Source organism: Dipteris shenzhenensis, chromosome 19 (assembly GCF_047967505.1).
Source record: "Dipteris shenzhenensis isolate YYH24624 ecotype China chromosome 19, Dip_SZ_1.0, whole genome shotgun sequence".
Classification (NCBI taxonomy): Eukaryota; Viridiplantae; Streptophyta; class Polypodiopsida; order Gleicheniales; family Dipteridaceae; genus Dipteris; species Dipteris shenzhenensis.
In genome coordinates this window covers 46,312,097-46,384,185 of record NC_141614.1, presented here as the reverse complement: position 1 = coordinate 46,384,185, position 72,089 = coordinate 46,312,097, and the positions used below count along the sequence as shown (strand labels likewise).

General features: G+C 41.7%; 1 protein-coding gene across 4 annotated transcripts; it reads left to right on the top strand.

Annotated features, from left to right (window-relative positions):
• The first annotated feature begins 36,555 nt into the window (after nucleotides 1-36,555).
• On the top strand, nucleotides 36,556-46,103 carry LOC147890537 (P-loop containing nucleoside triphosphate hydrolases superfamily protein). 4 transcript variants are annotated; one of them, XM_087390494.1, is made up of 10 exons: nucleotides 36,556-36,790; nucleotides 36,937-37,073; nucleotides 37,279-37,387; nucleotides 37,500-37,581; nucleotides 37,729-37,814; nucleotides 44,858-44,961; nucleotides 45,133-45,263; nucleotides 45,352-45,445; nucleotides 45,568-45,623; nucleotides 45,720-46,102. In XM_087390494.1, the coding sequence occupies exons 2-10, from the start codon at nucleotides 37,026-37,028 to the stop codon at nucleotides 45,850-45,852; spliced, it is 843 nt and encodes a 280-aa protein (XP_087246620.1). In that variant the 5' UTR covers nucleotides 36,556-36,790; nucleotides 36,937-37,025; the 3' UTR covers nucleotides 45,853-46,102. The 4 variants fall into 4 exon arrangements, with proteins under 4 accessions (XP_087246620.1, XP_087246617.1, XP_087246618.1 ...); XM_087390491.1 differs by having other exon boundaries at nucleotides 36,556-36,798; XM_087390492.1 differs by having other exon boundaries at nucleotides 36,556-36,798; nucleotides 36,896-37,073.
• Nucleotides 46,104-72,089: the final 25,986 nt, after the last annotated feature.

Sequence of the window (72,089 nt, the reverse complement as noted above, 5' to 3'; positions counted from 1 at the left end):
CAGAATCCACTAGATACTGCATGTAACATTTTGATTTGCAAGTGTTTCTAGAGTATGCATATTCTTCCTTCAAGGTGATCCTCTTGTTGGAGAACTGCAACAAGCTCTTGGTATAATGTAGTGATGCCTTGTAGCAAAAGATCTTGTGCTGACCCCTCAGCATCGTCATCGCTTGACCCAGTAGTTGAATTTCCAACTTGGAAATTATTGCTTTTTGATTCTGCCACTCCATGCACTTATCTTTATACTTACCCAATGTGGAGGTGTATGCAACTTTAGACTATTGAATTGTTGAGCTGCTTTTGGATGCCCTGGAAATTGATCATTAAGCATGCAGAGGTGGAGTATCTCTTGCTCTTGAGCATCCAGTTCTGCTTTGGTGTCCACAAGTATCTCATTTGATGCCATGCATTCCTTCTCTAGTGCTTGAATTTGACGTTTACCTTCTTTGAGGTTATTCTACAACTCATTGTTTGTCTCTAATGTGGCATGGAGATGATCCTCTTTAAGTAGTAATCTTTCATTTAAGTGCACCAATTCCTTCTTGATATCATCACAAGTGGCTTGCATATTGGAGAGGGATAACTCAATCTTTTCCTTTTGGTTCAAGGCATCAAATAGCTGTAGGTGTTTATCTTGGAGGAAAACTGTGGCTTGTAGGGCATCCTTTCTACTTTCTGCTAGAGCATTTTGTGTAAGGAGCTATTGTTGCATTTGTTCTGCCATGCTTTCCTTGAGCTTCATAATTTCAGCCTCGGCACTTTGCAACTTGGATTGGATTGATGGGAGCATCTGTCTTTCCATTTCTCTTTCCTGCTCATCTAATCCACCATGGTAGCAAGTAATTGAGACCATTATTCTAACTATTGGCTGTGATGTTGTATGATGTGGAATGTGTTATGGCCTTGCTTGTATTGGACTAACAGTTGACTCCCATGTGCCCATGTGGAATTTTGATCTATTTCTTGAATAGGAGTCTGTTCTATGGTGCCACTAGAGACATTTGCGGGTTGTGACTCTAGAGTCATGGAGTTGTCAATGTTGGTGACTAGTGATTTCGAGAGAGGCATGCTATTTGGCTCTCTTGCAAAGTCATTATGTGGCATGGTATCCTCTTGGATTTCCACACTTGAGTCCTTCTATTGTGGAAGCAAGACTGAACTGAGTTGCAGTATTCTTTGGTAGAGTTCCACATTGTCATTCTCTGGAATCTATTTGGATTTGTTGCCCATCCATGCTATCCGCATTGAGAGTAGGTGGAGGGTCTAATTCCCATTCTGGTGACAATATCAATGTTTCAAAGTCCTCTATATCTTGTGTTGAGAGGGGTGTAGAGTCATCCTCTTGATCTATTGCAAACCTAATTATTATGGCCAATAGATGGGCAATGTAGCTTTTGCCATTATGGGTAGTGGATACATAATTGGTTATTTTAGTAGCAAGGATATGTATTGAGACCAGTCTTGTAGTTTTGCTCTACCAAGGAGTATAAGAGTTTTCGCTAACATATAGATTTTTCTCTCCTATATGATTGAAAATGTCAGCCAAAAACTTAGCTGCCCCTTTGCATATGGGGTCCAGAATCATATCATGGCATATTCCCCCGCTTTGTGACTTTGTGTTAGGTGGGAATAAATCCTGAATTTCAGAGAATCTTGCATGCAAATGTTTCTTTGGATATTCTTCTTGTGCCTCTGGAAATGAGAAAGCCTCTTGCATCGTCAATCTACTGAGGTAGATCTGTAAGTGCTTTTCTTTATATGTTACTGTGCCATATTTATCTTTCTCCAACTATCTGCTTTTATATGATGTTATGAATTGACAAATGTATTCTGTCATAGCAGGTGTTGGTGAGAAGGATTTAGCTTCTCAAAAAGACTACCTAGTCCCTTTGACTACAAGAAGTTGTATGCATTGAGTGACATGGCAAACGTTGAGACTCGTGGCCACACAAGTTGTATTGTTCCATCTATTCTTTGTTGGTCTGGTCCTCAAGGTGTTCTACACCTACATCCTACATAGTCAATTTGGCTCAATTTCTCCTACCTCTAGCATCCCTTGGTTCTGTGGCATTTGTTCTTGGCATGTTGCATTTATTTGCTCATCAGTATCACTGTCCAAGACCACTAGCCTTGGTCATTTTGGTGTTGACCTCTAGGTCGGTGATTATGGACCATGTCCTTCTTTAGGTTGGTGATTTGAGGAGGGCTGTTGAGGTTGAGGCTTGGGCCATTTGGCATGGTGTCACTTTGTTGATGGTGTTGTAGGCCTTTTTCCCATCTTATTGGACTGTCTTCACCCTAACATTGCACACATATTAGGTTTCAGTTTGACAGTTGCCAATATAGTGCCATGTGCTAAGAGTGCATGTTTCTTTTGTGAGTGGCTAATGCATTTTACTCTTTTTGTGATGAGGGTGCTGCCTGTGTGGATCAAAACAAGTATCTCTTGGGGCTTTTATTTGTGTAATTTTTTCGTGGTGCTCGAAATGTGTGGGTCCGATATGCATGACTAGTGAGGTGGGCATTCCTCCTATATGCTTAATTTACCAAGGGAATCAGAGGGCAGCTAGGACTCAGTCATCACCTTTGAGCCCTAGGTTGAAATCTATTAAAACTAACTATATGTGCGAAGGTGTACATATGCTAGTGAGTGCTCATGATACAATCTAGTCCTAACTTTGGAAGACTTGGGGCCCCCAAATCTTCAATATTATCAAGGATGGCTTGCATGTTGATGTAGTAGCGCTTCAGTCGGCTCCCGTTTATTGTTGTTGTGAATTGGATTCCATCTAGTGTTTCTAATAGCACAACTTCGATGGGATTCATTTTTTTGACTCTACAAGGTCCTTGACCTAGAAATTTGAGCTTGCCCTCATGGACTTTGGTATTGTACAGTAGAACCAGGTCACCTTCCTTGATGTCTTTGTCTTTGAGGTTTCTATCAAATTATGCCTTCCTTCTTCATTTTTATGTTGTCATGGCATGGTAGGCAACTAATCTGGTCTTTGTATGCTTCTCTAATTGATAGAGTCTTTCTTTCAACAATGCATGATCTCCCATACGTTCTTGTACTGCTATGCATAGACTAGGTATTACAAATTCCAATGGGACCACAACTTCAAGGCCATACACCAATTAAAAAGGTGTATTTCTTGTACTGACCTTGAGTGTGGTTCTATATGCCCATAAGGCTGCATTTAGTTTCTTTTCCCAATTAGAACACTTTGGTTCTTCTACCTTGGTAAGGACAATACATAAAATTTTGTTGGTGGATTGGGCTTGTCCATTCTCTTTCTATGGATCACCATAAAGCCAGACAAGAGTTATTGGATGACCTCATTGACAAAATGTGTGCCTCTATCTGACACAATTTCAATGGGACATCCAAATCAGGTGATCACATTCTTATACAAGAACCTTGCTATGCTTTTGGCATCTGCCTTTCTAACGGCTTTAGCTTCAACCCACTTGGTAAAGTAATCAGTGGCCACAATGATGTAGTGTGCCTGTGTTCCTTTTGCTACTCGATGGATCGGACCCAGAAAATCCATCCCCCATTTTTCAAAGGGTTTTTGTGCAACAACTATTGTTAGGGGATTGAAGTCTTTGTGTTGTGGTTTAGAAGTTTGTTGGCATTGTGACATGAAGTTGGGGGTAATAAACTTCATGCACCTCTTCACTTCCTGCTGCTTTCGAACTGACAACCAAAGATATTTATCATTGAGAATGGGACATTAGAAAAAAGCTTTTATGCCAAGATACCACACCATACTTTCCTCCCTTAGATGAGAATGAAGATGGTAACATCCCAAGTGATGTTGTAATTAAGCATAGGGAGAAGGAAAGGATCAACAGAGGCCATAATCTCAGCGAGCTGGTCTGTGCCAAAGAGAAGAGTGATACGTTGTTGAAAGAAGATCTTGCGGCTCAACATAACATGAACTGATATATATCGAGGAGTTTGAAGGGGCTAATTAGGTCGGATGGGTAGATTCCGAGGAAACATTGCACCTCCTTCATAGACACCTTTATACTTAGCTCAAAACACTCTACAAACTATCATTAGACACATAGGCCTATAACTTTCAGTAGAGACATGATATCAGAGATTCAAGTACACAAAGAGATGTGCCTTGAGGTGGGCTTCGTGTTGATATAAGTTTCATTGAAAATAGACAAACGGTTGAAGAGATATGGATAGTTTACTGGAAGGGGGTAAAACTATCATGAAAACACACTATCAAACACAGAGACTCATAACATTTTGCAGTAGTATCTGATTCAAGATCTAAGCACATAGAGACATGTGTCTTAAAGAGAGCTTCACGCTGATATATGTTTCGTAAGAAACCGAGAAGCGGCCAAAAAGTTATGGACAGTTTACTAGATGGGGGTAAAAACTATCATGAAAACAGATTGTTAGACACAGAGACTCATAACTTTTTGCAGCAGTATCTGATTCAAGATCTGATCACATATAAACATGTGTCTTGAAGAGAGCTTCGCGTTGATATAAATTTCATTACAATCGGGCTATCGAGCAGAAAGTTATGAGCAAAATACTAACAGGGGGTCAAACTGTCATGAAAGCTACCCTCCACCCAGGCTAATTTCGCCTGAGCAGGATGCTCCCTCAAAACTCCACCTTCATCAACGATCCACCCCTCATAGATTTCGCCTAGAAGAGGGGAAGAATTTTGCATGGTGCTCGGGAAACAAATGGACCATGCATGTACAGTGAGCGGCCGAATAGAAAGAACTTTCAAGGCTTTAAAAGAGAAAAGGGATGAGACACTCAAGAGAGAGAGAACCTGAAGTGACCTTCATTACAAATAGAGTGAGAATCCACTTCAACATTACAAACACAAGGGAGAAGAAGAGGTTTCATACATACAAGAGGGAGCGGAAGCTCCAAGACTACTCATAGAGAGAGAATAAACTAGAGAGAGATGGACTCAAGAGTCTACCTAAGAGAATATCTACAAGAGGGAGAGAAGGCTCATGGAAGAGGCTTGGGGAGACTAGAACTACAGCAACATGAGGCCTAATGGTGAAAGAGATTGATGAACAAGGGAGAGGAGGGCTCCTTTTATAGAGATTTTGTTACCCTCCTTCACCCATTTACAATTGCTGCCTATAGATTCCTTTCCCCATCAATCACATAAGCACGTATGTCACCATCCATGTCCTTTTTGGCTACTCTTGCCATGTGTCCCATCAAAAGATGCTCAAGACTCTTAAAATATTGAGAAAGTCAAGAGTCTCCTCACATGGAGCCCATAGGGACCCTCTCTTTTCCACATGTCCACATCCTCCTTATTCCACATAGGAGTTCTAGAAGGATTCCTCTTGACTTCACACTCCTCCACATGCCTTCCACACGCTTGGCATGTGGCCTCTCTTATATTATTGGAACACATGGACATGACCCCACCTCTTTATATGACTCACTCTTCCTATTTTCTAAAAAACTCCATAATATCCCATACACAAATAACTCTCACCCCATACCAAGGTATTTATAATTCATACCTATGGTATTTACAATGAGCCATTCCACTCATCCTCTCCATCCCATACAATATCATAGAAAATAGAAATAAGTGAGAGCCGCTAGGCTATCACTTGATACTCAAACTCTTATCAAACATAGAGAAAAACAATATCAATGCCAAGTTAAAAATATCAATTTTTGGCATCACATCTTTCCCCCCCCCAGCAGATCCTCTCTAGTACAGAGAGGGTCTGCTGGCCCTCAAGGTTTTCGAGCATATAAGAATTTAAGGCGATACTCATTGGTGCGTCCGGGTATCACCATGCCATCAACATCCTCAAGCTGATAGGTTCCATTCGTGACATTCATATACATCCTTATGGAGGCATGGCCAAAAGTAACCAATCTCTGCTTCTGTTGTGGAGTTAACCCTCGAGGAAACATGCCTTCTTCCACATATTTCTGAACATCTTGTAGTTTTAGCCATCCAGTGTCTACCCAAGAAACCACCCCCCGGTCCGGCACTACAATGGCTTTAGCTAACTCATCTGCCCTTTGATTTTCTTTTCTGTTTATATGAACAAACTTACAAAATTCAAACCAACTACATTGTGCCATAGCCTTTTGATTACGCTCCTTCAAATGAGGACTTCTTGTCTTGTAATGCCCTTGCATTTGCTTTATAATAAGCTGAGAATCTCCTCTTACTTCCAATTCTTTAACTTGACTTTGAAGACAACCCTCCAAACCAAGAATCAAAGCATTATACTCAGCTGCATTGTTAGTTGTGATACCTGGAAGTTCTTGTCCTCTTGCCCATACCTCTTGACCTTTAGGATTCATCAAGACTATCCCCCCGGCTCCTTGTTGGCATGAAGGACTAAAAGCCCCATCAAAATACAAAACAAAAGCTGTTGGTGGTGTATCCCTTTCATCTTTAATGTTCTCCTTACATTTCTTTTCTTCTCCTAGATCCTCCCGTCCTGTGAGCAAATCTGCCATAGTGGACCTAGTGGTATTTTTAGTGACAAAAGAGAAAGAGAAATCTTGAAGCTCTGACAACCATTTTGCAAATCTCCCCCCAGGATTAGGCTTGCGAACTAGATATGCTAATACAGACTAAGAGGTCAGGAAGAAAAATGGTCGAGGTAATAAATAGGAGCGAAACTTTCTGACTGAAAACACCAAAGAGAGAGCTTACTGCTCCATTTCTTCATACCTTGTTTCCACATCTGTAAGCTATCGGCTGGCATAATAGATGGGCTGCATTCTACCTGCCTCTCCTTTTTGTAGCAATACAGCACCAACTGAATGCAAAGATACACTTGGATTTACATAAAAGTCTTGAGACCAATCAGGGGGCTTCAATATTGGGCCCTTACTCATGGCCTCCTTAAGTTGCTGGAAAGACTCTTGTTGCTCCACACCCCATTGGAAAGAAACTCCTTTTCTTGTCAACAAGTTCATGGGATGCACTATCTCTGTGAAATCATCACAAAAGCGTTGATAATACTTGCTCTTTCCTAGAATTCTGCGAACACCAGTGACACTCTCAGGACTTGGCAATGCCATGATTGCTTGAACCTTGTCAGGATCCATTTGCAACCCTTCTTCAGACACAATATGCCCCAACAAGACTACTTTTGTTTGAGCAAAATGACACTTGCTAGGATTTAGACACCCTTTTGGTTCATCAATCCTAGCTAAGGCCATCTTTAACTTCTCCATGTGATCTATGCGCCGAGAATAAATGCAAAAATCATCCAAAAACACCCGTATGAACTTTCCCAAGTAAGGCTCCAGGACTTGACTCATGAACCTTTGAAATGTAGCTGGTGCATTGGTCAACCCAAAAGGCATCACTCTATAAGCAAAAACTCCCCAAGGTGTGACAAATGATGTTTTCTTTTGATCTTCCTCCCGAATACGAATTTGAAAGTACCCAGAATACCCATCACATACAGAATACATCTCATGCCCTGCTACTTGGTCTAGTATTTCATCTTGGAATGGCAAAGGAAAATGATCCCTCTTAGTGCATGCATTCAAAGGACGAAAGTCCACACAAACTCGCCACTTATTTCCTTTCTTTGGTGTGACAACTACAGGAGATATCCATTCTGAATCATCAACAGGAAAGATGAATCCCACCTCAAGTAGTTGTGTTACCTCTTTCTTTAGTGCCTCAGCTTGGATCACCCCCAATCGCCTTAAGCGTTGCACAACTGGCTTGCTTTTTGGCTTCAACTCAATCTTGCGCTCCACAAGAGAGACTGGCCGAACCTGTGAATAGCTTGTTTCAAAGAGACATGGAAAATCATCTAGCATATCTAAGTACTGGAGCTTCTCACTACCTGATAGAGAATCACCAAGAAGCTCTTCATTGCGTTGGCGTCGTTTAGTGTGCTCCACATCCTCCACATGAAGTGTCTCTACAGGATCTTCTTGCACCACCACCTTGTTCCTTCCTGACTCATCCCGATCAGCACCAAGACAAAGACCAAAGGCCACTCCTTCCACCTCACCCTCTGAGTTGGACTCCTCGGAGCTACACCCTGTCTCTTCTTCTTCATCGATTAAGTCAGAGCTTGAACTCTCTGATGTTGAAGACTCCTCCTTGACAACTTCCTTTTTGCGGCTTCTGATGTTGTAGCGCACTTTCTTATCATTTCCCCGCAAAATCAATTCTCCAGTATCCCACTTTTGAACAGCCTTCACCTTGCATAGCCAAGGCCTTCCCAAAATCAATGGATAGGCACATGCATCTGGCTTGGTAGGGATCACCTGAAAAGTAGTCGGCACAAAAATTCCACATACATCCACTTCTAGATTCTTCACAACTCCCAAGGTCTTAACCCTAGTGTTGTCAGCCAATTTGATGCAATAAGGAGAGGTAGTACTAGAGTATTTTAAATCAGTATCTATCATGGTCTTCTCACTCATGACATTAATGCACCTCCATCAATGTACACATTAGAAATCACTTGACCATCAATGATCACATCAACCACAAGTACATCATCACCAACATCTATATCTACCATTTGAACAACAGGAATGGCACTTTTCTTCTTTTTCTTCTTTGACGCTCTTGTGCTTGCTAGTTTTCCCCATTCCTTTCGTAGTTTTGGAGACAAAGCAAGTAATTGACCAAAGGTGATATGAGCTTCCTTTTCTTTAAGGTCGGACAACAAGTCATAGCTTCCAATTCCTTGTCCTAAAGGAAAGTCTGACTGGCTAATTCTCCTTCTAGATGCCTTCTTTTTCTTACTACAGTGTTCCTCTTCCTGATGTTTCTCATCTACTTCTTCCTTGCTTTCTTCTTCTTCTTTTGGTTTACCACGCCCCCGTTTAGCCATCATTACCTCTCTTTCCTCATCCCCTGAAGAAGCTTCTAACAAGGATACTTGTTTTTCTTCTTTCTTTCTCAATCTAGGACACTCGGGGCGATAGTGACCTTTTTCATTACATTCATAGCAAGTGACCCCACTCCTATCTGGAGGCCTATCTTCACTCTTTGGTGCTCTAGGTTGTTGTGCATTAACCAAATGCAATTTCAAATCAACAAACTCTGCCATCAATTGAGCATCAATTGGGAGATATTATGATCTAACTCAGAGGACTTTGGTACCTGAAGAGTGCCCATTACCTCCACCTTAGAAGTTGAAGCTGTTGAAGACACAAAAGAGGATTCGATCTTTAGAGAAGATTCTTTCTTGGTTGCAATGCGAAGTGCCTCCACGTATGTTGTTGGATCTTTACTCATTACTTTTGAGCGAAGACGAGGCTCCAAAGCCATAACAAATTTGCTCATCTTTAAGTGCTCCATCCCTGAGAGACTTTGAGGGGCCGATGATGCAGATGCCACAGCTCGCAAAGCTGCCCTTTCATACTTTGTCCATAAAGTTTCATATCGGATTGCCAACGCAGAGACCAACTCACCCTCTCCTTGATAGAACCGGTCCAACTGCAACATCAAAGCATTTGGTGACTCCACTGCCCTAAATCTCTGCTTCATTGCTGCCACCACTTGGTCCCAGTCCTCCTTGGTAGAGTCCGGCAAGGTCTCATGCCAACTCAAGGCTACACCTTTAAGAAAATCAGGCAAAATCTCCCGATCCTTCATGGACCATCCAGAAAGCCGGCATCCTCGAACAAAATCCCGAAGATAAGACTCCGGGTCTTCCCCTTGGGTCCCTCGAAACACTGGAATCTTCACCATGATGAAACACAAAAAGGAAACACCAAGATCCAAATAATATCCCAAACAAGATCCCACAGAGCCTTAGTATACCAAGACCAACTGATTATGCATAACCACTTGTTGAAAACCCTCCACAATGTGATCCTCAACAAAATCTTCAAAAATAAGTGACCAACCAACACCATGAAAACATCGTGTATACATGCATTCTAGAATCACCCTTCTCACAATAGGAAGTGCACATAAAAGCTTCAAGATATTGTACTCTTCATCATTTGCATAGCAAAAGAAGTTGAAAGCATTAAGAATCACCACTCCACTGTTATAGTCAAAAACTACCCAAAGACTTAACTCTTCTTCACACCAAGCTGCCAGTGCATGGAACAATCCCCAATCTATCATTGTGCTTGCTGCTGGCGTTGTCGATTCACCAACATATTTAACAATGCAAACATAAAGTATATGATCATGGTGATTGTGCGAATAGCTTGAGCATCACCTTCACAATCTTCAAGTTCTCTTAAACGGGTTGCAATCTCTTCTAACGGAGTTCTTCCAGGCATCTTATTTATCTATTCAAAACACATGCCTCTTCTAGGCAAAACATGCAATCAAGTACACCCGAGAGCATTAGTAAGGTGGGATGAATCCAATACCAAATGTACCCGGTGTCTCCACCAAAAGATGTGACATGAAGTTGGGGGTAATAAACTTCACGCACCTCTTCACTTCCTACTGCTTTCGAACTGACAGCCAAAGATATTTATCATTGAGAATGGGACATTAGAAAAAAGCTTTTATGCCAAGATACCACACCATACTTTCCTCCCTTAGATGAGAATGAAGATGGTAACATCCCAAGTGATGTTGTAATCAAGCATAGGGAGAAGGAAAGGATCAACAAAGGCCATAATCTCAGCGAGCCGGTCTGCACCAAAGAGAAGAGTGATACGTTGTTGAAAGAAGATCTTGCGGCTCAACATAACATGAACTGATATATATCGAGGAGTTTGAAGGGGCTGATTAGGTCGGATGGGTAGATTCCGAGGAAACATTGCACCTCCTTCATAGACACCTTTATACTTAGGTCAAAACACTCTACAAACTGTCATTAGACACAGAGGCCTATAACTTTCAGTAGAGACATGATATCAGAGATTTAAGTACACAAAGAGATGCGCCTTGAGATGGGTTCACGCTGATATAAGTTTCATTGAAAACAGACAGACAGTTGAAGAGATATGGACAGTTTACTGGAAGGGGGTAAAACTATTATGAAAACACACTGTCAAACACAGAGACTCATATCACTTTGTAGTAGTATCTGATTCAAGATCTAAGCATATAGAGACATGCGTCTTAAAGAGAGCTTCGCGTTGATATATGTTTCGTAAGAAACCGAGAAGCAGCCAAAAAGTTATGGACAGTTTACTAGACGGGGGTAAAAACTATCATGAAAACAGACTGTCAGACACAAAGACTCATAACTTTTTGCAGCAGTATCTGATTCAAGATCTGATCACATATAAACATGCGTCTTAAAGAGAACTTTGCGCTAATATAAATTTCATTACAATCGGGCTATCGAGCAGAAAGTTATGAGCAAAATACTAACAGGGGTCAAACTGTCATGAAAGCTACCCTCCACCCAGGCTAATTTCGCCTGAGCAGGATGCTCCCTCAAAACTCCACCTTCATCAACGATCCACCCCTCATAGATTTCGCCTAGAAGAGGGGAAGAATTTTGCATGGTGCTCGGGAAACAAATGGACCATGCATGTACAGTGAGCGGCCGAATGGAAAGAACTTTCAAGGCTTTAAAAGAGAAAAGGGACGAGACACTCAAGAGAGAGAGAACCTGAAGTGACCTTCATTACAAATAGAGTGAGAATCCACTTCAACATTACAAACACAAGGGAGAAGAAGAGGTTTCATACATACAAGAGGGAGCGGAAGCTCCAAGACTACTCATAGAGAGAGAATAAACTAGAGAGAGATGGACTCAAGAGTCTACCTAAGAGAATATCTACAAGAGGGAGAGAAGGCTCATGGAAGAGGCTTGGCGAGACTAGAACTACAGCAACATGAGGCCTAATGGTGAAAGAGATTGATGAACAAGGGAGAGGAGGGCTCCTTTTATAGAGATTTTGTTACCCTCCTTCACCCATTTACAATTGCTGCCTGTAGATTCCTTTCCCCATCAATCACATAAGCACGTATGTCACCATCCATGTCCTTTTTGGCTACTCTTGCCATGTGTCCCATCAAAAGATGCTCAAGACTCTTAAAATATTGAGAAAGTCAAGAGTCTCCTCACATGGAGCCCATAGGGACCCTCTCTTTTCCACATGTCCACATCCTGCTTATTCCACATAGGAGTTCTAGAAGGATTCCTCTTGACTTCACACTCCTCCACATGCCTTCCACATGCTTGGCATGTGGCCTCTCTTATATTATTGGAACACATGGACATGACCCCACCTCTTTATATGACTCACTCTTCCTATTTTCTAAAAAACTCCATAATATCCCATACACAAATAACTCTCACCCCATACCAAGGTATTTATAATTCATACCTATGGCATTTACAATGAGCCATTCCACTCATCCTCTCCATCCCATACAATATCATAGAAAATAGAAATAAGTGAGAGCCGCTAGGCTATCACTTGATACTCAAACTCTTATTAAACATAGAGAAAAACAATATCAATGCCAAGTTAAAAATATCAATTTTTGGCGTCACAGCATACATCACAGCTTTTGACATATTCATAGGCATTTGACCAAAGTGTTGGCCACCAGTATCCTACGAGAAGGACTTTTCTTACTGTTGCTTCCCCTTGGAAATGTCCACTTGGAATGCCTTTATGTGCTTCATTGAGGATTGGTATGATCTCATATGGCATCACACATCTCCTTAAAACCTAGTCCTTGCCCATCTTGTATAGTTGTTCGGCAATGAGTTAATAGGGTGCAACTTTTAGAATTAGTTTCCTAGCATCCATTGCTTTCATTTCAGGAGGTGGTCGTCTTGCCCATTAAGTACCCAATGATGTCTGCACACCAATCAGGCACAGTGTCTATTTGAAATAATGTGGCATCTGGTAGGTCATATTCTATTTCTTCCAGCTCTTCTCCTGTCCTTAATCGTGACATGTGGTCGGCAATGAAATGTTGAGATCCTTTTCTCACCACAATTTTGAAATTGAATTCTTGTAGCAGTAGAAGCCATTCAATGATCCGGCCTATGGTACATGGCCGATTCACAAGATATAATAAGGCTTGATGATCTGTGTAGAAGATAAAGTCAGTAGCCCCAATAGATAGTGTCGAAATTTCTTCATGTTCTCGCAAGGGCACAATCCTCCAGTCGTGGAAGTCAATTCCCTAGAGCTTCTGAATCAGGGTCATCCTTCAGCAAGGTCCCTGCCTTCAGGCTCCCACACCTGTGAGCCTCCTACTTGGGCTCCTACTTGGGCTCTGATACCATGTAAGAAAACAATACAATGTCTGTGCTCAACAGATAACAGGATCTCATACGCAAGAGAGAAAAGTAGATAGTATGGAGAATCAAAATTTTGATTACTATAAAACTGATACAATAGATGGCGCTACCTCCTAGCCATGCGCTCCTATGAGAGAAGCTTCGATGGCATGCTGGAAACAGTAGAGGATGGAGGCTGGATGCTAAGGAATCAGGGTTGCTATAGTCAGTGATGAAATGGGCTTCACGAGCTTGCTCTTATATAGCCACCACTAGTACTCGGTTAGACCCAATTGGGTGACCGACCCAGTCCGCCCAAAATGACCGACTGGGGGTCTGTCCCGAAATAGGCCACCAACCACATGATAGAACCAGTGCACAAAATAATGCAACTATCCTACAGTCTCCATTCGGTCCACAGCCATCCGGGATCATCTGGGGCTCCAAACAGGCCCCGCAACCCGAGAGTGGGCTGCCTCGAGAAATGCTCCATCTACCCTCAGTGCGGTCAGTCATGGGATGCCTTCCTGTACTTGCATGTAGCCTAGTTGGCAGTATGCCAACTCTATCTGAAGCCGTCCAGCCATCAGGCCACACATGGCCCCATCTGGTGTCCAAACCAAGACCTACCGGATAACCGAGTTACTCAAATGCCTTCTCCTCATATGGGGGGCTTACAAGTAAAGTTAGCTGGTTCCCATGTAGTTACATGAGAGTGGAGCATTGATATCTAATAGTACAGACATTATGGGCACATTATATTGCATTTTATGACTAACTTTTTTTACGAATGCTTGATACTTGTATTTCGTCAAAGAAGAATCAATTGTTCCAATGATATTGAGAGGAATAAGATATTGGATGAGGGACTCGCTCGCTCGAAACCTATTTAATCTTGCTCGCTTGTTTGGGGCCGCTCACTTTTCTCTGCTCGCTTTTTGGTAATCCTCCCTTTCCAAGAGAAATTCCTTTGCTGTATAGGATGTTGTAGGTATTGTTTGATTTGTAATTGGAAGGTGGCACCATACAGCTACATTTCCTTAGGTTTTGCATTATCTTATCCATTTTGAGCAATGGGGGAATTCTAACATCAAAGGGGATGATCCTAGGTGGGTATCTTTGTGTATGTAGGTCATTGGGTTCCTCATCTTCCTCTTTAACTTTGGTTTCTTCTTTGTCTTTGAAGACCTCTTCATCTTCAGCTTCCTCTTTGCCTTCATCTTGGGTAGGCCCCTTTCCTTTATCCATCAATTTTGGTCCTTCTTTAGCCTTTGCTTCCTTTATCTCTACTATTGAGGGGTTCATCATGCTGGATCTCCTCACCCTTGTATATGGTAGGATTGCCCTATTTTCACTATTTGTGGTTCCTTCGGTGGTGAGTCTGCAAGTGAATCTTTAATGATTTGGATGGTCAGGGACAATGCTATGTGGGTCCTTCTTTGTGGCTCCAGATGAGAATGCACAAGTGTGCTCCTACTTGACTTCCCTTCAATTTTCCCATCTATAAGTTTATCATCTGATTTTGCATGTTCTTAGTGATCATCTTTGTCCAATTCACTAGTTCCTTCTTTGCAGCCTTCACCATTTTTTGTACCATCATCTGAGTGACATTTTTGTCCAAAAGCTAGATGGTGCCTCTTTTCAAAAGAAACTATAAGAATGTATTTGTTTCGAGGTCTTGGGCCCTACTGGTGAAGTAGTACTGCCCCTTTAGCCATACCTTTTTGTTAAAAATCTTGTCACAATCTCTGGCATGTGGTTCTACTGTCTCCTCCTTTGGCTTTGACAAGTTGAACGCCCTTGCCATAGTTTCTTCAATGATGTGGATCTTGTTGCCCTAAACATCTAATGTAGGACTCAACTGCCTCCATGGCGAACTCATAGTCATAAACATACACTCACAACAATGAGTGGAATCCTTCTAATCCCATCTTCTCTAGCAATGCGACTGCTCCCGAGGGCCACTTGCATTCTATTGGTTGTTGCAACACCAATTCTATTTGTTTTGCCTTGGCCCTATTTGGTTTAGATAAAGATGCATCCACCTTCTACTTCCTCTTATCTTTGAAAAGCTTCATGCTTCACATTATCAAAGGTATGGCTTTCTAGCTATGGAGGAGAAACAAGTTGGAGAATTGGGAGCGTGGAAAAGATTGTGAGCATTAGAGAATGCTGATAGCTCATAAAAATCCTCCTCATAGCCAATAACACCCTTATATTTTGGTGTTTTTGAGGTCCATTTTTGAACGGACTTTCCCTTAATAGCTAATTGGTGCTGCCATTTTCTAGGAGATCCATCATCTAGTTAAGATCTTAGCTATCTAGGAGTCCTACCCTATCAACTAGTCTATTTGACCTTGATCAACTAGATGTAATTATTTAAGCATCCACATCCCTAGTCTCCATGAGTTCTCTTGAGGCTGATTTGAGAACGTGCTAAGGACACCAATTGCATAGTTGATATCCAGCATGGTGTTGCACAGAAAAATGAGAGTCCCCACAAGCTTCCTATATTGGGTGATTTTTGATGTGTGGTGATGTATCCCAAAATGAAAGATTTGCATTCACCTCTATAGGAGAGATCACTTTCTTACACGTAGACATATCAAATACCTTCAAGCACACCTCTTTTGAGAAACGAAAATCTTGCCTCGCCCCTACCAAACCTCAATGCCTAAGTAGAAATGCATTACTATCATCTCAAAATCACGACTTAGCAACTCCCTCTTTTGCTGCAACATCTGCTCATGATCTCCTATGATGATCACATCATCCACATAAATGACAACCATAACACACTAGCAATCCTACTTGGGAACATATAGATTAGAATTACAAGTAAGTTTTGAGAAACTAACAGATTTGAAAAAACTATCTATCCATTGGTACCATGCCATCAAGGCCTATTTCAACCTGTAGAATGCCTTCTTAAGCTTGGGAAACTTCTTCTCTACACCGGTCACCTCAAAACACGTTTTGAGGTGGATGAGACACATATACCTTCTCCTTGAGGGTGTCCATTCAAGGATACTACTTTCACATCCATCTGAACAACCAATCACTTATTAGGAACAACCAAGGCTGGTATTACCCAAATAGTTTTCTCAAAATCAAAGTTTTCAATATGTGACTAGCCTTGTGCAACAAGTTGAGTCTTGTACTTTTTGAAAGATCCATCATACTTGTACTTGGTCTTCCATACCCATTTAGTGCCAATGCCTTTCTTTTTCATGGGCCTATCAACCAATATCCAAGTCTCATTTTGATGATGTTGTCATATGGCAACTTTTGGGTCTGGATTTGCTATAGCCTTATCCGATCATCTAGACTCCTTAATGTTTATAATCTTAGCCATTAAGGCCATATTGATTATGTGTTTGGAGGCCTTTATCTACACTCCTATTATTTTTGAACTTTAAATTCCATTTGCAGATGAATCCCCGATCATTGGAGCCGTATGACTTGTGGAGCTAAGGCAAGTTGTGGTGCTAGTAGAGCCTCCTTTCCTTTGATGTCTCTTGAAGTTGAATCTCTACTTTGGGTATGGGCAAAAGGTGAGTTATTTTTGCATAACCTATACACCCTTCGAGTCTTAGCTATATCCAAGAAAGATGCATTTCATATTTTTGGGTCTTTACGTAGCTTAGATTGAGTATGTAGGCTACAATGTTGACCACCTCAGCTCAAAAGGACTTAGGCAATCCTTTCCCTTGTATATATACCATTCCATCTCCATGATAGTTCTATTTTCTTACATTCTACAACATCATTCTGTTGAGGTGTTTGTGCAACTATGAGTTGGCAATCAATGCCATTCTCCTTCAACCTTGTCAAACTCCTTTGAAATGAACTCACCTCCTCTATACATCGAGAACTTTTGCCTTCATCCCACTTTCATTATCCACCACTATCTTTTGTGGCTCTTTAAACTTTCCAAGAGCTTCAGCCTTATCACATAAAAAATACACCACATGTACCTACTATAGTCATCAACAATTAGTATGAAGTAGGAACATCCCTCCACACCTGGAGTAGGAATCTATCCACATAGGTCCGCATGTACCAACTCTAGAGGAGCCTTGGCCCAAATTTTGCTCTCAAGTGGAAAAGACTTTCTTTGTTGCTTTTCCATCATACAAGCTTCACATGGTTCCTACACCTTTAGCAATTATGAAACCATCCCTGTTTTTTGCATCTCCTCAACAACAACATAACTGAGGTGCATGAATTTTTTGTGCCATAGCTTACTACTACCCACTCTTGACGTGGTGATCAGAGAGTCAACTCACACAAATTGTTGTTTCTCACTACTCTTACAACAACCTTGCCAATTGCATTAAGGACTTCTTCTTGGGTTCTAAGAGCACCTTGGTTACAATTAGTTATCACAGCAAACCAATATGAAATTGTTCTTTATACGAGCAATATATCAAACAAGTCTTTGGATTAACCATCATGAATAACAAAAGAAATAGTAGCTATACCTTTAATAGGGACTTTTTCATTGTTGTCGATCATCACATTGATGGGCTCTTCAAGCAGCATCACAGAATGAGACAATTCCTTCTTGTTGGCCATGTGACAGGATGCTCCATTGTCAAGGTGTTATGAATCATTTCTTATTGAAACCTATGTTGAGGAGCATAAGCTTTTTATTGTGACTCATAGCTCCAACTCTTCAACCTTGTTGGTAGATTCATTGCCTTTTGAAGAAGACTTGGGAGTACCACTCTTCTCATCCTATTGCTTCTTTTGGCAATCCTTGGCCATGTGACTGCTCTTGCTACAATAGTGGCACATACCCTTGAACTCCCTCTTATTCATGTCCTTCTTCTCACTACTCTTTCCTTTGGTGATGGCTAAGAATGTTGCATCACTTCCATCATTATGGGTCATCAATCACATCTCCTCATCTAAAATCATAGCACCAAATCCTTCAAATCATCGTAAGGGCTAGAGTTCTCACCTCTATGTAAAGTGTTGTAACTAGGACATCATACTTTTGCAGAAGAATTTGTGTACATCTCCTAGACAACTCCTTGCTACTATTTACTATCCCTCTTACTGCCATCTGATAACAAAGGTACTTGATCTGTGTGATGAAAGTATCAGTTGCTTTTCCTTTTGAGAAACTATCTACTACAAGCTAATTCTCTAGGTTTGAATCTTGGTTTGATTGTGCTTCTCATACTGACCTTTCAATATGCTCCAAGCCTCACTAGCCTTGGACATATGCTGAATCAACATCAAGATAGGATCCCTTATGCTGGTAGCAATAGCACATAATACATCTACATTTCTATGTCTCTGAGTATGAAGAAGAATTGTGTTAGGAGGGATCATGTTGCCAGGGTTTCAACTTTCTTGGTCTAGCATTGCAATGATTAGTTTTGGATCCAATCTCAAAACAATATCCATAAGCTCATATGCTTCCAAAATGGCACTAATCTTGAGCTTCCAGAGTGGGTAATTCATCCCACTAAGCTTACATTTGGTGAAGGTAGGTGGACAATGTACTTGAGTAGGCTTGAGTCACTAGGGCCATTGGGGCTACTTGATGGCCGGTTGCCATCATTGCAAATGCTTTCTACTACAGAAAACTCATTGAACTTGCACCAACATTGTTACTCAAAGCACCTAAGCTCTTACCACCATGAAAGAAAATGGTACAATCTCTAATTTGCTTCAATTTAATTTCGTGTACCTCTGTGTAAGCTTGTTGTATTCCTAATGTTAAAGCTGAATCAGTAGTATATTCCTTAGATTTCGTCTTAGTTTTGGTTGACTAAGTTGATATCTTGTGTCTACTTAATGGACGTGTGTGGAATACACAGTGAAGCTTGTGTCAAATGTTTATCTCTAAGAAATTTTATAGTGTGCAATCATGGATTTCTTTATGTATGATTGTAATTGTATATAGATGTTGATTGTAGTTTAAGATTTATAAAATTAGATAGTATTCCAACTGTTACTTAATTAAAAATTGGTCATAAATAAAGACCATTTAGGTAACAAATTGTTTTAATGTGTCTTTTCTTGTAATTAAATAATTATACACACACGCATGCGCGTGCACGTGCACACACACACATAATAGTTTTATACTTTTATATTTTTATATTTCTATATTTTTTACTTAAATATAAATATATTTATATTTATGTTTATATTTATAGTTATAGATAGGAGTTAGTCTATGTGTTGTTGTTCAGAGCTTAAGGTCCTTTTAACTTCTGAAGGTGCAAGAATGGAATGGAAAGACATAATGAAAATGCTAGAGCAAAGCATAGATAACCAAAGTACTCACATGATGGAAAGCTTGATGTAGATGTTGACTCCTCTGATTTGACACAAGGAAGTACAACACTCTTATAGAGTGCACACACAAACTAAAGTACCTAGTGTATATGGGATAACTCCCAATATGACACGTGGCACTCTCACACAAACACTGGAACACTCAACTTGACTTCATGTTCTAACACCCCCCCATGAAGGAAAGGTGAGTGATAGCATGAGTCCATAAAAAAATGCAGTTCCTTGATATTCCCAACAAATCCCCCCTCAAGGAAATGCCTCATACTGCACGGATAAATCATAGGCTCATGGTCTCTCATGCCAGGGTCTCTGGTCAAGGATAAATCCACGGCTCTAGTCTCTCATGCAAGTTGGACATCCTTGGGTAGGTACATAATATGGGATATACCAGGATAAACACACAAAACATAATAGATACCTCTAAGAGGTCAAACAGATTAAGACAAGATACCTTTGCATACTCATAGCGGTTGCAACAGGTTTACAAAATCCTTTTTGGAAACATGATCCAAGCAAGGAACCCTAGAAACAAAAATCTTTATCATCTACCATATATGCTTTTTCATCACTTGTGTCCTCCACCATATTTGCTGAATTTTTCTTTGAGAAACAGTTACTTTCAGAGTGGCCATTCTTGCCACAAATCCCACATGGCTTGATGCGAAAACAATCTTTCTCATCATGATTGTTTTTGCCACAATGTCTACAAGCTTTAAAATTCATCCTTTTGAACTTGGTTGCCAAAGCTTGTTCTCCCTCCACTTGGTGATCCTTTCGCTTCTCCCGCTTCCTTTCATCTTCTTGCAATGCACTTATGATCCCTTCAAATGAAGGATCGGGACCATATTTCAGTGTTGTGACCAAGTTGTCATATTCTTCAGGCATGCTTTTGAGAAGCACTGCCATAGAATCATCTTCTGTCACCGGTGAATCAACCGAAGCCAACTGGTTCATGAGACTTCTCATTTTGTTGATGTGAGCATCAAGAGGTGCTCCAGATGTCAGCTCTAACTCAAAGAACTCAATCTTGAGTGACAACTTAGAATGCTTGCTACTTGCACCAAATAAGTGGTCAAGCACAGCCCAAGCTTCAGCAGGATCTTCAAGATTGGCAATGTGATGCAGATAATTGTCTCCAAGACCCAATGCAATGATTGCGAATGCTTGCTCGAGACGTTGAGGTTCCTTTTCCCTCTCTTTTGATGAAGAAGTTCCCTTGACCAGATTCCACAGATTGTACTTCATCAAGTGGAACTTGATCTTCATTTGCCAAGTGTGAAATCCTTGGCCATTGAATTTTTCAATGGCAGCGTGGGTGTTCATCATCGTGAGGAATCACATATGTTGGCCAAATCGTGGATAGATATTCACCAAAGAAGTGTGCTGATTTTGGTAATGAATTCGTTGAAGAAGATGACGGGCAGCTTCAGAGATGGGGCAGCCATAAAATGTGCAGCACTTGCAGAAAATAGGAGCGACCAAATGTAGCACGTGCAGGAAATAGGGGCTGGGAAGATTCAGCAATGTGGCGATGCTGAAAATAAGATGTGGTAGCCTAATGTGGGGCAGCAACAGGAGCGGGCAGAAACTGATAATGGTGGACAGAAATCGAGGCAGCCTTGGCAAGGAGAATTAGAGATATGGCGGGAAGAAGATGGCTGGAAGAGGTGCGGCTAGATTTGGAGCAGCATCAGGGACAAATAGGAGCGACATGATGTAGAGGCGGGCAGCAGCAGGGTAGTGGCAGCCTGATGTAGAGGCGGGCAGCAAACACGAGGGGAGCGGCCAGATTTGGAGGAGAAGATGGCAAATGAAGAGGGAAATCGTGGGCAGCTACATGTTGATGAAGACCACAGGGAAGCTCCAGCTCCACATGAAGGGGTACGGGAAGGGAAGCCTTCCAAGGAGAGAGAGAGAGAGAGAAGCTTCTCTTTCTGGCCTCTCTCAACTCAATTCCTTGGAAGGCAAGGAGGAAGGGGAGCTGGCTCTGATACCACATGAAGGTGCAAGAATGGAATGGAAAGACATAATGAAAATGCTAGAGCAAAGCATAGATAACCAAAGTACTCACATGATGGAAAGCTTGATGTAGATGTTGACTCCTCTGATTTGACACAAGGAAGTACAACACTCTTATAGAGTGCACACACAAACTAAAGTACCTAGTGTATATGGGATAACTCCCAATATGACACGTGGCACTCTCACACAAACACTGGAACACTCAACTTGACTTCATGTTCTAACAACTTCAAGTGACCATCTTCAATGTCTAAGGATACTAGTGCTTTATATACATATCCTTATATAGATATATAAATAAATATCTTTGTTTTTCTATAAGTATGTATATAGTTATAAGAGAGTATATTTATGTGATTATGTAAGTAGATATCTATATAAGTGTTTTACTCTTATATATACTTATTTTTATTAATATATTAAGTTAATTAGATTTTCAATTGTGTTGGCTTTTCAATTAAATTTATTTTACTATATAGGCTTTCATAGTACTCTATATATTTCTATATATTTATATGTATTTTTTCTTATAAAATTGTATATATTTGTATATGTACGTACACACACACACAAGCATAAACATAGGAAAAGACATAATTTAATGTCTTTAAATTATATATATATATATACGTATATATGTATATGTATGTATGTATGTGCGTGCATGCGTATGTACATATATGTATATGTATATGTGTGTATGTAAGTGTGTGTGTGTGTGTGTGTGTGTGTGTGTGTGTGTGTGTATCTCAAATGTTGTTAGATTTCCGCTCAATGGTTTTTAAGCAAGGAAAATCTATGTTGATCTTCAAAAACCTGATTGACTATAGCTCTTAAGCCATGAAAAATCATGAGCATTAAACATAGGTGACATCCAAACAGTTACTAAACATGATATATGTTGTTATATTGGAAAAAATATATGCCATTTCGATGCTGTTCGATGTGAATGTCCATATGGCATGTTTTCATGACTCAAAACTGTTGGCAATTGCATTAAAAATATTCTTCAAGGAGAACCATTCTTCACATATACACACATTGAAGACATGCACTGGCAAAAACATGTAGTTGTAGAATCAACTGAGATGAAACCAAAAACTCTTCAATTCATATGAACAATCGACACGACCTCACCTCTACCGAGTTTGTTGGCAGATACAACAACAGATAGACTTGACTAGAAACTTGGCTAGAACAATCGACTAACTGCTCAAACTAACTAGCTTTGTTGCAATATTACAAAGAAGACATGGACCCTAACGACCTTAAGGAGTAGCTACTCAAAGAAACCACAACAAAGCTATCTAATAGCACATGGCACACCAGCTCATGGCCTCGACAAAGAGGAAGGAGAAAGGAGATTTCTGCCTGCTCATATATCGACTAGTCACAACACCGCCATGCACCGAATCATCCAGAGTCACCAGCACATTGTGTCTTTGCCATGTACCCTCACATGCATGAGTTAGCTAGTCACCTAAGTGCCACTTGCATGGACTAATAAAAAATTTTCATCCAGCCACCATGAGATACCAATCACCAAAAAATGTGTCACCTTAATATTTGTATTCTCCCCATGAGGGCGTACCCAACAAAAGCTTGCAAGGTAGAGAGTGGAAGAAAAGAAAAGAAACATCTGGATGAAACATGGAACTATCTACATCCATATATAAAATGCCTTTGCCCAAAAACAATGAGATGCAAATCATACATCTTATGGTTTGACCATGCTACATGGTCCTTATTGAATAACGTCTATTCCTTAATAAAGTGCGGATCCTTTAAATCCAGAATGCTGATGCTAATCATGTGATTTATGAATGACGCTATCAAGGCATCGATAGTCTTTGCACAGCTCTGAGAATTCATAAAGCAAGGAGTAAAAAATCTTTGGCGCAACCAAAACACGAATCTCTTTCCTAGGGTGGATGGCAAACGAATCCAATTTATACAAAGGATCCTTACGCCAGTTGGACACATCACCTTTTACGAGGATGACTAGATGAGAAAAGAAAAACACCTTTTTGCCCAAAGCTGGCATACTATGGCAAGGGATATGGTAGACCAAAGAAACCCACTCCACCATCATCAACTAGACCATATGTCATGAATATAGGTTCCCCAGTTCAGTTCTCTAGTTCTGGTATGGGGAGGGGGCGTGTAAAGGTAGTAGTATCTAGCTCCATTACAGCGACTACAGATTCAGATGGAGTGGGAGGATGGTGATAGAGGTATTATCCATTTATCGCATGGTCGTATTAATTTTTAAAAGCATGAAAATTCTCAATTACTATTTTTTTACATACTATTTTGTCAATGGAATGTTAGAATCCATATCTATAAAGAAGTTGTTTGAAAAAGTGATTCAAAAATCCAATGTGAAATTTGACATGAACATATGGGATAACGTTGGCTTCGGATGGAAATTTACACAAAATGTGCAAAAAAAGATATATAAACCAAATGAAACATTTTGTGAATTTTGTATCAATGAAAATAGAATGAGCATGCAAATCGGAATGGCTAATGCCATTCAAAGAGAAGGAGTTTGGTCATGTAGCAACATGTGATTTTAAACTAATCCAAGATGTAAGTCTACGGGAAATGATTAAAAAGGAATTGAATCATATCCCATTAAGACCAAACAACCTTCAAGAAGTGAAAGAGGAATTGATGTCCACATGGATTCAATTCGCAGAAGTCCTATGTCCAAGCCCTATCCAAGCCTAGATAGTGAGGATAGTATTAAAATCCTCATTGATGAACTAGATCAATTAGACAAAAACTCGACTACTAGCAAAAATCAATTCGACTCTCAAGACTTATTGACGAGAAAGAAAGGATAGGTAGAGGAATCGATAAGAAACTTTTATCTATGCTACATGGATAAAGCTCAAAATAATGTGGCATTGTGTGCAAAAAATTAATACGACAATTAGCACTTGAAAGGCTTGAAGAGGAGGATTTCATATGCATAGAGGAAATATCTACAAACATGTATGAAATTTAAGAATCAAGATCTCCACAAATGAAAGTGATGTCAAAATCGCTTCAGTTACATAGCTACTTCATATAAAGCACAGAAAAAATCCTTTAGATGGATTACAAAGACCCTTAATTGTTGTTTCTCTCAAATGGTAGTTCTAATAGCGTCACTTCTAAAGACATGCCTATAGCCACTTCAAGAAGCTTGCAAAGATCTACAAGTAGAAATATTTCTATACACAGTGGATCAAGATGTTGCAACTATTGGATGATAGATACGTATGATTTTACACTAAATCTGCCCAAGTATATATAGTGTCATATTGTTAGATATCAATGCTCCACTCTCGTGTAACTATGCGAGAACCAGCTAACTCTACTTGTAAGCCCCCCATATGAGGAGAAGGCATTTGAGTAGCTCGGTTATCCGCGGTAGGTCCTAGTTTGGACACCAGATGGGGGCCATGTGTGGCCTGATGGCTCGACGGCTTCAAATAGAGTTGGCACATCGCCAACTAGGCTACATGCAAGTGCGGGAAGGCATCCCTTTCCTGGGGCAGCCCACTCTCGGGTTGCAGGGCCCGTTTGGAGCCAGATGATCTCGGCTGGGCCGAACGGCAACCATAGGTCAGTTGCTCTGTTTTGTGCACCGGTTCTATCGTATGGTCGGTGGCCTATTTCGGGACCGACCCCCAATCGACCATTTTGGGCAGACTGGGTCGGTCACCTAATTGAGCCTAACCGACTATGACTGGTGGCTATATAAGAGCAAGCCCGTGAAGCCCATTTCATCACTGGCTACAGCAACCCTGATTCCTTAGCATCCATCCTCCGTCTTCTACTGTTTCCAGCATGCCATCGAAACTTCTTTCACAAGAGCGCACGGTTGGGAGGCAGCGTCATCTATTGTATCAGTTCTACAGTAATCAAATTTTTTGATTCTCTATACTATCTTGTTTTCTCTCTTGCGTACGAGATCCTGTTATCTGTTGAGCACAGACATTGTATTATTTTCTTACATGGTATCAAAGCCTGGACACTAGCAAGAAGATTTGGTAGTGTGTTTTTGTTTGCGAGCAGATTGTGAGAGATGGCCCAGCCCGCAAGACTGCGAATCCCACCGTTCGGCGAAAGCGAAAAGTTGGACGGCTCTAACTATCCTCTCTGAAAGTTCAAGATAAAGACCATCCTAAGCACATACGAGCTTTGGGACACTGCTACTGCGGTGGACATGTGGCCGAGACCGGGATCCAGCCAATGCAGGACAATAGATAGTACCAACTACGGATGAGATTCTCGCGTGGACAAGAAGAAATGCATATGCACTGTGTTCTATTGTCTGCACTGTAAGTGATTCCGTCATGGCATTAATTCAACATGTCACCACATCGGGCATGGACGGTCTTGAAAAATCAGTGCGAGACCACGAATCAGACGCAGATTCAGAATTTGGAGACTCAACTCGCGAACGAGAAGTTGTTTAAGTCTGAAGCGGCAAAGAAGTTCATCACCAAGGTGAAGAATCTGCGCGATCAGATGACTGCAATTGGCATCACCATCACCAACGAGAATCTAGCACGAAGGTGCATACGGATTCTCCCACCAAAGTACGACGGTCTTGTTACGGCGCTGAATACGCAGAACAAAAATCCACCCCTCAACTTTGAGGATTTCAGCGCGATGCTTTTGGAGAAGGAGATGCGTCAAAAGACGAGGACTAGAGAAGATTCGGCTTTCTAGACCGGATCAAAGAAAGGTAAGGATAAGGACTCTGGTAACCCATCTTCTTTTGATGATAAAAAGAGAAAGAAGAAGATCAGCAACAGCGCGCAGGCAGCACCAATAGAGCTGTTCGTAGCAATTGAGGAGATTTGCATGGAGGAAATTCATGTACCTGCGGATGAACCTTGGATCATTGACAGTGGTACATCGCGCCACATGACCAGTCGAAAGGATTGGTATACCTCTCTACAGCCGATAGGGAATGACATCTTGGTGGCAATCGGCAATGATGCAAAATGTCCAGCAAAAGGAAAAGGTACGATTGCTCTCAAGTCAGATGGAGTTGTAAAACAGTTGTCCAATGTTCTTTATGTGCCAGATATCAAGAGGAACTTGTTGTCCGTTTCTGCAATCACGGATCGGGACCTCAAAGTTCAATTCGATAAGAATGGTGCACAGATCCTGGATCTTCAAGGAAAGGTCATTGATAAAGGTACACGGCGCAACAACATTTACGAACTCTCAGCTTTCAGTGCTCGAGTGGATGTGAAGAACACTAAGTTGTGGCATGAGAGGTTTGGTCATCTAAACCTTAGTTCTTTGAAGGAGATGCATAAAAGTGGAATGATTGCAAACCTACCAAAAATTTCAGATTTGCCCAATGTATTAGAAGCTTGCATGATGGGCAAGCAGCATCGGCATCCCTTTCCTAAAGAGGCCAGCAGGGCAAAGGCTCCTCTAGAGCTCGTTCACACGGACCTCTACGGAAAGATGGAGACGAAAGCTTTGGGTGGTTCCTACTACTTCATGACACTGATCGACGACTACAGTAGAAGGATGTGGATATACTTCCTAAAGACAAAAGACGAGGCTTTCAGTAGGTTCAAGGAATGGCATGTAATGGTCGAGAAAGAATCAAGGAGGAAGGTGAAGAAGTTGAGATCAGATAGAGGTGGAGAGTTCACATCGACTGAATTCGACAGTTACTGCAAAAGTCACGGGATCAAGAGGCAGAAACCCCTGCCACATACATCACAGCAAAATGGAGTAGCAGAACGTTGTGAAATGGGCCGGAGTATGATGAAAGGGAAAGATTTGCCAAAGACTTTCTGGGCTGAAGCATGTAACACTGCAGTTTACATCCTGAATCGTAGCTACACGAAGGCTGTGAGCGGGATGACTCCACTGCAAGCCTTTTCTGGTAAGAAACCTTCTGCTGCACATTTCAGAGTTTTTGGATGTGACTGTTTTGTGCATGTCCCTGATGCTACCAGGACCAAATGGGAACCGAAGAGCCAGAAGTGTATTTTCTTGGGCTATAGTGAAGAGGCGAAGCGTTACCGTCTCTATAACCCTGTTACCAAGAAGGTAATTGTAAGTCACGATGTGGTCTTCTCAGAATAGCCGCATCAATTGGAGGAGGATGCTTCCTTCCCAGACAACCAGGACCAGGATATCCATCCAGTACCGCCACCAACAGCAGACCGAACTCCCCCAATAGTGCTTGGGAGGATTCAAGACAAAGAAGATGAAGAAGAGCCTGTAGAACCACAACGGCAACGGCCATTCCCGAAGTGGGTAAAGCAGCTTTTGGATGGCAGAGAACCTCCAGCCATTGAGGAGAAACCATCCAAACACCGCCGGTCCAAGACATTAGAGGAGCAAAGAAGGGCGCAGGAACACTTGGTCAACTATGCTTTGATGACAGAAGTGATCCGTGCTAATGAACCCAAGTGTCTTGAAGAGGCACAGGGTGATGATAGGTGGATGGAGGCTATGCAGTCGAAGTATGGCTCCATAATGAAGAACAACACTTGGGACCTTATGAATTGACCACCAAAACGCAAGGTAATCGGAACCAAGTGGGTGTACAAGACCAAGTGCAAGTCCAACAGCACATTGGATAAGTACAAGGCTCGGCTCGTGGCAAAAGGATTTGCACAGATACATGGTTTTGATTATCAAGATACTTTTGCTCTCAGAGCTCGACTAACCACAATTCGCAGTGTTTTGGCTTTAGCTGCCCAGGGAAGTTGGCCCGTGTTTCAAATGGATGTGAAATCCGCCTTTCTAAATGGAGACTTCAAGGAGGAGGTATACGTGGAACAACCACCAGGTTTTGAGATCCTCGGTTTAGAAGGTAAAGTCTACAAACTGAAGAAGGCACTTTACGGGCTGAAACAAGCCCCACGAGTGTGGTACCAGCGAATTGATGCCTACTTTCTACAAAATGGGTTCATGAGGAGCCCATCTAATGCAAATTTGTATATCTTCAGAGAAGGAGACAGGTGTATGATCGTGGTCCTTTATGTGGACGACCTTGTCATAACAGGGAACCATGAAGAGAAGATCTCGCAGACAAAGCATTTGCTAGGAAGAGAGTTTGAAATGACCAGCTGATGCATTTCTGTTTGGGGATTGAAGTTTGGCAGGAGCCGAAATAGATCTTCATTTCACAGCTGAAGTATGCTGGAGAGATACTGAAGGCATTTGGCATGGCTAAGTGCAAGACAGTTGACGCGAAGCTCTCAAACGAGGATTCATCACCACTAGTGGACGAAGCGAAGTACAGAAGGCTTGTGGGCAGCTTGATTTACCTGTGCAACACACGGTCGGACATCAGTTTTGCGACTAGTGTACTAAGCAGGTTTTCCAATAAGCCCCGGGAGAACCATTGGAGGGCAAGGATGCGGGTGCTGAAATACATCAAAGGCACACTTGATTATGGCATCACCTATACCAAGGGCAACATCTTGACTAGATTCTGTGACTCGGATTGGGCAAGAGACGTGGACAGCAGGAGATCAGTGACAGGGTACTGTTTCTCACTTGGATCTGGAGTTGTGTAATGGGTCAGCAAGAAGCAACCCACAGTTGCTCTTTCTTCTACCGAGGCTAAGTACAAATATGCATGCTTTGCCTCTTGCGAGGCAGTGTGGATGAGGAGGATTTTGGGGGACATGGGTGCAGTGCAGAACAAGCCTATGCAGTTATCATGTGACAATCAGAGTTGCATGGCGATTGCAAAGAACCCGGTGTTCCACGCTCGCACAAAACACATTGAGATTCAATATCACTTTGTACGCGAGCTCATCATGGATGGAGAGGTCGACTCGGTGTATTATCCGACTACAGAGAATGCTACGGACATCTTCACAAAGGCTCTTGGAAGAGACTTGCTGGAGAGGCATCTTCATCGACTTGGCATGGGGCCGAAAAAGTAAGTTCACTTGCGGGTGGACATTGAGGGGGGGTGTTAGATATCAATGCTCCACTCTCGTGTAACTACGCGGGAACCAGCTAACTCTACTTGTAAGCCCTCCATATGAGGAGAAGGCATTTGAGTAGCTCGATTAACCGGTAGGTCCTAGTTTGGACACCAGATGGGGGCCATGTGTGGCCTGATGGCTGGACAACTTCAAATAGAGTTGGCACACCACCAACTAGGCTACATGCAAGTGCGGGAAGGCATCCCTTGACTGACTGCACTGAGGGTAGACAGAGCATTTCCCGGGGCAGCCCACTCTCGGGTTGCGAGGCTCGTTTGGAGCCTTAGATGGTCCCGGATGGCTCTGGGCCTAACGGTGACCGTAGGTTAGTTGCTCTGTTTTGCGCACTGGTTCTATTGTATGGTCGGTGGCCTATTTCGGGACCGACCCCCAGTCGACCATTTTGGGTGGACTAGGTCGATCACCCAATTGAGCCTAACCGACTACGACTGGTGGCTATATAAGAGTAAGCCCGTGAAGCCCATTTCATCACTGGCTATAGCAACCCTGATTCCTTAGCATCTAGCCTCCGTCTTCTACTGTTTCCAGCATGCCATCGAAGCTTCTTTCACAGGAGCGCACGGTTGGGAGGCAGCGCCATCTATTGTATCAGTTCTACAACAATCAAATTTTTTGATTCTCCATACTATCTTGTTTTCTCTCTTGCATACGAGATCCTGTTATTTGTTGACCACAGACGTCATATTATTTTCTTACACATATAAGCGAACATTATTTTCTTACACATATAAGCGAACATAAAAAAATGCTATGATGCAATTCCATTAACGGGAGAGAATGGGTTGCAAGAAGTAATGGAGAAAGTAATCACATTAGCATTCAAAACAAAGAAGAAGAAATTCATTCTACTACTAAATGACACAGAGAAACCAACAAACGGGAAGTGGGTAGACAAAAGTGACATAGCATGTTTGAAGTTTGAAAAACATGACATTATAAATATAACAAACTAGCTCACTGAAAACATGTTTATTTGACTAGGGGACAAAGTGTGGAAAGAAGTAAGATGAATACCTATGGGATTCTCTTGCTCACCAATGTGGTGTAACGTCTACCTCTTCTACATTGAATACTCATTCGTTAAAAGAATGATGGGGATTGGAAGACTTGTTGTTCTAGACTGTTTTGTATACTTGGGATCTCTAACTTGCCTCAATTTAATATCATGTACCTCCATATAAGCTTGTTGTATTCCTAATATTAAAGGTGAATCAGTAGTATATTCCTTAGATTCCTTGTTATTTTCGATCGACTAAGTTGATATCCTGTGTCTTCTTAATGGCCGTGTGTGGCATATACAGTGAATTCTGTGTGGTATGCTTATCTCTGAAGAATTATATAGTGTGTGATCATGGATTGTCTTTATGTATGATCGTAAATGGATATAGATGTTAATTGAACTTTAAGATTTATCAAATTAGATAGTATTCTGACAGTTACTTAATTCAAAATTGGTTGCAAACAAAGACCGTTTAAGTAACGAATTGTTTTAATGTGCCTTTTCTTGTAATTAATTAATATTATATATATATGTTTATATTTATATTTATATATGTATATATTTATAGTTAGAGATAGGAGTTAGTCTATGTGTTGATGTTTAGAGCTTAAGGTCCTTTTAATTTCAGGTGACCATCTCAAATGTCTAAGGAGTACTAGTGTTTAATACACATATCCTTATACAGATATATAAATAGATATATTTATTTAAATATACTCCCCTATAATTATATATATAATTATAGGGGAGTATATTTATGTGATTATGTAAGTACATATCTATATATGTGTTTTGCTCTTATATATACTTATTTTTATTGATATATAAGTTAATTAAATTTTCAATTGTGTTGGCTTTTCCCTTTTTCTCAATTAAATTTATTTTACTATATAGGGTTTTATTGTACTCTATATATTTATTTGTGATTTTACTTATAAAACTACATACATACGTACATACATACATACATATACATATACATATACGCATGTCTCTCTCTCTCTCTTTATCTATCTATATATATATATATATATATATAAAATGTTGTTAGATTTTTGGGAAATCTATGTTGAGCTTCAAAAACCTGATTGATTATAGCCTTTAAGCCATGAAAAATCATGAGCATTAAACATGCGTGACATTCAAACAATTACTAAATATGGGATATGTTGTCATATTGGAAAATACATTGTATCTAGTGATGATAGTACACTCATCAACAACTTCTACATCAAAGTAAAACAACAAAATGGCATTGGACAAGGTACACTTGATGATGCAAAGAATGGGGTATACCTAGTATTATTGCATTGTAAAGTCAAAATACATGACAAGACAAAAAACAAATGGATGTACACTCGACAAAACATCGTTAATTGTGAATTATGTTATACTTAATTGTGACATGGATAACAACTAGGGAGATGTGTTCTAAACCTTCCTTCCCAGCGTATTTTTGTAACACAATTAATATGACAAATTTCACAAAGTGCGACGAGTATACGTGGTATTTATATCATCAGTATTATTTTGATTGATAGTAGCTAGATATTTGTAAATTTCTGGAATGATATTATTAGAAAATGAAAAGTACGTTTCGATTGAAATATCGGGTGACAATTTAAATCATTGTATTATTAGACAAAATGATGCTTACAATGTTGAACTTTAATTTGTAGATAAAATGAAAGTTCAACATTGTAATGAATTGGTTTGCATATATATTGTACACACACACACACATGATGATCTCATGTTGACTACACTTGAGTGTGTTGTTGACCCTTGTTCACATAGGGTAACAACTTCCCTATATCAATTTGCAATTGATTACCTATCCTCACATATTCGATGCATTGAGCTGGAAGCGTTTGAACCTTATGGCTTCCATGGAGTTCTCTAGTTGTTGAGGTGACTGGACTACATTTGACCTTACCTTTCATTGTAATGTGGATGCTGTAAAAGTAGCCTAGTTTTGTTGAATGCTACTAAAAGTATCACATATGTTTGGTTATGTAAAAAAGAGTCGTGGAGACCTAGATGATGTGACACAACGTTGTTACTTGATCTTGAGATTACTGAATAGCATGCGTACAAGATTTTGGAATCTAGATAATGAGCATCACCATCATTCCTTTGTCTTGTACTTGGCATGTACATCCTCATATTGATAGGCCTTGTTTTTTATTTATCATATTTAGCATCATTTTTGGCTCATGAAATGCTTTTTTACTACATGGTGTACTCTATAATCTATTTGTATAAAATGGAAGGATCCTAGATCCTAGCATTTGATTAATTATTTGAGGATATTTGTAAGAGAGACAAGGATAAAACTTCAAATTTTCGTGTACAGCATTAAATCCCATGGGTGGGCTTTAGGTGCGGTTTGGTGGAATTAACAATATCAATACCTTTGAACTGAGTGTGTCTGCTTCTTATGTTGACTTGTTGTATTGATGGCATGTGTTGTGCTCTTAGCAACTTTCTATTTTCACCTAAAGATTATGCAATTGTAGTCATGGAGCTTTCTGCTGGGTGCCTTGAGCTACCTAAGTATATATTTTAATTTAATCATGATTTCACCTAAGGACTCTTGAGGCTTGTGCTTTGATTTTGAGATTGAGTGCTTGACAGATTTGTGAGCTTATGCTCAATGGTGTTTTCTTTGTGCACCTTTAGTGTCTGTATGTTGAAAGATTGTGTGTGCTTGTGCACCTAGCATGTGTCTAGGTGAGTAAACTTATAGAGTTGTAGGATTCAAAAGATGGTTATCAACAATTTTATTCATTGGCTCCATGGTTGTGCAAACCACAATATTGCTCATCATTTGGTCTCCAAATGGAGTTTTACTAAGTTCCACTTCCTTGTTTGTGTTTCTCTGGCTTTGAAAGGCTGGAATCATCAAAGTACAGCCCCACCCCCCACCTCCGGGCCCATCATGATATCCCACTCCTTTTTGGGACCTGCACTCATGCATCTAACGTATCTGGCCAGACCCGATATGGGATTTGATTTGATATGATGATGATGATGATGTTATGACTATGTAGTACTTAGCATTTAGCATGGGTGATGATACTCACATAGAAGCTCCACCCTTTCAACTTACTGTATCAAGTTTCTCGATCTCATAGACCCATCGGTCTTTCAAAGACTTTAATAAACTTTCTTTCTTTCTTTCTAGTTGGTTTTGTAGGAACTTTTCTAGCCTTGTACTTGAGTAGATAGCCATGTTGGCAAGGTGAACTCAAATGGAGTGTTGACTCTCTCTCTCTCTCTCTCTCTCTCTCTCCATAGCCATTCATGATCATCATATCTACCGCATTTGGTGACTGTGGCATGTGTATGGGTTTGCTTGTGCTTGTATTGTGTGTGTTGTGTCTAAATTGTTTGTGTTTGAATGAGTCATGGCTGTGTTTCTACATGTGCCACGGGTGTGTTTATGAGTTTTGTATTATACATTTTTTGTGTGAGTCATAGACATTCCACAATTGTGTGTGTGGGTGTGTTGTTTTATTGATATGCCATATTAAAGAAGTTCAAGGAGGCAAGGTTTTCTTTTTGACCCTACTAAGAGTCTAAGGGGCCCTGCTAACATTCTCAATGAAACTTTTGTATTATGGTGGCCATTTCTTGGCTGTATATTAGGATCATTTATGGGCCACGATTTACTCCCTCCACCTTCCTCCTTCCTTTCAATTTCATGGACCCTCCTTCCCATCTACGAGCCCATTTGTACCACTCAGATGAGTCTCCCTCGCAATCTCCTTCACAACCCTCTCCCTCCTTTCACCTTTGCATTCACAGGTTCAAGGATCCATGGTCACACCTAATTCCTCCATCATTTTGCTTCCTATCTCCATACCCTTAATCTCAACAAATTATTGCATAAATATAGCTTAATCTAAGGAGTGGTTTTAAAATTCTTACTCTCATACATAAGAGGGAAGGGCCCCTCCCCTCATAAATAGAGAGAAGTCCTCATTAATCACTCTCCTCATTACCTCTCCCCTTACCTTTCCCTTCATCCCCTTCCTCTCTTTTTCCACTACTTAATGCAATTTTGGTGTCCCCTCCTCGCTTTTCCGACTAAATAATGCATTTTTGGCCCTCGTAAGAGACTATGGGGAGATGGTTGGCTTTTTGGTGCAAAGGGCCTTGCATGTTTTTTGTTTGCATTTCGTCAACCTAACTTTGTTAAGGAGGTCACTAGTGTTTTAAATGACTTTAAAATGTTACATTATCTTAGTCTTTTTGCTATTCTTCTACTCTTCCTTTCATTAAAAGCTTCATTAAAAGGAGGGCTACAGTGGGATTTCCACACTGTCGAATTGTTTGGATTGGGGGAACTATTGGGGTCTTGGTGAGACTCATTAGGGGTAGTATGAAAGTGAGACTTGGAGGTAGAATAATCAAGAGAGGGCATGCTCAAATGTCATTTTACTAAATAAACATAAAATGGAAATTAAAATTTACTAAATGGACATAAAAAGGAGACTAATTCAAGTACCAGGTGGATGGTCCTAAAACAAGAGAGCACATGCTCAAATGTGTTGCTAGTAGAAGAAAAGAGCATGAATTTATAAGCAAAAACACAAGGGAAACAAAGTGGCAAATCTAAGAATTGATAAAAAGGCTAATATCACATTTTGAGTCAATGGTAGAGGAAAGGAAGCCATTAGGATGTAAAGGAGAAGAACACACAATTTAAAAAAGGTTTCTCATGGTCTTGATAATGTAAAATAATGCCTTTTGGAATTGTGTGTGGGCCAATTTTCAATAAGGAAATGAGTCTTATAATTTGTGGGCCATTTCATGTTTTGAACTTATTTTTGGTATAAGCACACAATCAATATTAACATATAGTGCATGCGAATCTAGTATTAGACTCTATTTAAAATGCTTTTCCAAGTATCCATTTGAGAGTTGCTTCTCAAAACCCATAATTTTTTATAACTCTAATTAGACCATATATGGACTAATTTTAATGCACCTGCACACCTCTTTATTTTGTCATACTCGAACTAGACCATCCCATTTGCTAGTATAAGAATATTATATCACGTAGCATGACACCATGCGCTATTACCATGGTGTTATCACGTAGCATGGCACCATGCGCTATTAGCATGTTGTTCCTAAGTTACAATTAGGGTGGTTAACCACACACCGCCCAGCGGGAGCCCAAGCGACAAGATTCATGGTGGGTAGTGTGTTATTACACACCAAGTGCCCATATCAAAGATAAAAAGCATCTTCTTATTACAATGACGACTTGTTGCCCATGTGGTTGAGGCAATGGGGCTGTGGATTGGACAACAAGGATTCGAATCTCTTTGTCAAAGTCTTTTAAACCTTGGGCGTGCGATGGGCGGGGGGACTATCCACCCAACATCTTGGGCACCCCTTATTTTGCGCCCCCAATTACACTGTGCCATGTGTGTGCCACACGAGACTACACCCCTGCGTGAACATGGGCGGGTGCCAGTGTTTAACCGGCCTCAATAAACTACAACACCCCTCACCTCCCCTCGCCCCCACACCCCCAATCCTCCCCCAAAAAGAAGAAAAGGTAGTACAACCACTAAGTCCCCATTAGGGAATAGCTTAAACAAATAATAACATGCAATCTTCCCAAGAGTTAGTAAAAGGGGAAGAGGAGAGGGGTGGGAGGAGTGGCGAGGGAAGAAAAAAAAGTGAAGCCGATTGCATATGTGAAGCAAAGGATGAATGAAAAAGAGGGAGAGGTGTAAGGAGTCGGGTGGGGTTTTTTTTTTGGGGGGGGGGGGGGTGGGATCAATATTTAATTCATAACACACACATAGACACACATGCATGCACGCACGCACTCACGCACGTGCCCTATATAGCTAGGTATTGCCATGTCTATCTAAGTTGTTGGTCTTATTTTTTAGGGTAGATGGTCTCAAGTGAAGTACACCATTATGCAAGCAATGACCTCATGGTGGAGACAATGCGCATATCTTATACATGAGATGGGGAAGGTTCGGATGCCCTACTAAAGAAGTTCAAGGATAGAAGGTTTTTCTTTTTGGGGAAAAAAAAGCAGAAATTCACAAGCAATTCTCCACTATAGATAGCACTACCTCCAAGCAATTCTCCACTATAGCACAACCTTTGAAAGAGTATAAAAGTGACAACTTGAGGGAAGGGTAACTTGTGTGTGCTGTTTTACAAGGGAGAGTTTTTGGGAAAGAAGGGGTAAAGGCTATGGCGTTCAACAACTGCATATAAAAGCTCAGAGGCGCGCGCGCTCTCTCTCTCTCTCTCTCGTTTTTTTAATTCTTCGTTTTGCTTAACCCCTTAAGGTTTTTCGAGCTTTTGGCTATGGATTTTCGCAGTGTCTTCTCCTTCTTCATCGCCGGAGCTGTCTGGTGTGCAGCTTACAGCGCCGTTGCCGTCCTCTCTGCCTGCCCGATCCTCCAGACCACTCTCCTCTTCTTGCTCAACTGACTTCCGCCTCCCCTTGCCATGCCTCGCTACGCCCAGCTGGTCATTGGCCCCGCGGGCAGTGGCAAGGTCAGAGATTCTTGTGTCGACTGGCTTCTGGAAGCATATCCCTGTGTTTATCGTTTTGGGTTTGGGCCAATTTGCAAGAGCGAAGGCGTACACGACTTTGCAGCTTCTTGGGCCTTACTTGCATGCGGATGCCCTGCATGTATTCGTATAGATACCAATATAGATACATAGATAATCGATAACAGAATATTTTCCGGTTTTGCAGTCGACGTACTGCTCCAACTTACATCGGCACTGCGAGAGCATAGGTCGCGTGGTTCATATCGTCAATCTGGATCCAGCTGCTGAGCATTTTGACTATCCTGTGTCTGTAGGTAGGACTTGCAAACGACATTGAATTCTTCCCTTTGTCGCCAGACGTCGCATGAGCATCTTGAAGCCTGTGGAGATCTCACTGGCATCGTGTGGTATGGAGCATGGAAACAGATATACGGGAACTTATATCTCTAGAGGATGTGATGGAAGAGCTAGAACTTGGCCCAAATGGTGGACTTGTCTACTGCATGGAGTATCCTTTACAAGAAGGCGATTGCTGATTTCGTTGCTAATACGTCGGTAAATGGGAAGATGTGATTGTAGGTTGAATAAGGGCTCAGCACTTCCTTTGAATGCGGTAAAAACGTTTGGTTCCGGAGGTCACCTTGACTGGCATCAGATACTTGGCAGAAAACCTTGATGATTGGATGGCAGAGCAGTTGGAGGATTACATTGATGATGATTATCTAGTGTTTGACTGTCCTGGTGAGTTTCTTTTCCTGGACACGCTTATTTATGTATATCAAGCATGGAGATTCCAAGAGTGTTGGAAGAGGTACAGACAGTGTTGCAAGGCGTGTGTAAGTGGCACATAGAGTGGCGATGAATTTCTTTGCCTGAAGATGACAAAATATGATTCTCTGAGCAGCTAACTGTGATGCCGTAGCAATTTACTGTCAAACGAAATACAAATTCTCTTATGTGGAATTGGACAAATAAGACAAAGGAAACCTTCTGGAGTCCAGTTACAACATAGAATGTCAGCCAATCTGGTGTCCTTGCGACATAGGATGTGAGCTGCAGTTCGGGACGTGCTGCTGTTGTCATTTAGATGGGTAATGCCTTTTATAAAGCCTGTGACAATAAGCCCTACTTCGGAAATTGGGCACTCTCTCTCTTTAAAGAACTGTCAAATGGTGTTCTTGCTCTTGTGCACATTGTGGCACAAATTTTTATGACAGGGCTTATTTAATTTTGTGGTACATGTCTCAGTTGACACATGTAAGCTAAGAATGAACCAGATTGCCGGAGGAGCATTTGATTTCTCACCTTGTGTGCTAAATTGAGTACCTTGGTTCGATTCTCCAAATGAAATCATGTGGGCTGAGCTGGTGCGCAAACTGTCTGCTCCTTTGGGACCCACAACTAATGTGGATGAATGCAAAGACAATGGAGATGGGAAAATTGCAGACCACCAAGGTGTGCTAAAAAGTTGGACACCAGAGGAAGCCACATTCATGGGGTCATTGAAGTGCGTGCAACGTGGCATAGGCTTGCTTGAGAGAGGTGGTTTCCTTTTTCTTATTTTCCCTGATATGCATGTATCCTCTACAGTAAACCGGCAGATTTGACAGATTCTTGCCTCCCTTCAAATTCTTGGTCTGGTCCGTCTGCCTTTTCCCCCTCTAAATCATGGGAGCTGGTTCTTATTCTCTTTTGTTTTTTCTGCTCCCCATTTCAGCATCTCTGCTATTAGGCCTTGCTAGTCCAGAGCCTTCCCATTTGCTGATTTCTTCAGCTCCCTCTCAACATCTTTTGCTGTGATAACATCTGTGGCCTTGATAGAGAATGCTGGTTGGTCTTTTCGTCCCCTTATCTCTCGTAAAGGTCCTTGACAACTTTATCATGTCTTTCCATGCCACTTTCCTCACCTATGATTTTTTCCGTGAAGATTTTGGAATAACTTTTTGGGATTTTCTTTGGGCTGCTCAAAATGAATGAACTGTTTTTCTCTTAGAACCTTATCTTCTTCTTTCTTACTAGCTGCTTGTATGCCCTCTTGTTTCTTTTCCTGTTATGTTTACTGTCTTCCACGATTTGCTGGCTGTTATGTATTGCTTATCATACCAGTTGTTGCGAGGCATCCCTTGGTTTCTTCCTTTGCTCTTTGTGAAGCATTTGTGCTGTTTTCTACATGATCATTTAGTTCATCTTCTTGTTGAGTCGTCTCTTTAAGTGGTGGGGAGCGTGATCTCTCTTCTTTGTATGTGTTGTTCCATATCAATGGTGATCCCTCGTGTTTGGTGGTCTGAGTAGAGTTTGAAACAGACTGAACCTCCTAGTCTGTCTCTGCCGTGCACTCGGTCTTTGCGACTCCAGTTCCGTCTCCTCGTCTCCTCATCTTGCTAATCGAACCTCCTCTCCTCCGTGTCCTGGCACTGACTCAAAGGCATAGAAGTCTGTGGCGCATCCATGTTGGATCCCTCGCTTTCTTGTGTGTCGGTATCTCCTCTTGTTGTGTGATCCTTCTCAGTAGGGTCTCTCTAGGCAAAGGTGCAGCGGACCTGTGCGAACAGAGAGAATAGAATTGCAACTAGAAAGGAAGCAGAACTGTGAATAGAGAGAGGACTGCGCAATACAAGGGCCAGGTGTGCCCTATTTATATGGGGGCAACCCTTGCTGGTTAGTCTGCTCTGTCAGGCCCGACTAGCCCTGGTTGGGCTGGTCGGTTTAACCTGACCTGTTTGGCCGCTGACCGAACTGGCCCCAACCTGCCCTGCTGTGCGTGACCCAAAGGTGGCCCTTACCAGGCCCTAACCAACCCCTTATGCAGCCCTTCATCCATCCAATCCCCCTGACAATTCTGCCCCAAATTAACTGCAGAAGTCCGAGGAGGAAGAAAGAGAATACTATGTCTATCTCAGATGGGTAAAGCCACATAGAAGCACTTACTTCCTATAGTACAGATAGGAGATCACCGTATTTCTAACATCTGTGTGTCTTTGTATCTCTATCAGGTGTATGCCGATAAAAAAAATAGGGGGACTCTTAGCTCCTCCCCCAAAACAAAAAGCTCGTGTTGTGTGAGCTGGAGCTGATCCAACCATATGCTATGGTTGATCTCATCTCAGGGGACCGCGTGGGAGATGGGTCAGCTAGACTATAGTGGAGGGGCGTGAGTCGATCCATTTGGATACCTTGGCTAGAAAACGTCTAGGATATACGTGCATACTGGGCCGTGCTGACTTTTTTGCATCCTAGTCTCATGGATGACTCCAAGGCCAATCTCGGTCATCTCTGGCTAGGCATATTCCATGCCCGGTATAGACGCGTCATTGTCTTGAAAATAGCATCGCTCTGAAGTGGCGTCATAACACCTCCGCTTGCACTATCTCTTGAGGAATGAGGGCTTACTTCGAATCATCTTTGACCCTATAATTGCATGTGGTCTCTCAAATCTCTCTGCTTAATTACTGAGAGGTCTCCCTCCCGGAAAGGTGCCCCATACATGGGGAGAGAGGAACAAAGGAAAGAAGACTATAGAATCTACATCGCGGCAACCGATTCTGGTTTACCTATTGAACCTAAATTCATTTGCTCCTTTGTAAAAAATGACTTGCCTCTTCATTTGTCTATCCTCTCATTTGCCCAAGCCTCTAAAGAAAGAAAGTGCCAATGCATTTCCTTCTTTCGAGGGGTGCATTGCTTTGCACTTCTCAATGTCCCTTGCTAGCATGACGGAAAAAGGGTCTTGATTTAATTAGCCCGATAGTAATCATGAGCCGTCTCCATGTAATGAAGGTGTGAAAATAGCAGGAAATAGGCGGGAAATAGGAGGGAGGATGATGGAAGATTGGGGGAACTATATAAGTCCACCCCCAAATCATTGTAAGGTACATTTTGATGTGACAATCTTATCCTGTGCCTTTTCCCTCCTGTTTCCTTCCCCACGATTCTGTCTTCCCCTTGCACTCTCTCTCTCTCTCTCTCCCCTTGCACTCTCTCTCTATCTCTCTCCCCTTGCACTCTCTCCTCTATCCCTGCCTTTCGTGGCTTTCCTCTTCCCCGTTCCCCTTCATTACATTGGTATCAGAGCATCAGACCTTGGCACCTGCTTCCCAACGATAATCTGCCCAGCAGCTTGTGGTCTAACAAAAAAAAAAACACAAGATTTGCCGCTATTCGCTTCCTTATCCAGTGATCTATCTGGCGTGCAGCTCGTCCAGGAATTGGCGAAATTTGGGCGAAATCAGAAGTGTCCACAATTTGGAGTTCTCCTCCCAATTCACGATGTGGCTTAGCTTCGACCAAGCTTTTGATTTAGAATCGTGACCAGCTACCTTCCAGGCACTCTCAGCCCAAAGCACTCTCAGTCTTGTTGGGCGATAACAGGAGCATCTGCCCAGCCAGCCTTGGGTGGAGAAAGTCTGCCCCAACACAACAAAGACAGGCGCTTGTATCGCGTGATTGCGTTGCTGCCCAGCAGCCTGTGTTGCAAGTTTGAGCCTCAGCAATCTGTCCTCAGCGAGACAAATTCGCCACAGCGAGGAGTTGCAGCAATCTGCCCGTAGCGCAATTCGCCATCCCCATCCAATTTCCATCTCATCTTGTCGTTTCGCGTCACGTCAATTTGTCCGCCATTTTGCGTCACCGACGTTTCGAGATTCAGTTCTGAAAAAATTCTTTTGATCTTCACCCTTTGGTTATTTGGGTTTTGGTTGAGGGTAGGTTCACGCGGGTGGTTGGGTGGCAACTAGCTTAACCCTGGGTGGCTAGGTTGGGTTTTGAGTGTCCTAAGTGTCTTAAGTATTTTAAGTGTCTTTTAGGTCTTAGCTGGGTGTACTAACTGTCCTAGGTGACTTAGGTTTAAACAAAAAAATAAAAATAAAAAAGACTGCAGACTGTTCCAGCCCTGTTCCAGGCTGTTCTGCCCCCTTTCTCGGCCATATCTGGCTCCCTCTTCCGCACGTTATCTTCACATTTCTGTTCGAGTTTCCCTTGCACACGGTGCAGCCTTTCTAGCAGAGTACATCTCCAGTGCTCGCGCAGGCACTCGTCTAACCGATGGCACCTAGATGTGCCCCCCGTGTTGATGAATTTTCTCACGACGGTGATGAGGTCGCTCAGCAAGAGCAGGTTTCAGTTATGGAGGGTGCACCGGCCATTACGTGCCCTGCTTCTCCTTCTCACAGGGATGCACAGTTTTTGGATGCCCTTGCCTCTGCTTCAGGGTGCTTTCAGCCAGATGGGGCAGCAGCTAGGTCAGCAGCTCACCATAGCCATGGCTCAGCAGAACACTGCTCTTGCTCAGATGGGGCAGATCTCTTCTGCCATTGCTGTGCAGGATAAGGGCAAGCAGTCCACACATCAGCATGGGGATCAGTCAGACAGTCAGACAGTCAGGATGCGTTCTCTATGCCATGCAGGCGTTTCATGGCAGATACCTATCGCACTTATGATTACCAGTCTTCCGAGCATTTGCATGCACCCCAGCATGGGGGTTACTCGGATAGAGATGATGCCTTGCCTGTGCCTACCCAGGCTGAGCCATCTTTTTTGGGCAGACCTATGGGTATGCATCAGTCTGGTATGCCGGGACCTGGTTTTGGTTTGCAGGGCAGCACTTTTCCATGGGAGCAAGGTCAACCCTCTACCGAGTCTTTTGGTATGCCATTATTTCAGCAGGATGCTTTTGGCAGGCAGCCACAGCAGGGTGTGCAGATGCCTACTGCTCCGCCGGTGAGCACATACAGTTATACATAGCCTATGCATCAGGTGAATGGTGCTCATATGCAGCAGGGTGTTAGTGGTGGGCAGCAGGCTACCCTTGATGAGATGCTTTCAGATGCTTTGCAGTCATACTGGGCCTTGCCCGACGACATACGTGATGACATGCCTTTCCATTAGTACGTCAATCTTAGGCGTGATGATGCATGCACATCTGGTGGTTATCCTCACAAGGGCTTTGCAACGAAGGATGTGAAGGATAAGCTCTCTGTGATAAGTTTAAAGGGGACACTCGCACTCCAAATGAACTGGAGGAGTGGCTCACGAAGCTAGAGGATTACTTCCGCTTCTACCCCAAGACGGATGAGGAGCATATCATCTTTGCAGGCATGGATATGCAGGATTATGCGCATACATGGTGGCGATACATGAGGGATTCACCTTAGAAACCAATCTCTTGGAAAGGTTTCAAAGAGTTGATGGTGTGATGCCAAAAATTAAAACTCATGGGTCAATTTTGGCAGGAATTATTTGCAGCAGTGGGTACCTTCCTTACACCGAGCACTGCTTACCCCCCTCAGACTGATGGTCAGTCAGAAAGGGTGAACAAATGGTTGGAGCAGTACTTGAGGCACTTCTGTCATGACACACAGAAGTCTTGGGATAAGTGGTTGGCACTTGCTGAATTTTGTTACAACAGTACCAAGCACCTTTCTATTGGCATGAGCCCGTTTGAGGCTATGTATGGATGCCATCATTAATTGCAGACATGGCTGTTAAAAATCAGCAAGCAAGAAGTGACTTACATGCTTTATTTATGATGTATAAATGCAGGTGAAAATGCCCCAACTACCGTCTGTACGTGAGTGCCAATCGGCATACAAAATGGATACAAGTCTATGCATCATGTGCTGTTCTACTGCTTCAAAACTCAGCTGGTACCTCCCACTGAGGTGGAAACTGTGTGCTGGACTAGGCGACTGTGGGAGCATGAGCTATGCTACTGAAACAGGACAGAAATGCATCTCTGGCCAGTGTCCCTGCCACACACTTGCTGCGTGGATCTCGGCCCGAATTGATGGCAAAATTGCCAAGTATTGGAGCTGAAAACTGCGCGGCTGCAGGCTTGGAAAACTGGAGGAGCCGATCAGGTCAGGCCGACCTAGCTGATCGGTTGACCGGCATGGTCCAACCAGATTGGTTGGCGGGTGGATGTGACAGAGCTGTACTTTATGTGCCAGATATTAATCTTCATTCAGCTGGATAGATTTGATAGCAACAAGCATGATGCTTGTTTGCCAACCATCTTTACTCCTGCCATGAAAGAGAGTTATAGCATGCTAGATTTGGGATGTAAACTATACAAGTTTACAGCTAGTGCAAAGACAAACATGGTACTGAATATGCCTTTGCTATTATTACCTCCTAGACATGTATGTGAGGGATGCATTTTGCGCAAAATTCACCTGAAAGCACTGTAAGAGGGGTGTTTGAATATGTAAATTGCACTGACTGCTCGTGTCAGATATGGACAATACGTCCCTAGGGGAGTGGAATATTTGTATATATTCCTTGCCTTCTCTCTAATTCATGTAGTGTACAGCTCACACAGTCTTGCCATTTTTCAACATTCTGTACATATGTTCCTAACTTTCCAAGCCACCCTGAATAAAAGGCTCCGTGAAATCTTGATACACTAACTTGATCCCATCCTGCGCCACAGTGTACCCAAGCTGTTCTGCCTTCGAGGCGGGGTCAAAACCAGCATCATTGCAAGAAGGTCTTCATTTTTATCCTCAAGACATGTAAGGGTTTATTTTTTTAAGAGCCAAGCCTTGAGAGGTTCGTACTATTACATCTGCTATGACCAGATGTGAGGAATAACACTTGTTGTGTACATAATTCATGGAAAAGCTTAATTCTGGATGCCTTGTATACAGAAGGATCTTTGAACAAGAAAGTCTGGAAAAGAGAGTATAAATAAAGTCGAAGAAAAGGCCTAATATCAACTGAGGATATTCCACACAGTGATCATTAGCTCGATTGACTTTGCCTGAATTTGCTCTTTCTGTATTTTGCAGGGCAGATTGAACTTTATTCTCACATTCCAGTGCTAAGAACTTTCGTTGATCAATTAAAACGTTGGGATTTTCAAGTGTGTGCTGTTTACCTGCTTGACTCTCAGGTAAATGTTTGCCTCATTAAGCACATGTATCCTTCAGAGTAAGCATTTGTCATCTTTTGAAATCCCCCTCCCATATTTCAGCTGGTAAAATTCTACCCCTCTCCATTAAGTTGTGTCCTCTTCCATTAGACAAATTATTCACCTGCTGACTCATTCTTTTGATTCCTGCAGTTTGTCACAGAGGTCACAAAATATCTTAGTGGCTGTTTGGCATCTCTTTCGGCAATGATACAACTAGAATTGCCGCACATCAATGTGTTGACAAAAATGGATCTTTTAGAAAGCAAGAAGGGCATCGATAGGTAGGTTTGCTGTAAGAAATCTGCTTTACTGGTTTGTCGTATTGAGATACGTGATACCCATTAAGTACATGATGTGGTTGGGATCTAGGTTCTTGGATCCAGATACCAGATTACTCCTAGCTGATCTCAATCAGCAAATGGCGCCGCGCTTTGCAAAATTAAACCATTCATTAGCAGAACTTGTACTCTCTCTTGCCTTTCCATGACTGGGGCTGCTGATTGTATATTTTATTGACTCCACATCTTGTTATTTAATTTTCTTTGCTAGAAGTTGGTTGCTCTTATATTCACAACCTACATGCAGATTGATGATTTCAGTATGGTGAACTTCTTACCACTTGACGTTAGGAAAGAAAAGAGGTTTGCAGCCCTTTAAAAGAAGTCAAAGTTTACTAATTCAAATGCCTTCTATGGTGTAAACAACGCACTGTTAAAAACTCTGACTTTTCTCTGCAGCATCCATTACTTGTTGTCACATATAGACAACGCTATACAGTTTGGAGAAGATGCAGACGTAAAGATAAGGGAGCATGACCCAGATTTCAGTGCACCAGATGAAAGGGATGAGGATGCTGGATTCGGCTTCTAGGGAAATTGTAATACAAACGGGATACTTATAAACCTCCTTGAGTGGACAGTTGTACAAAATGCAAACCTTCTGGACGTTTGATGTGGATTTTTTTTGGTCTGGAATGAAACGCTTGCTCAAAAAATGGTACTGGAGTCCACCAGTAATGTAACTGGCAAGATTTATTAGCAGGCAGCGGAATTGTCACATGTAGTATCAATGAAGTGAAAAAGCCCCATTCCTAGCAATTTAACTTATGGCCTGTTGGTATTGTGATAATTCTTTCTATCTTAAATGGTGTGTTGCCCTATCAGCTAGATTTAGATGCTCGTTTGGGAGAGACTAAAATGAAATCGTTTAGACTTCACAAGCAATTGTAGCTTGAATGAAGAGATTGAAGAGATTTTGGACTACTGTGGCTTTGCAAAATTTGTCAAAGTGCGATGATCTAACCTAAGTTTTTCATTTTTTTGATGCGGGCCTTCAAGCAAGTTGTGACAACTTAGATGCAACCAAAATGTTACTATTTTTTCATGAGCAAGTTGAGAGTGAGTTTGTTAGGTGACTAGGGTTTCGAAGTCTTGCTTGAGGAACCTCAGAGTCTTGGTGAACCTTAACACGTTTCATATGTGGACAAGGTGGGGTGCTTTTTAAGTGTGGGTTTAATAGATATCCCAAACAAGGAGGCCTATATTTTGCTTGAAGTAGATATTGTGCGAAGAGCACAAGCAGGAGAATGCAAGGGTGGGAAAATGAAGCATAATGTCATATGATAAGCTTGAGTTAGCAAACTTAGCTAAGGGAGGAGTGTACTTGTCTTTCTCAAGGATGATTTCATCATACGACATACTTGTGAAGTTGAGACAAACTTGAGAAACTTTTGCTTATTCATCTGTTGGCAAGGACTTGTCAAGGTGTTAGATGGGTGTGGATCCTTTAGAATGGGACTTAAGAAAGGCTAGCCTACTTTGATGTCAAGCTCTTTAATGGTTTGGTCCACACACAAGTGCATCTTCTCTAGACACATTATATTTGTAAGGAGAGTGATTGTGCCATGTAGAATTGCCACAAAAGAGTTCAACAAGAAGGATGCAATGGATATTGTTGTGGCAAATGTACTAAAGGCTAGTGTGTAGAGAGTTCAAACGAAAGAGTTTGGAATCAAGCTTGTGTCCATAGATTCGCTTGGGGCATGTGAAGACAATCGAAGGCAAGCATGTGGAACTGATTTCTAGTCCTTGAAATGATGGTAAGAGAAAGGAAGATGAGAATGGAGGTGAGAAATAATGAGCTTCATCACTCGGTTCTTCTTTTTTTCCACCCCATTTTGTTGGGATGACTTGGATGTGGTGTTCCTCCTTTACCTCTTGAGCAATAAACTTATATGTGGCTTTAGACCAATGATGATATCATCTTTATAAAAAACCACCCTCATCCTTATAAACTTATCGATGATGGCTTTAGACCAATGATGATATCATCTTTATAAAAAACCACTCATCCTGTATCTTACAAGCTGGATGGCATGAGGTAGGTTCTTACATAGATCCAGGATACAAATACCTTTGTTAGCACTATGGAAACACCATCGATTGTATGAGTGGCATGCTTCTGGTTCCCTTAATGGGATAGCTACAATTGTTGGCCACAATGACATTGGATTTGGAACACACTTTGGCAAGGTCCTAGAACCACTCCCATGTCTTTGTCATGTGCTTGGATGTGTTGCTATACACATACCAATCACTACCATGTAACATTATATTAAGAAGAGTGTGAAATACCTATTCTATAGAGTACACTATAAGGGCATAGAGTACTCCCTAACCCTAAGGGGTAAAGGTGTACATATCATCATGCTCATAATACATTTAGTATATCATGCACTCTTCTCTCCCTTACTATCTCGATATGGTGTTCATTGTGCTTGAAGGATTTGTAGCGATTCTTGTGGCCATCTTGTAGCCTAGGGAGATGTTGCACTTTTTCTTTTTACAGCAGCTAGATTTGAGCTTTCTAGCTCAAGATACCTTAGCTCGAAGCATTCTACACGTGAGTTCCCAAAATTTTGTTTGTTTGACAATCTGCTTGAAAATTGGGAGAGAGTTTCTTAGCATTTTGTAGGAAACGTCACGTGTGGAAGATCCCCTTGTGCATTCTGAGAATAATGTGAGCGTAAAAGCATTCAAAGGTTTCTTTGATTCTCAGGTTACTTTGTCTCGAGCTCCATCACATCCATCATTGGCTTTCTAGATTGCTAGTACACTTCTCGAACATCTCCTTGTGGTCTGAACCCTCCATGCGTCAAATTTGTCGACCCTAGAGCCTCCTTGTTGTGGGTGGCGAATCATTCCTTTGCTTCTGGCATCCATCCTAAAGTTCCCTTGTATGTGCCCAGATGACATCCCAAAGTTCCATTCTTTAGGCCCAATACATGATCTTCCATAGGTACAAAGTTTCATTTTTCATGCCCCATGTACAAAGGTCCATTGCTTTGAGCCTACTGCACCATGTCACCCTTAGCTCTGTCATATATGTGTTGTGCCATTGTAAGCCTTTGATCCTATGAGCTACCGTTCTCAAAATCCTTGTTGGGTAGCCGTAGTACCCACTAGACTTTTTGGCCATCTTAAAAATCATGTATCTTGGTCTGTTTGCTTACAAAGCTTTGTAATTGCTCCTCATTTTTGCGATCAACCTAACTCTTTATGTGCTTCCCTTGAAGCTCTTGCATACACAATCGGTCAGTAGACCTAAACTCTACCACCGCGTGCAACTCCATTAGCACACCTACAATCTACCACATGCACAACTCCACCAACTGCCCATCATTTCTGCAAAGTTTGTCTATCCTATGACGACTCCTCTATTTGCATAGTCTACTGGGTATAACTTTGCACTGTTGAATGCCTACTATCCAACCCTCCCGCTTTGCATCAAATCTACAACACCCCATCATCTGCACCAAGTCTCCCAGCCACAACAATCTCCCAAGTCTCGAACTAGTTTGCACCATGTGTTAGCCTGCACCTATAGGTCTCCCATCTTTGCTTGTCACTCACACACAATCCATGGTGTCAAAAACCTACCCATCGTCCATTGCTTGCACCTCTATCACACCTATAGTCTATCCATGTCAAGCCTCCTCTACTTTTACCAGCTGTTGCCCCTGTCTCTATGTGTCTATCAGCCGCCATCACATAGATTGATGTGTTGTGATTCTCTCTCAAAATCCTAGTGCCAATTGTGCACAACCAAGTGTCATAGTAGCTCCACTCAGGTATTGCCATTGCCACATCATCATAGCTACCACATGGAACAACAGTCCAATGGGTAGTGCACAATCATCACGCACACGTGGACATTGACACATCACCAATTTAGCATGCCTCCATAATCATTAGCATTGTATTATCATTTTACATGTGGCATCTAGTGCCACCTCACCTGCACCTTGCCACATCAGCACTTTTGAATGAAAGTTAGGTGATCTTCTAATTGCCATAAAATTTAATCTCAAAGAAATTTCACAAGCAACAAAAAAAGAGAAGTGCTCATTTTTGGTGCTCTATGTAATGGCGAATTCACATCTCAAATTTTGCCTATCAACATCATAATTTCTCATATTGATGTGTAGATTAGTGTATCTTAGAGGAGATTCAACTCGACCAAGCCAATTAAGCCCTTGCTTGAACAACTTGATTAGTCCCTAATAGAATTAGTGCACTTGGTTCTACCTTGGTAGTGGGTAGTTTGATTTTTGTGACTGACTTGGCAGTTGGCTCACTGATTTTAGGATAATTGCAATCACATGCCACCCTTTTAATATCACTAGTTGTCTATTTCTGCATTGGCTCCTACAGTTACTTATATCAAGCCTTGTAAAGACTTTTGGTTACTATCAACACACGTGCGCATGCAAAGAAAATTAGTTACATTGCCTCAAGCTACAAACTGGTACAAGACCAGAATACCTCATTAGATTGATGGATGTTAGTGATCAATTAACTTCAATCGGTCAAGAGATCAAGCTAGAAATACTAGTCCATATAACTCTCAATAGGCTAGGAAAAGACTATGTATCATTTCGTGTTTGCAATAGTCATAAGAGGTTCACTGCCTTCATTTAAACTCATGTCAAATATCTTACGCATTAGCACATGAGGTCATTACCATACCTTTTTAGCCAAAGGAAGATGATACCGTAAAGGAAAAGGCAGAAACACTAGTCGATATAGCAATCAAGGAAGGGGAAGCACTTCTCATAGCCATGGTAGGTAGTCTCCATCTTCATCCAAACATTAGCATCAACATCATGGTCCTACCACATAGAGGGAGACAAGGATCCCAAAGCTAGAAGAAGAGGAGGAAACCGGTCTAGTACTCCTAGAAAAATAGGCAACTCCTAGCACATGAGAAGAGGTGTAAATATTGATTCCAAGCATCATGACCATGCCTGTTTAGCCAAAAGAAGAGGATTCCCTAGAGGCAAAGACACAAAAACTATTCAATCTCACCAGCAAGGAACAGGGAACACTTCTAATAGAAAGCAAAAGAGTCTCCATTCTCATTTTAACATCAACATCAACATCATGGTCCTATCTCTTAGGGGAGGACATGGAATCCCAAAGGTAGAGGAAACATTGGAAGAGGAGGAAACCAATCTAGTACTCCTAGACGAACAAGTTTTCTTTAGTTCATAAATTCTAATGTATGGGTCTATGCTTTCACATGGTCTATCAGAAGACTTGGATAGATTTCTTGAAAACAAATTCTAACACACTTAACATCTTTAAAGACTACAAAGCCTTGGTTGAAAAGCAAACTAGGAAGCAGATCAAGGTCCTCTGTTGTAATAATGGAGGGGAAATACAAGTCCACAGACTCAATGCCTTTTGTAGGTATTACGGGTATAGCTAATAGTTCACATGAAAATACTCGAGCAACTTGGAGTCTCCAAGGGCAAAAATAGAGTCATTGTAGATTCACGCTAGTGATGGTGATGCCAATCACAGTCAACTGATGGTGCAGATTCTTCACCTTGGTGATGAGCTTCTCTACCGTTTCAGACTCAAACAATTTCTCATTCACGAGTTAAGTCTCCAAATTTTGAATCCGCGTCTGATTCGTGGTCTCGTACTGATTTTTCAAGACCGTCCATGCCGCCTCCACTGTGGTGACATGTTGAATTAATGCCATGACAGAATCACTTACATTGTAGACAATAGAACACAACGCATCTACATTTCTTCTTGTCCACGCGAGAATCTCATCCGTAGTTGGTACTATCTGTTGTGCCGGATTTTGGTCTCAGAACCGGCTTCACCTCCACCCCAGTAGCAGTATCCCAAAGCTCATATGCGCTTAGGATGGTCTTCATCTTGAACTTCCAGAGTGGATAGTTAGTGCCATCCAACTTTCCGCTTTGGTTGAACGGTGGGATTCGTAGACTTACGAGCTGGGCCATCTCTCACAATCTGCTCACAAACAGAAACACACTACCAAATCTTCTTGCTAGAGCCCAAGCTCTAATACCATGTAAGAAAACAATACAACGTCTGTGCTCAACAGATAACAGGATCTCGTATGCAAGAGAGAAAAACAGATAGTATGGAGAATCAAAAAATTGATTACTGTAAAACTGATACAATAGATGGCGCTACCTCCCAGCCGTGTGCTCCTGTGAGAGAAGCTTCAATGGTGTGCTAGAAACAGTAGAGGATGGAGGCTGGATGCTAAGGAATCAGGGTTGCTGTAGCCAGTGATGATGATGGGCTTCATGGGCTTGCTCTTATATAGCCACTAGTCGTAGTCGGTTAGACCCAATTGGGAGACTACCCAGTCTACCCAAAACGGCCGACTGGGGGTCGGTAGGCCACCGACCACATGATAGAACCGTGGCACAAAATAGAGCAACTAACCTACGGACTCCGTTTGGCCTAGAGCCATCCGAGATCATTTGGGGCTCTAAACAGGCCCCGCAACCTGAGAGTGGGCTGCCTCGGGAAATTCTCCGTCTACCCTTAGTGTGGTCAATCATGGGATGCCTTCCCGCAATTGCATGTAGCCTAGTTGGTAGTGTGCCAACTCTATCTAAAGCCATCCTGCCATCAGGCCACACATGGCCCCCATCTGGTGTCCAAACTAGGACCTACCAGATAATCGAGCTACTCAAATGCCGTCTCCTCATATGGGGGGCTTACAAGTAGAGTATGCTGGTTCCTGCGTAGTAACACGAGAGTGGAGCATTGATATCTAAGAGGTTAAAAAAGACTTCACTTTCATCATTGGAGCAAGAAAAATTGGATAATTTTTCCATTTTACTTACTAATTCCGTGGAATAGAAAGCAAAAGATAATCTCACTTCTCTGAAGGGATCCTCTTATATTCCAACCCTACCTACTAAGGAGGTTGAGTTTTATGTTTCTTAAGAGACTCATAAAAATAAAATGTGGACACTTAACAGTCTAAACTTATTGGTCCCTTAGAGTATGGATATCCTTAAGTTTTTGGGTTCACTCTCAGAAGTAGGAAAAATGCAGACAAGCAGCTCTCAAAGGAGTTTCACTGATAGGTTTCAAAAAGGTAGGCATTCCTTTTGCACTTGCACTATCTAAATAGAATGCAAGAAAGTGTACCAACTCAAAAGTCCTATTATTGGTATGTAGGGGCTTTTACTCCAGTATTAAAAGAGTAGGATACTATAAATCTCTTTGGTGGAATTGGTTACACCCCTTCCACAGGTGTGCTTGTGTATTAGATAAATTTGGAGATTCACTCATTTGGGCTGATCATGTCACTTGGTATATGGCGAACCACCTAGATTTCTTCTACCTTGGTATGAGTCTTGTAGTATCTTTTATTGCATTCCTTACTTGGCTGAATGGACTAGCCAAATCAATACTTGAAACTCTTATCAGTTTTGTCTTTGTAAGAGAATTCATGATTCAAGGGGTTTTGGAATATGTGGACAACCCAAAGGCCAAACTTTTTTCATCAATGGATGGTGAAGTAGGCCTCACTATTATTGAAAAATTAATAAAGTCCCCTTCCTTTCCTAGAGAAAGTGCCAACCTCATGAAACCAAGATCTGGGGGTAGAGGCAATGGAAGAGGTCAATCAGTCCCATTCCAGGGTGGATCTAGATAGGAAGGAGCAACACAAGAGGTGCATGAAATACTATTGGTTGGGGATCTACATTTCCTCAACATGATATTGTGGAAGTGTCTACACCACCCTCTAATACTCTCAGTAGCACAATTTTAGTAATTGGTCATAATACTCTTGCTTCGGTCTCTCAATAGAATAGGAGCAAATGGCATGAGATTAGTAATAGTTCCCACCTTGGCAAAGAGGCTAGGGTGGTCATTAGTGTGATACAGATTCTAAGTCGGTGGTGGAAGTTTTTGAAAGGAGGATTTTGGTGAGAAAGTCTCCTAATAAAGAAACCATGGGCATTCTACACCTTCATTACACCTCTTGAATTTCAAGATGGTCTCTTTGAGGATAATTTAATGTCATGCTTTAATAACTTTTATCCCAATTCGGTAAGCTTACTCTCCAATATCATTTTTGGATGGAAGTATGACAAACCAATCAGTTGGATACTTCTTAATGGTAAAGTAGTATTCACAAATTGAAATTCTTTGTGAATGCTCTTCTTTTAAATGATTTGAGCCTTTGCTTGATAACTTTAAAATGGGATCTCATGTTTAGACATTAGATATTAAAATCTTTCTTAACAAGGGTAACAGACAAACACTTTGCAAGATCATATCCCTTGTAACTTTGTCTTTTTTCCTCATTGTTTGAATCCCTCTGTAACTTTTGGGATGAGTTATTAACTCTTTTAAATTTGAACAACAACCACATTGCTAAGTCTCCTTCTTAAATGATTGTGCTTCCCAACTTAAAACTTTTGATACTTGCAAGTTAGAGCATGAATTTTGGTTAGATAACAAAGATGTAGCGGATGAAATTGAGTGGATTAAATCACACCTTTAAATTTGAAGGTCAGATAAATGCTCTAATATTTTGGTATTTAAATGCATTCACTGGATCCACTCTATGGCTAGCTTAAGATGGAATGGGATGACTTTAGACCATGTATGGAAGAAAATACATGGGTCAAACCCTTTAGGGGTGTCTTCTAATATTTTCGGGATCTAATCCCCCTTTATACGACAATCTTCCTTTCTTGTGTTCAATTTTTAAGCCACACAAGGGTTCTCACAGATGGATTACTAATTCTCATAACTATGCCTACGCCATATTGCCCAAACTTCTTATGAAGATCTATACACTCCTAATGGATGTATTAAAAGAATGGGCCCATAACAATCCCTAATTGCAAAATCTTTTCTAAAAGTTGATACTTCATTACTATGGATAATTAATTCCATATTTGAGGTGTCTCTTAATTTTCCAATTAAAATTGATTCGATCTTGTGTGTTGATATAGTGGAGTGCTATAAATCTTTACATCTATGTGGAGATGATGTATTAGTAACCATACTTGCAAAGTTGGTTATTTTGGCATTCAAACAAAACCCTTGCAACCATTTATCTTGACCCATTATAATGAGGCTAAAGGGAGATCGGTAAGCCAAAATGGTCTAAATATTTGATAAGTAGGAAGGGTTCAATTTGTCTAGACCACAAGTGATTAAAATTTTAGTACAATCAAGGTACAATCTTGGCTTATCACCATTGTTTTATACAATGTGATGACAAATTGTGGAAACAAGTTAAAGGAATCCAATGGTTTTTTCATGCTCACCATTGTGGTGTAATTTGTATTTCTTTTTGTACAAATCTTAATTCATTTTAAGGCTCATGAAACTTGGTAGGTTCGTCTCTTACCACTCTTCAAACACATTTTTTAATACATAGATGACATCCTATCTTGGAAATGGTTAACTTTATGACCAACAATGGTTTCAAAAAGAAATTACTACATCTCATTTGACAATTCTTGACTTCCTCGGAGTTTCTTAGTGCTCTACTAGATGTAGCAAGGCTAGTAGAGCTTCTCTAAGGTATAGGTTTACATATAAAGAACTTTATGTAGCTATGGAGAATCGTAGGCACTACCCATAATGGGGTGTCTACCATTACTCCATTTATGGTGTAGTGCCCACCATGGGATAAGGGGGGTACACCCAGACACATGTAAAGAAAGAGGGAGAGAGATAGGAGACTCAAGTTCAGCTTTCTTCACAACACACAAAAGAGAGAGGACACAAGGTTGGAGGGTGAAGCCTTTCTTCACTTTTGCACACAACCACAATACAATAGAAGAGGGAAATACCCTATATGTCAAAACCTAGAATACGTGGTTCATATGTGAACCCAAACCAAAAACATACGTGGTAGTCTAACTACACCACGAGTACAACTAACATAGGTGGTGACATAAATGATAGTCATCCAGGAGATATGTCGGGGATAGAGCTTGATATCTCAACACACACACACACACACACACACACACACACACACACACACACACACACACACACACACACACACACACACACACACACACACACACACACACACACACACACAATTAGCTGGAAAAGAAGTCAGGACCAGAGGCTAGAGGCTAAGCATGGCGATGCTTGAGGGCCATAGAGGAAAGGAGAACATGAGGGTGAAATGTTATCATGGGAGGGGAAAAGGAATTAGAAGGGGAGGGAATGAAGAGGGAGACTATGACACAAGGGGAAAGGGAGAGGGGGAAGAGAAGCATGTACATGATGGGAGGAGGAATGTAAAGATGGAGACATCAAGGGAAGAGGACCATGCTTTATTTTGAAAGGAAGGGAAGGGAGAAATCAAAGTACTAGCTAGGTGGCTTTACAAGAATGAGCGTGTCTCATCAAGGAATAGCCCCCTCCTTTTATAGCCAAGAGAGAGGGTCTCTCCCAATAAATGCATCCTCCCACATGCATGGTGTGTGTGGAAGAGTCTCACATGTGGGCTAGGCGGTTACGCACTCTCAATTGTGTGCGATAATGCTTGGCCACATTTTTCCACATATATCAACTCCCATATCCGAAGTCTATGATACTCCTTTGGTCTCTTTCTAATTTTATAATACGTTCAAACATCTAGAAGGACAAGTGGAGGGTTGGTACAAGGAATCTTGCCACCTCATCCTACTTTCCCCATTATTTAACTTGCATCCTTGGACTATCTATACCTCCCCCACATGGGCCTATCCTATATGGAGGGAATAACCCAATATAATATCCATCTCCACCTATTTTATATTACTTCTTCCATGGACTTTGAGCCATATCTCACTAAATGCAGCCTAGGTGGAGGGGTGGCACATGGAGGAGCCATGCCACCTTACATTTTATAATATTACTACCATGGATCACACCTTATGGGTCCTCTTATGTGGAAGGGTGGCACATGGTCATGCCCTACCACGTCAACCCTGGGCCCTATGCACACCATATTTTATTATACTATTGCCACACATACAAACACACACACATATTAATGCCTTTTTCCTTAGACAAATTCATCCATAACAGTTCCCCCCCCTAGGAAGGGAATGCACAGCATTTCCATGCCTGGGTCCATCACACACAAAGAAGGGCTTGAGATAATGCTTGTTGATCACCTTCCTGCCATATGGCTCATGCAGCTCCTGAACTTGTACAGACCCATTGCTACGTTCCTTGGTGACTTTGTATGGACCGGTCCATAGTGGCAGAAACTTCTTATCCATTTGGTGGTCCAATCTGTTATCAAAGCATAGCACAACATCCCCCTCAGCAAAGTGTCTTTCCCATCCCTTGCGAATCTTAGCATCCAAGCGGGCCTTTTGTCAATTCTTTTGAATCTTTGTTTGATGTAGGGCAAGGCATCGGGTTTCATTTAGCTTCTCAAGTTGCACCAACCGGGCCTCTACATGTTCATTTTCTATCATCCTCTGTTCTTGTGCCAATCTCAAAGTTGGAATCTCTATCTCTAGTGGTAAAACGGCCTCAGTACCATATACCAACACAAAAGGAGTGTGACTTGTAGATGTTTTATGAGTGATGTTATAAGCCCATACGGCTTCTGTGACCTTCTGATCCCACTGGCTCCTATTCCCTGTGGCCATTTTTCCCATGGTTTTACAAAGGAGGCCATTGGTCCGCTCCGTTTGACCCCCATGGATGCTGGATAATAGATGCTAGAAGTGCGCTGATCAATACCCATGCGATCCATGAGTAACTCCACTACTTCATTTAAGAATGGACTCCCATGGTCGGAGACTATTTCCATGGGTGTCCCAAACCTTGTGCAGGTACGTTCAAATATGAAATTTGAAAATGCCTTACCATTTGCAGCGGGGAGGGCGATAGCTTCAGCCCACTTAGTGACATACTGAGTGGCTACCAAAAGATACTTCTTTTTGCAGGCAGTCATGGGCAAGGGCCCGAAAAAATCTATTCTCCACTTCTGAAACGGATGGATGGACATCACTGGGTGATGTTGCCCAGGACGCAAATCCTTCCTACCAAAGAATTGGCATGGTTCACAAGTTTTGCAATGCAAAGTGACATCCTTGAACAAGGTCGGCTAATAGTATCCAGCATATAAAATCTTCTTAGCTGTATAGTCACTGGCATAGTGGCCTCCACAAAATCCATCATGATAATGCTTCGATACCTTAGGTACTTCATCTGCATTAATGGCCCGTCTTAGTATCCCATCCATGCCTTGACGGTACAACATCCCATCAAAGAGGGTGTAGCGCCTACTGTCTCTGCGGATCTTCTTTCTCTCATAGCTAGTACTTTCTGGAGGAAAGGAGAAAGCGGTTAGAAACCTGTAGATACTGCCATATGATGGATCCCCCACTTCTATGGCTGCTACAAGGGTTACATCGAGGCATTCCTCTAAATCAATCAAAGCATTCTTCAAGTTGGAACAACCCCCTTTTACAATTTTGAAAGAAAAATCATATTCTTGTAGAACTGCCAACCATTTGGCCAACCGGCCCATGGGATTTGGTGATTGAAGAACTTGCTTTGCAAGACCATTGCTAGAGATGATGATGAAGGACTTTCCAGCCACATAATGCTTAAATTTCTCAATGCAGAAAACCAAAGACAAGGCATGCTTTTCAGCCTCTGAGTAGCGTCGTTCGGTGTCGAGCAATTGTCGAGAAGCAAATCGAATGGGATACATGAACCAATCCTCCCCTTGTTGGAGAAGAATACCTGCTAGAGTGTGCTCACCAAACCCAAGATTGATATAGAAAGTCTTTGACCAATTTGGATTGCGTAGAATGGGTTTTGAAGCCAGAGCATTCTTGATTTGTGCAAACCCATGATCACAATCCTCATCCCAAGAGAAATCAACCCCATCTTTTAATAGCATAGTCATGGGTCATGTCAAAGTATCATATTGATCAATGAAGCAACGATAGTATCCTACTAGATTGACAAATGAGCGTACTTGATGTTTGGTTGTTGGCGGGGAGAGCTTGAGGATGGCTTCTACCTTCTCGGGGTCAGGCTTGACACCCTCGGATGAGACAATATGTCCCAGTAACCTCCCTTGAGTGGCTCCAACGGTGCATTTCTCCGGGTTGAGACTGCCATTCGTATCATTGACCCTTTGGAAGGCCAACCTAACCTTCATGATGTGCTCCTTACATGACGAGAATATACAAAAATCATCGAAAAACACCTCTAAGAAATCCCCCAAATAAGGAGCAAACACCATTTGCATAAATCTTTTGAAAGGTAGCAGGAGCATTGGTGAGGCCAAATGGCATTACTCTGAATGCAAATGTCCCCCAGGGTGTGGCAAATGTGGTTTTAAGCACATCTTCTTCGGCAATTCTGATTTGATATAACCCAGAGTAACCATCACAAAAAGTATACATCTCATGACCACTTACCTTCTCAAGAATGAGGTCTTGAAAGGGAAGAGGATGATTGTCCCTCTTGGTGGCTGCATTGAGTTTCTTATAGTTGATGCAGACCCGCCACTTGTTGTTTTTCTTTGGGGTGACTACCACTGGTGAAACCCATTCAGTATTGTGAACTGGAACAATAAACCCAGCTTCTACAAGCTTCTGCAACTCCGAGCACAAAGAATCGGTATGTAGGGGCCCTAATCTCCAATACTTCTGAGCCACAGGCTTCGCATCAGGCTTCAGCTCTATCTTGTGCTCTATGGCAGTCACATGGTGAAGGTGGTGGTAGCTAGTTGCAAAGAGGTCAGGGAAATATTTGAACATTTCTAGGAACTCATCTTTCTCACTTGGAGTGAGGTCTGGGGAAAGCATAGATTCAAGCTGTTGAGGACTAGCTGTTACCTTTTCTGCAGGTGGCGGGGTTGGAGACACCCCCATCATGTAAACTTCCTCCTCTGAGAACTCCTCCCCCTCGTCTGATTCTTCCATTGATTCAGACACCGAGGATGAGAGAGTATCAATGTCTTGCTCCTCTTCTTCTTGTGGTTCTGTGGCACCTGGTTGCACCGGGATCTTCTCCTTAGAAGCACCAAAAGACATGTGTCTTGTCTTCCAATAGCTGACTGCATCACTCTTTCTCAACCATGGTCTCCTGAGTATGGTTGGGTAACTCCTACCTGTATCTTCAATGTCCACTACATAGAAATTGACGGTGGTGGTCAACCCATTGACACTGATGGGTAAATCCTCAATGACTCCCAGGGTGGCGAGTCGTCGACCATCTGCTACCTTGATTCGAGTGGAGGAACGCCTTGTACATTTCAAGTTCAATTTCTTCATGATTCGGGGCACCATGATATTACATGCAGCTCCCCCATCAACACACACATTTTTGACACGTAATTATCTATGATGACATCGACTGTATGTGGGTGCCGATCAATTTCTTCAAAGATAGAAGATACCTCTCTTACCTTTTCCTTTTTCTTGTTCCTCCTTGTTGAGAGCCCTTGCTGCAGCTCACGTCTCACCTTAGGGCTTAATGCTATTAGTTGAGGGAGTGTGATGCTCAAAGAATGATGAGCAAGGTCCTGAACGACCGAATAATCTTCTTGCCCCAAGCTGATGGAAAAATTTGAGGGCGACCACTTACTCCTGCGAGATCTTTTAGTCTTCTCTAGTGGTGGGTCTGCCATATCAGCATATGAGGGCTTTGAGAAGGACACCTTCTTCCTGGGGCGGCCTGGTCCACAGTTTGGAGAGGGGTCCGAGGTGGTATGACTTCTTTTCCCGAGGTCAAGGATCTCTACATCAGAATCCTCAGTGCCATATTCACTTAGAAGATTCACCCTTGGAATATTGGGACATTCCGTGCAATAATGACCTTTCTGGTGGCACTCGTAGCATACAACATTAGCTTGGTCTCTTGGAGGGCGGTTGGCTTGATTTCTGATGCCCACCATCTCAAGCCAAAGATCATTCAGGGCCTTGGCTAGGTCATTGACTCTCGGTTCTTTTGCAGGAGGGGCTTCTTTAGCTGGAGGGGTCGAGGGAGTAGAAAGGAGGGAGGCTCATGGGCGAGACTGGGGAAATCTTTGAGGCGGAGGGTGAGAATATACACCTTGTTGAGGGTAAGCATCTAAGGGAGGGCCATACATTTCAGGTGGAGGTGGTGGATACATCCCTGATGAGGGTTGGGGGGGTATGCCCCTAAGTTAGACCCCCCAGGTTGTTGTTGCAAGAATTGAGGGGGTTGCGGAGGGACAATCGTCTTCTTTGAAGCAGGATCAGACTGAACTTTAACAAACTTTTGAGCAATCTCATTTGCTAGCACCATAGTTTCTGGATTCTCCCATTTAAGCTTGAGGCGAAATTCGTCACTTGCTCCTGCTACAAGGTAGCCCAGCACATGCTGAGTCATTCCAGCTTGAAATCTAGCATTGTCCTCCTGTGTGGCAATTAAACGGTTCAGGAGCACGGCCGCTCGATCCACATATCGATGTGTCGTCTCACCTTTTGACTGCTTCAAGTTTGCCACCTGCAAGTACAGATTCTCCGGCTCCTCTTCTTTGTTGAAATAATCAATCATCGCTACTGTCAACCTTGGCTAGCTTTGGCGAACATCTTCGGCTTGCTTCTCATACCACACTTGATCCAAACCCTCTAGAAATGTGGGAAGAACCAACAGCCATCTATCTTCAGTAAGAAAGTTGAGAGAAACACAACGGCGCTTGAAGGCCACAAGATACTCATTTGGATTTTCTTCAACTTATCCACAAAACACGGGAATGTCAACTATGCTTGGAAAATGGAAAAGAGAGAGACAAAATGAGGCTTATCTATGGGCAAGCAATGGAAAGAGGTAGCTTGAACTGAAAATCAGGTGAAGATACATCCACAAAGCACACATAGGCAGGGTAGGTGTGACTGGTGTATTGTGAAATTCTACACGGGAAGAATTTTCAGCATAGAATAGCTCATAGACAATCTTAAAAGGACCAACCCTCATGATATCACAGCCATCTTTACAAGCGAGGGTTAGAGACGCGATGCTACATGAGGTTGTTCATCAAGGCAAAGAAGAATGCCATGACAAATGTCAATAGTCGGAGAGCTTGCACATCACCTTCAACTTCTTCCAGTTCTTGTAGTCGCCATGCTATTTCTTCAAGGGGTGTGCGGTCTGGCATCCTTCTTTTGAGCAATGTCCTCGAGGACCTTTCTGATGATCTTCCAAAGTCAGTAAACTCGTATCAAGTATGCCCAACACTTAGTTTCATGATGACCACAACCTTTGCATTCCTTACAAATGATCACCCTCCTTCGTGGCTTGCAGCTTTGTTGGGGTGGTGCTTCCACTCGCGTCATGCGTGATTGAAGTACAAGCTTCTCGTGCCAAGAAATCAGCAACTATATTTTGAGCTCAAGGGATATGCTGAATTTTTACCTCTTCAAATTGTTGGCACAGTTCCAATGCTTGTTGATGTCGTGGAACCAAGCCTTTGCTCCGCACCTTCCACCTTCCATTAACTTGTTCACACACTAGTTGAGAATCTCCTTGCACCTCAAGTTGCTTGATGCGATGCTCTTGTGCCTTTTGTAGCCCAAAAATGAGTGCCGAGTACTCAACTTGGTTGCATGTACTTGCAGGTGCAGACTTGCTATAACAATACTCCTCACCACCCGGTGAAGTGAGCTTCATACCCACGCTAGCAGCCTTGGTCGAAGGTTTGTAAGCTCCATCAAATTGAAGGATCCAAGATGTCATCACACTAAGACTAAAATCCGGACATCCCAAGTTTCTCGGTAGTCCAAGATAGGTAGAAGGAGAGGGTGGGGAGAATTCAATACTTGAGCCAAATGTTCAGCACCAAATAAACTGGCAATCCTTTGTTGATAGTTTATCTTTAGACAAAAAAGAATTACAACTTGAAGCTCAAAATGAGGCACAAAGGATTGATTAGGTACAAATGGATTCCTTGGTCGAAACATTACCAACCATAGCCAAAGCCTAGAAACCTTTGTAGTGAGATTGAGAATAAACCATTCAAGACGAGCTTATCCACACGAATTAATAAGCAGATGCGCCAAATCTCCCCCCAAGCTTGGGGAGCATCCCACCCTTCGAAGAAGGACACCCTTTTAATTACCTCCAAAGCAGCAAGTAGCTCGATCACCGTACAATGAGTAGAATTCAAATCAAAGTTCTCCCAACGTATCAGTAGTTCTTTACCTTGAATCATCCATGGTGTATCATCCCACCCGTCGTCTCCTTGAGCAATGCACTGTACAATCAGTTGTTGTAGATTGACATGAAGATCAAGAAAGAGATCTCACCCGTTGGTAGCTGTAAGGCGCGGAGGACCAGGCACCAAATCCTTGAACTCGTCGAGAAGTGACATAAATATCCGCCCTCTTCGTGTGGTGTGCGTCCGTGAAGTGAACTTGAAAAAGTTCAGAATCTGTGACCTAGTAGGAGATATGAGTAGAGCATGTGAAGTGAAGTACTTTTGCTTTTTACAGCATGTGAAAACTCCCTACGGTTAGAGAGTTACAGTTTTTGAGATTTCAATATATAAGTAAGAATCATTACATTTTCATCACTTCTTATCTGCTGGCTGAATGGTAAGTCTCCCTTTTGTGAAGGGGGAGGTCTTGGGTTCGAATCCCACTCTTTAATAAAAAGAGAGGAGAGGAGAGGAGAAGGAGAAGAGAAAGAGAAAGAGAAGAAGAGAAGAGAGGGGGGGCGCGGGATCTGTTATAGTTTTGCAGAAACCAAAAAAATAGTCCGCAACTAGAAGACACAGGCACCCAAAAAAACATTGTGATCTGTCCGTGATGCACGCGGGTGTACATAGTGGATGCGCGAATGTGTGCACGGGAGCACAGATGTTGCAGTTCTGCAGCTGTGATTGGTATGAGCAGAAGATTCACTAGCCAGAATACACGTGGAAACCGCAAGCAGAAAGCAGGCCGACTGGAAGCGCAGAAGCAGGGCGGCTTTACAGCCGTAGAGACAGGGAAGGCACACAGTTTGGAGGTGCAAAAAAAGAGAACTGTGCACGGAAGAGGCCATAGTGCCGCACCCAGTCGTAGGAGTAACAGATTTTATACCACTGGCCATGGAGATTTTGATCCCAGCAGCCACACCATTTCTATTAGCCAGAAAAGAAATCAGGACTAGAGGCTAGAGGCTAAGCATGGCGACGCTCGAGGGCCATAGAGGAAAGGAGAATGTGAGGGCGAAACGTTATCATGGGAGAGGAAAAGGAATTAGAAGGGGAGGGAATGAAGAGGGAGACTATGACACAAGGGGAAAGGGAGAGGGGGAAGAGAAGCATGTACATGATGGGAGGAGGAATGTAAAGATGGAGACATCAAGGGAAGAGGACCATGCTTTATTTTGAAAGGAAGGGAAGGGAGAAATCAAAGTACTAGCTAGGTGGCTTTACAAGAATGAGCGTGTCTCATTAAGGAATAGCCCCCTCCTTTTATAGCCAAGAGAGAGGGTCTCTCCCAATAAATGCATCCTCCCACATGCATGGTGTGTGTGGAAGAGTCTCCCATGTGGGCTAGGCGGTTACGCACTCTCAATTGTGTGCGATAACGCTTGGCCACATTTTTCCACATATATCAACTCCCATATCCCAAGTCTATGATACTCCCTTGGTCTCTTCCCAATTTTATAATACGTTCAAACATCTAGGAGGACAAGTGGAGGGTTGGCACAAGGAATCTTGCCACCTCATCCTACTTTCCCCATTATTTAACTTGCATCCTTGGACTATCTATACCTCCCCCACATGGGCCTATCCTATATGGAGGGAATAACCCAATATAATATCCATCTCCACCTATTTTATATTACTTCTCCCATGGACTTTGAGCCATATCTCACTAAATGTAGCCTAGGTGGAGGGGTGGCACATGGAGGAGCGATGCCACCTTATATTTTATAATATTACTACCATGGATCACACCTTATGGGTCCTCTTACGTGGAAGGGTGGCACATGGTCATGCCCTGCCACCTCAACCCTGGGCCCTATGCACACCATATTTTATTATACTATTGCCACACATACAAACACACACACACATATTAATGCCTTTTTCCTTAGACAAATTTATCCATAACAACACACACACACCCTTCCTCCATTGGCTTGGTCACTTGCCCATTAGTTCTTCCCCCAACATCCCCCCCCCCAAAAAAAAAAACCCCTCTTTCAACTTCTCTCCCTAAGATCTCCCTCTTTTCACTCACTCTCCATTCATCTCCCTCACATTTCCCTTCTTAAATGTTCCCTTTTCCCCCATTTCCCCCCTTTATTTTCTTACTCTATTTATTACTTTTTAATTTCTTTAAAAATTTTTCCCTTTATTTCTCTTATCTTCCTCTATATTCCATTTTCTCCTTATTTCCTTTAACCCTACTTTTATTGCTCTTTCCTTTTATTTCAAAATTTCCTTTTATTTTTTCTGAAATGGTCTCTGTAATTTCTTAACTCCCTTATTAATCTTCTCCTTCATTTACTTATATTTTCCAAATTAAAAATTTCTAACCTAAGCCACTACCTTATAATCCTAATTTATTCCTATTCTATCCCTTCCAAACCCTCGCCGTTTCATTTCATAGCTTTCCATCTATTTTCATGTTTTCTACCATTTTCCCCTAACTTCTCCCATTTTCTTATTTCTCGCTAATTGTTTTCGCATGGTCCCCTCTTTCCCTCGATTGCTCTATTTTTTAATTGCTCTCCCTATCTAAAACTCCACCAAACCCACCTAACTTAACCCAACTACCTTTGAGTCTTCCCATTCCTAACTCTTCAACTACTACCCTTACCTATATAGAACCCCCCATACCTGACTACCTGACACCCCCCCATGGCCACGCCCCCCTCCCCCCTGCTTTGTATTTTGCACAGCCCCTCAACTTTCGAACCCCACGTCTGACCAAACTAGCTCCCGACCTCCTCGTTCCTCCCACCCCTTTGCTATTTAAACTCCTACTTTCCTCCTAAGCCCTCACCACTAGATAGATACTCCATCTGTCTTATGCTTTGAGCACTGCTAGTGGCTTGCTTCTTCATAGCCCGTCACCTCCCTTCTTTATTCCCTTCTAGAGCCCTCTCTGCACTGTGCTTGCTGCAGATGCCAGCTACTCAGACCGGCTAATTGGCAATTGCTCGTGTGACATGGACCCTCGTGCCCAATACCTGCATAGATCGTAGACCTCTCCGTACCTCAATTGTGGTGCCCCTTTACTCACCGGCTTCTACTAGTTACATAGACTCTCAGTCCCCTCATAACCTCGGACATCCCACTGCCTTTTCCCCACGATTTCCTCAAGACTCATAGTTCTTTTGATTTTCCCCCTTTACCTCTATTCCCTCACCCCCCCCCCCCCCTTTCCTTTTTCCCCCCTTAGCTTTGTAAACCACCCCCTTAGCTCTTAAATTTTGAATTCTCTTATCTATTAATATCTTCTTTATTACCCCCCTCCTTCTCTGTGTTATAACAATCCCCCTTCCTCTTTTCTCCCTCCCACCTATTTATTTAATTTTCCTCTCATTTTCTCCCTTTATTATTCCCCCTTTCTTCCCATTAAACACTCCAACAACTTTCACATTTACTTAAAAAACAACCCTTTTCCCCCCCAAGATTTTCCCATTAATATTTTAAATACCCTCCCCCTTCTCTTCATACACTAAATTCTCTTTCATAACTTTCTTTTAGGATTACCTTTCCTTTCATATCTCTCTATATGTTTCAAAAATCCCATTTTAATTCCTCCATGCCCTCATAATTATGTTAAACTCTTTTGTTATCCCATGATTTACTTATAAATGATCCTTCCAAAATAACCCTTCCTCTCTCATTGTAAATCTTTCACACACTTATCTAGATTTTTCTTTTTATTACTCTTGTTTTCTCCTAATCCTTGAAAAAACCCCGATACTAATTTCAACTTAGTGTATTCTCTTTCATTTTTCTAGCACACATCTAGCTGGTTAACTTTGTTGTATAGCTTCTATTTTTATTGTGAGCCCGATAACAAGGGAGGGGTGTTTATGACACCTGTCTTCCCAACTAAGTTAAAACATGGTTCTTATCATTTTTCTTGTTGGATGGTGGTAGCTAGGCACACTCCCCTCTTCAATAAAAGTGATGCTTACCAAGACGTGGAGTTTCATCATCCTCTCTTTGAATTTTGTATACTAATAGTGCACATGCATCCCCATATGAAATACGATATAATTCCTTTATGAATATACAAAATTCAAAGATCATGCATGATCCACGCATGACGAATCTAAATGTGGATGATGTAATATTGAATAGGTGGTTGCCATGCACTCAACAAGACTAGAGTTGGTAAGAGTGCTCATGCATCCCCATATGAAATATGATTGTAAGGACCTTTGTGTGGCCTCAAATCTTTCATTCTACATTCTATTTTCTATACATAGTTAAACAATAATGATTTCACAAGCTTCTTCAACCTCTAATCATGAATAGAGAAGAGATAAGACATGGATTTTGTAACCATTGCATGCATGCATTTATTTGTTGTAATGACATGCATGCAATTATTAATAGAGAGTAGATTATGCATGTACCTAATGGAGACCTGCTACAGTCCTCAGTAATAGTCCCCTCACATCGACTCTCCCTCTCCACTCCACCCCTTACGTGGAACTCTCCTTGCTAGCATCATGAATGGCATAAAAGACTAAATCCATCCTTCCCTCACCATCTCTCCACTCTTTGTTTCTGCCACCTCACCATTCTTCTCCTCCACTCCTTGCCCCTCTCCTCTACTCTACTCCTCATTAAGAGTCGCATCTCCATCCCTCCCTTTCCTGCTTACTCCTTTCCACCACCTCCACCCTCTTGTTGCCCTTCAATATTGCCTCTTGCCTCCTTGCCTCCTCACCTCCTCACCTCCTTGCTTCTTTGCGTTCTCACCTCCTTGCATCTTGCTTGTTGCTGGAGATTCCAAGACTGCCGTCCCTCCCCCTCATTGTCTAGTTCCTCTACTCCTCGCGTCATCATTCCCCTCATTGGTAGGCTCCTTCAACAATGCACTCTCTCTCATCAACCAGTTTGAAGGCCATGTACATATGAAAGATTCCAATCTTCCCTCATTTTGGTGTCTCCAATGAAAAGCTTGGGGGTCTTGTTTTTGGAGGGGGGAAGCATGAAAATGGCAGGACGTTAATGTGCCACCATTTTCATGCTTCTGCCACCCAAAAACAAGACCTACAAAACCCTTGCTTAAGCTTGAATGAGCCTCTTGATTTTGGGGGTGTAATGGTCAAAAATGGCAGTGCGTTAACGACACCCCCAAAATCAAGAGGCATTCAAGCTTAAGCAAGGGCTTTGCAGGCATTGCAAGTCCTGTAAATGAAATCAATCACATTAGGAATTAGCAAACTCGATTTGGGAATGGTCACAAATACTTTGTCTTTGAATAATGCCTTGGATCATGGGATGGGGTCCCATGAACTTGCTCCCTATGATGACGAATGGTTCTGCTTGATTGAAGGTGACATGTGTGTAGCAGTAACAGGAAAAAAATGTGAAAATGATAGCCCTCATGGAATCTCTAAAGGGTCTTGATTTTGGCCATGATTTGCACATTCTAGCACTTGAGGCATACATCAATTTCCACCACTTGAGGCATATAGTGGCTTCACCCCACAACACTGCTAGTTGCAATCCAAGAATCAAGCAATCTCATGTTCTGTATCCAGAGACATCATGAAGGGTAGAGCCTCTTTTTTGTAGACTCACTAGCAATATGTATTGAAAAAAAAAAGCATTCAATCATTATCTTCTTCCTTGCTATACGAATGCTCTTAATGCATTCAAATTGTAGAACTACTTCAATACTACTACTTAGTTATATTGTATAATAACCTGCATATGTATGCTTGTGAGACAACAAAAAAGAGGGTTGGCAGCCCAAAAATGGTAGCGCGTTGATGCGCTACCATTTTTGGGATGCTAGGCCTCTTTTTTTGTTGTCTCACGAGCATAAGAACAAGCACTTGTGTTCCTTACCTTTCTTTGCAATGGGGGCCTTGATTTTGGGGGGTGTATGCTAAAAATTGATAAACAACATTATTTGATGCATATAGTTTTATTAAATGGAGAAAATAGGCATGAAAACCATCTAAATTGGCTTTTTCCATTCGATTTAATATATCACATGACCCCATTTGGATTCGTAAGTCCAAAGATACGGGGTCCTACTTTTAGGGCCTGAATGCTTGAAATAGGCAGTGCGTCAATGCGCTCCCTATTTCATGCATTTAGGCCTTAAAAGTAGGATGCCATGTAGGACTTGAATGCCTAAAATAGTATGTACATCAACATGCTCCCTATTTTAGGGCTTGAATGCCTGAAATAGGTAGTGCATCAACGCGCTCCCTAATGCCTTTAGGCCTCAAAAGTAGGACCCTGCACTTTTGCTGTATGTATGTATGTATGTATGTATGTACACATATATCTATGTATGTATGTATGTATGTACATATATATCTATATATGTATATATATGTATGTATGTGTGTGTGTGTACTGTGTGTGTGTGTGTGTGTGTGTGTGTGTGTGTGTGTATGTATGTATGTATGTATGTATGTATGTGTGTATGTATGTATGTATGTATTGGTGCATATATGTCTATATTGATGTATATATTCATGCATACACTTTTGATAGATGGAGAAAATAGGCATGAAAACCATCTAAATTGGCTCTTGCCATTCGATTTGATGTATGACATGACCCCATTTGGATTTGTAAGTCCAAAGATACGGGGTCCTACTTTTAGGGCATCAATGCTTGAAATAGGTAGTGCGTCAATGCGCTGCCTATTTCATGCATTTAGGCCTCAAATGTAGGACCCCATGTACAGAAAAATCAGCTCTTACTGGCTTAATCGGGATATTAGTGCTTGTTTCACTAGACAAAAAAGATTGCATTTTAGGCCACCAAGGTTTAATCGTACATGGGGTCCTACATTTAAGGCCTAAATGCATGAAATAGGCAGTGCATTGACGCACTACCTATTTCAAGCATTGATGCCCTAAAAGTAGGACCCCGTATCTTTGGACTTACAAATCCAAATGGGGTCATGTCATACATCAAATCGAATGGTAAGAGCCAATCTAGATGGTTTTCATGCCTATTTTCTCCATCAATCAAAATTGTATGCATGAATATATACATAAATATAGACATATATGCACCAATACACACACACACACACACACACACATACATATATAGATATATATGTACATACATACATTCATACATACATACATACATATAGCAAAAGTAGGACCCCATTGGTTGCTTATTTCATGCATTTTGTTGTCTCATGTGCATAAGAACAAGCACTTGTGTTCACAAACTTTCTTTGTAATGAGGGTCTTGATTTTGGGGGGGGTATGCCAAAAATTGATAAACAACATTATTTGATGAATATAGTTTTAGTAGATGGAGAAAATGGACATGAAAATTGACGCACTACCTATTTGAGGCATTGCCCTAAAAGCAGGACCCCGTATCTTTGGACTTGTCTATCCAAATGGCATCATATCATATATCAAATCGAACGGCAAGAGCCAATTTAGATGGTTTTCATGTCCATTTTCTCCATCTATATAATTTGGAGCACATCAAAGTTCAATTGGAAACAACTCAATTTTTAGACGTTTAGATGTCACACACCATCTTAAATATGCAAAAGTCGCACTATAGAAAAACAAAAATGTTATTCAAAAACCATAATGATATGCTTTTTCATTGTCCATAACAATACAATTGATATACATCCTTGTTTTCCCCTCTTTCTTAATGTAAAACAAGAAAACAAGAAAATACATTATTGTGTAAGGTATCTGTGGATGCTTACTTAAGGATGAGAAATATAAGAGTCCAATGATGTAGGAAATGATATTAGAGATTGATAAAGCATTACATACACTACTAGAAAACTAGGTAGAAATGGCACACAATTTCCAATTTTGCCATTTCTTATGTATGGAACGGCAAGAGCTTCTCAAATTGCCATATTTTTTGCAAAAATGATAGTTAGAAATGGTAACTAGTTCTTGAACTGCCATTTCTTTGGAAGAAATGGCAACAAAAAATGGCAACCTTTTATTGTTTGCCATTTCTTAGCAATAATTGGAAGCACCAAATGGCAGCCAATTCTTGACTGCCCTTTCTTACGAAGAATAGTAGCAAATTCTTGATTGCCATTTCTTGGTAAGAAATGGTAGCCATTTCTTGACTGCCACTTCATTCAAAGAAGTGGCAAGCACTTCTTGACTACCATTTGCTAAGAAGAAATGGTAGCACAAAATGGCAACTATCTCTTGATTGCCATTTCTTACGAAGAAATGGCAACCATTTTTTAACTGCCATTCTTACCAAGAAATGGCAGCACAAAATGCATATGTGGAGTAAAATTACACAATGGTTGACCATTCAGTTGCTGCAAAGTATCTTATTGTTGCCAAAGATTCAGTACTACCATTCACAACATTGATATTATTGTCACTATTTCTATATTGTCTATGTGTGAAAGATTAATCAAAACTCTTAAGTGCATCAGTACTCATAGTACATAGTGTGAAGAAGTCATCTAAAATTCTAAGGAATAACTTTTACCTTTTATAACACACGCATTTTACTTGATAACAAATATTATTCAATAGTTGATTGAGAAATAAATAATACAATTTTACATATAAAATAAAATATAAAATTATAAAGACATTACATGAAGAGTTTTCTAAGAAACATTCGAGCCTATGGTTTGACCCAATGTCTCAATCTCATAATTTTCTTTAAATATACAAGCATCCTTAATGATTGCATCATCAACACTCCCGATGGGTATGATACTTCGTATAGGCCTTAATGAAAGTAATAGAATTGTTCTTGCAAAAGTTTTATGTGGATTAGGTATCTTTTCATGGCCGAAAATGTGTATTTCCACAATTCTTGATACTTTACATAAGTCTTAATACCAATAATACCCTTATCCTTGCAAATTTTTGAGTTGATAGGATATCATTTGCATGGTTGGGTAGCCGTATTTTCACAATTTTTAAACATGCATCATGCATGAGCGCTTCTAGCATATCTATGTGTGCCTGATAGGCATGATAGTTTACATAGCTTCAACGAGATAAAAATCCTTGTGCTTTCAAAGTTTGATGGGGATCAGGCATCAATTTCATGGTTGGGCATGTGTATTTTTAGATTTCTTACCATGCATTGTGCATGAGTGCTAAAAATTATGCTACAAACCAAGCAATGAGTAAAAAGCAACAATGTCAAGCAACAAAGTAATCAAAACAAACAAGAGAAATGAAAGAACACAAACAAGATAGCAAGATACCAAGAAAGCAACGAACTCAAGCAAGCAAGCAAGCAACAAGATGCAATCATATCAAGCAAGCGAGGAATTGGAAAATTTTGGTAGCATCTTCCCTTGGCCGTAGAAAAATCTCATATATGCCTTTTGTGCAACCATAAAGACATACGAAACGTGTAAACACACAATGCAGATTCCAAACATTATTCGAATGCAGATGAAAGGGTTGGGAAGCTTACCTAAAATAAGAAATTTAAAGACAAACCACTCAAAATATCATCCACTTCTTTAGTTCCCAAAATAGAAATCTTCTTCTTCAAGCTTGGAGTGGAGGGGAGTGGGCCAACAGTGGTGTGGGTGGTGTAGGGATGGCAACGGAGGGTAGGGAGATGGTCGAAAGGTCATGAGGAAGAGGAAA

What these genes read in the sequence shown, in the direction of transcription:
- LOC147890537 (XM_087390494.1), top strand. Translation starts at nt 37,026, where the DNA reads ATGCCTCGCTACGCCCAGCTGGTCATTGGCCCCGCGGGCAGTGGCAAG. An exon ending in GCCCCGCGGGCAGTGGCAAG is followed by an intron (nt 37,074 to 37,278) that starts GTCAGAGATTCT and finishes CCGGTTTTGCAG; the next exon opens with TCGACGTACTGCTCCAACTT. An exon ending in TGACTATCCTGTGTCTGTAG is followed by an intron (nt 37,388 to 37,499) that starts GTAGGACTTGCA and finishes GCATGGAAACAG; the next exon opens with ATATACGGGAACTTATATCT.